This window comes from Pagrus major, chromosome 18, assembly GCF_040436345.1.
Source record: "Pagrus major chromosome 18, Pma_NU_1.0".
In the NCBI taxonomy this organism is placed as follows: domain Eukaryota; kingdom Metazoa; phylum Chordata; class Actinopteri; order Spariformes; family Sparidae; genus Pagrus; species Pagrus major.
This window is the reverse complement of record NC_133232.1, coordinates 19244013-19316101: the sequence shown is the minus strand read 5'-3', so window position 1 is coordinate 19316101 and position 72089 is coordinate 19244013. Positions and strand designations below refer to the sequence as shown.

Genomic DNA, 72089 nt, shown 5'->3' with positions numbered 1-72089 from the left:
CCAGACTCATCTTCTGCTGCACCACAGTAACCCCCATCCTTGACATTTCTGAGCTCCATCCGTGCACCCAATAAAATATCTGGTAACCAAATAAAGGGAAAGAATCTCCCCTGGATTAAGAGGAGACGCTCTGTGGGCCGTAACAGAGATGTCAAGGTGAATGTGAAATGAGAAAAGGATCAATGCCCTTCATTATGAGGAGCAGGTTTCATGAGACAGGCCAGAACAGGTCAGAGATTCCAGTGGAAAGCTATGAATAGAGCGCCGTGGGAACCTACTGTCTGCCTCCTGTCGGCTTTTCTTCGTATTGACACACAGGCAGAGCAGCTAAAGGTATGCTCAATGAGTGAACGAGTGACAGGGCTATTGTGCTCGGAGGACAGAAGCAGGAGGATTAGTCTCCCTTTGACACTGAGGAGCTGAGATGGTCCAATGTGTGGAGGGGATCTGTCATCAGCAGAGCTGCAGGTGGTCCCGAGGTCTGTGCGGGGCATTGGACCCCGGCAAAGCGAGAAAACAAGTTGGGTTTTCAGCTGGGACTTGAGTGATATTTACCCTGGGTAACCCTGGAATCTGATTCTCTACACCTCCTCTCCTCACCTCACATCATTGTTGTGGAGCCACTTTGGCTCGTCCCAGCGGACCTGAGCTGTGCAGTGAGGAGAATAGTGATTTTCCCCCCGCAAGGAAGAGGAAACCAGATTATGTTTTTTCAATTAGGAGGGGGGGGGGGGGGGGGACTCTGAAAAACATGCAAGCCTGTGAGGGAGCAATGCGCCACAGTGAGGCCTACATTTCTGCGCCTCCATTTTCAAATCCCTTGAAGCTCATTCAAAGGTGACCTGCGGATGACTGAACGCGTTTCTGGGCCAAGAAAGCTCTGCTAAATCATGAGTCTCGGTAAAGTTTGGATGAGTGTCTTATAAGGGCGTGATGAGACAGGTCCCATAAAGATGACGGAGAGCCCTGCATGTCACCAGCCCCTGCCAGGAAACCCCAGTGATTAACGAGGGCCAGGACACCTCCACTAATAAGACTCATCTCTTTAATTGGCTCTATGATATGACTGTGCAAATGGCCCAGGGTGTTCGTCAAATGTGTGCCCGACGCCTGCGCTTTGTCCATTAGTGCATGCGTGTGTTTGACTGGGTGCGTCCGCATGTGCATGTGCGGGCGGGCGTCCCATACATGTGCCTGTGATTTAGCTCCCTCACACCACTTTCTGCAGCAGATACAAGCCAGAGACGAGGCAGGGGAGCCTCATTAGAAAGAAAGCACTTCTATTGCTGGCCAAGATTTAACACCTCACCCAATAATAATTTATTCAATCTATTCTTAAGTATTGCTTGCGCTGGTAGATAGGGGTTAGGTTATGTAAGAGTGCGACAGTGCCTAGTTTGAATGTGATATGATGATAATTATAAATCCAGGGAGACGACAGATGGCGAGGTACTTTAAAGGTTCAGCAGGTATAAGTATTACTACTCTGCCTCTGCCAGATCGGTCCTCCGGAGAGCGAGGGTGTGCGGAGAAAAGGGAAAAAAATTAGAGGTAGTCAAAGACAAGAAGAGAGAGTGCAGACACAGTGAGAGAGAGCTGGTCCTTGTTAGCACGCTATTCATCAGTCTTGTGGGGTCAGGGCGCCCTGAGGGGTGGCGTGTGACCCCTCACCTCTCACCCCCGACCCCTCCCAGCCAGCCAAACACCTGGAGCTGAGGTATTTCCTCATAACACTCACTTGTAACATTTTGTCTCTATAACTGATTCACGACCGGCAGGGCTGAGGAGCTGAATAGTCCTTGAATGGCTGTAAATTTGAGTGCTATCTGCAGGAAAAAAATGTACCAGCTAGCTCTCTCTCACAGGGCGTATTTGGAGGGAAGGGAGTGGATGACCGAGGGCGAACACGAGAGAAGAGGAAGGAGGAAATGCAGAGAGGACAGGGAGGGACAGGAGGCAGAATGGGGAGGTGGAGGAGGCAGGGAGGTCAGGGTCACAGCTGCGATAAAGGGGTCAGAATGAAAGATGTTGCTTCAGTCCGGCGGCGAGGAAAACAAACACCCTCCTAAAAATAGTTTGGCGACCTGTTCATCTTTCATCCAGGTGTGAGCAGCTTTGCTCTCTGGTATCTGCTGACTCCTCTGCACAAACTTGGTTAATAATGTATAAAAAAGAGTGTCCAGTGATCTTAACTTCTCTGGAGTTCATATAGGCCCTTCGACAAACACGGTCTGTGATTGTCTTAACCCCCTCCAATAAATATGACACGCTGGCCTCAACTTCATATCTGCCCCTGACCAGTAAATCTTCAACTCTGACCTCTTGCCCCCCAACCCGAGCCATCGTCATTCTCTCCCTCCATATGTCTTAATTTCCTGTGTAGAATCTATCCAGAGCTGCTTGGAAATCAGTCTGAGTCAAGTTTTTCCTTGTCCCTGATTGACAGATCACAGTGTGACAGAGCCCCAAATGCTCGAGGCAAATAAGACAAGCAGGAACACACACCCCCTGCGCCGCCCTCTGCCTATCTTTCATTCTCCGATTTCTCTATATGTGCCCCCCTCGCTTCTTCCGGTGCCCCTCCTTCCTTTATTTATGCCTGCAGAGCCACTTTGTTGTGCTTTTAGTGGCTGGGTTTGTAGATGGAGCAGATGCTGGAGCTGATATTCCCTGATCCTGCAGCGAGCCGAGATAAGAGCAGATTTATGCCAGAGTGAGGGAGCATGGGAGTAATTGCTGAGGCTTTGATGATGCGGCTGAGAGCACTCGTGTACCCTCGGCTGCTTACTAACAAGGACATCCTCAGATTTAGGAGTTTGTCTCCACGGGTTTAAAGTGTTTTTTTTTTTTTTTTTTTGGGTGTATATCTTCGATTGCCAAAGGTGTGTTTGTGCAACAGTGCGTGTTTTTTTTTTGTTCTGCTTGTGGGCATGTGCACAAGTGTGTACATTAGATTATTCCTGCGTCTTTGTTTTAAAGGCGTGCCATGATTACTGTGTGTGTGTGGGGGCATTATGCACGACAGGCCTCCTCCAGGATTTTTACGGCCTCTCTATTTTTAGCTGCACAGAAACACGCTCAGCTGAAAACATATGACATAATCAGGATGACAGATAACATTCTATCTGCAGATAAGGTTATCTCAATGTGATTTTCAACGGTTCAAATATACGCAATTTTTTTTTTCTCCCCCCAGCAACATGACAGCAACTGCTTGATTTGAAATAAAAGACACATTCAGAGGATGTTTCTCTGCCGGCACAGTCATTATGGGGATTGGGCCTGCATGCAGGGGCTTCTGTACTACCTCTTAAAATATAAATACACGATCAAAGCAGCGGCGGCCTACGCTGTTACACTGCACCTGCCAGGGGAAGAAAAAAAAAGGCAACGCTGATGAGGATGTTGGGGCTACTTTTCTTCTGTAGTCTGATTAGAGGTGGACTGTAATGGCTCTTCAGCCGAGCACTGAAGAGGGACAGATGATCTGCTCAGTGTCTCCGGGTGATGATGTCACCGAGGACATGTCAGCGACACCAGCCAGCAACAATGACAAGTTGATCCCAGGAGCTTTGGAGCCTGACCTGACTCTTGACTGATGCAAGTGGGCTCAGACAGAGGCAGATACCTTCATGCTACACACGCACACACACAGACATGCCAAAGCCCACAATGCACATACGCAAATCTTATCTTTCTGCCTGCCCTGGCCGTCACCCCGGGTCTTCCTGTTTTTCTCAGGGGCCCCAGAACGATTCAAACATTCTGCAGCAGTCAGTCAGAGTCGTGTGAGGCTATTAGCTCTGCTGGGAGAGACACTTTGAGGGAGTATCTACTGTAGAGAGAGGGGTGATAAGTGGGAGATCATTAGACGGCCTGAGCGGGAGCCAAATAGAATTAGATGACGCACGCCACAAGATCATAACACAGGCCAAAATCAGTAAGGACACTAGGATCAAATTAGATGCTAAAGCCCTCTGTATAATTTAGCAACAATAATTTCTTCAGCACGTCAGCTCTGTGGGCTACTTGTTTCAATTCCAATCCCGCCAAAGAGAGCCAGCGCTCAGTTCAGAGGGGGAGAGCAATGAGTCAGATCCTCTGCTCCAATTATATCTGCATCCTGCAGTCCGCTCCTTAAAGCAAACACACACACACACACGCACACTCTCGCATAAGACAAAAACCACACACAGCGAGAAAGACACACTTTGAAATCCACACTGCACGCATAGCTGCCAAGAAATGCATGTAGCAGTCAGAAAATAACAGACTGGAAAACAGACTCACACATGCCTATTGCACACACACATGCACACACACACACACACCACTTGAGCAGAGGCTTGTTGACCATCACACAGCCAAGGGACTGTGAAGAAGAGGGGGGGTTGAGCTCACAGAGGTCGCTTTGAAGTTTCTATTCAGGTCTTTGTCCCATTCAGGGCTGCTGGCAGTAGACATCTCTACTAGAGGCCTGGCCCCTCCCATCGTCACACCGTCCCCTCACACACACACTCACACACTCAAAAAGAAAAGAAGGCACGTCCGCAGGTCCTGTCCATCACACAGGCCTTAATTAGAGTGGATTCGAATGCACCCTTTTGTACCCTTCTCACTCTCCTCTTTCTTTAACCCCCCACCCTCACTCATTTCACTCTCTTTCACCAGCTCCCACCCTCTCCTTTTTCTCCCATTCCCCCTCTCTCCCCTAACCCTTTTTCACTTTTGTTGCCCTCCTTTTCTTGGCAGGGAGTGAGGCACCTCTTCAGACGTTTTCTTCTCTGTGCCTTGAGCCCCCTTCTATCCCCCTCTTCTTCTCTCGGTGCTATACTCCCCCCCTCCCAGTCTGGAAGCTGAGTGTGACCTAATGTTTGACAGACAAGTAGCCTTGGAGAAAAGACTCATCTATCAGAGGCTTGTAATTCTATTAGAATGGACAGAACATCCCCCCCAGGCCAGCATTTGGCATATTCTCTCCATCAATTTAGCTCTTCCCTAAACCCTCTGGGCCACGGGCCTGCAAAATCCAGTTTACGCTAACAAATAATCACAGCGAGTTAATAACGTATGTGTGTGTGTGTGTCTCTCTCTCTCTCTCTGAGTGTGTGCGCGCATGGTTCAACTTTCAGCCTAGTTTTTTCATCTGGAATTGTTGAGCGTTGAGTTCTTTGATATTAAGCATCAAAGAACAATTTCTCTTTTCAAATTCTAATCTCATCGGAGAGGCTAAAAAAGGTATAATGCAGGGAATTGTGGAGAGTTAAGATAGGAGGATCACAAGCAGCTACTAATCAGGATTGTTATCAAGATTCCAAGATGTTTATATGTATACAAAGATGGTTACACGAAACGGCTATTGTCTCGGCTTGTTATTAAACCTAATTACTGATATGAGAGAAGAAGAGGAGAGGTTTTTGCTCGCATCTCCTGCTGGGATGTTAAATTGAGGAGGACATGTTTAGCGCAGATTGTTATTTGTCTGTAATCAGTGCTTTCCTGTCAGTCACGACGGCTCAGATGAGTAAAAGGAGAGGAGGTAGAGTGAAGCAAGAGAGGGAGAAGGGAGAGGAAGACGTCTGGACGGCAATCAAGCGTACCACAAACAGGAAATGTAAGTCTGCGGATGCCCCAGCTGTTGTGTTTGGCCTCGCTGCTGTTACAGTTAAATCAAAGCAGCATGAACAGCTCACACAACAACTTTCAAGTATCAGCCTCCGAAAATAGTCCGTTTACATTAACAGAGTTTTTCCCACTGTTTCACAGGGCCAAGTGTTTGGACTACTTCCATGTTGTTTGCCTTTATACCCTTGTGTTTCCCCCTGGTGAACACTTTACAGTGCGTGACACAGACGGGAAACATGCTACTAAGTGTGTGTGTCTGTGTTTGTGAGGATGTGTTGTCTCAGTGGTTAATGGCTATTCGATATTGATTACAGCTGGAACGTCCGAGTCACATGTTCCTTGTCCTCTCTAGATAACGAGGGTTAACCACTTGACCCCGTGCATGCCAAAGGGGCTCCGCTCATACCTGGATCCATAGGCCCTGGCAGGAGCCACATCTCCCCACAGCTCCACTGAGGCCACAGCCCTCTGGTCTCCAGCCTGGCCTGTAGATCACGGCTGTGTCATGGAGCCACACCATAGGGAAATGTGCCAGACTTCATTAAGGGCAGATTAAAAGCAAGAGGAGGCCACTTTAACTGTGATTTATTTTCACTGTGAGGTTGCTGGGCTGACTGCGGGCTCGCAGCGGCTTCATCCTGGAATGATGATGTCATGGTTTCAGTGTTTGCTATGTGTAAATATCAGATTGGGAAGGAACTATGTCCTTGGCAGCAGGGTTCATCTTGGAGGTTCAGAAAGAGGAAAACAAAAGCTGCAGAGAATAAATCTCCATTTTAGAGCTGAAACAAATCATTAAACGTTAGACAGAATACTCATCTGCAAAAATGTAGATAACTGATTCATCTCTTCAGTCATTCATCAAGCAAAACTGTTCAATATCATTCAGTGTTAGACCCATAAATAAGAGGATATCCAGCTTCTCTTTGTTTTGTAGCATACAAAACTGAATGTGTCTGGCGATCCACCACTTTGGTCCAGACCGAAATATACTGCAGTGCCGAACTACTGGATGAATTGCCATTAAATTTTGTACAGACATTCAAAGTCACCAGAGGATGACCTTTTCCTCTAGTGCCACCAGAGGGGCAAAGTTTTCTCTTATTTTGTTACACATCCTACAACATCAGATGGATTGGTACAAATTTTTGGATGGATATTCATGGTCCCCACAGGATGAATCACAGTAACTTGGGTTATCCTCAGATTTTTCCTCTAATGCTGGGGTGGGGGGAGGGAATGGTACCATTTACGGCCATGAAAATGGTACGGCGATGAAATGGTACGGTCCTGCCTGAGTGCGACGGTGCTTGCCAAAGCGTGCTTGCTAGCAGATAGGACTTGCACAGTGAACCTCAAGAGGAGCACCACGGTCATGCTCCCTAAAGGGAAATCTGGTTTCTAAAAAAGGAGAGGAGAGAGAAAAGGAAGGGCGACAGTATGTCACCCAGTTTTTCTCGAAGAAAGGTGGGTGTAGTCTGTGAGTGGTTGAAATTAACCTAGCTGGATGTCCACAGTGAAATAAGCTACTCAATAATTTTACAATAAAAAATACATTTAGACTGTAAAAGATGGCCTTTAAGACATTTCTTATGGAGCGTATTAGTCTTGCATCAAATAGTGAATTCCACTGTATGCATGTATGTCTGCACAGTGTTATATTTGCACAGCTCACTGGCAGTAAACATCATACTGTAAGTATTGGGCAACAAGAGAAAAGACAGTTGCAAAGGTAGAGTTATATAAAGGTTTGAATGGGTCGATTGGGTCCTGGAGATGTGGTTACAGCAGTTGCGCAGGGTTCGACATTCACGGTCCCCAGAGGATGAATCCTAATAACTAGGATCCTGTGACTTTTGCTCTAGCACAGCCCAGTCACTTCAATCTGTGTACAAATATGACGGCTTTGGACTTGCAGTACAAACGCCAAATTCCAATTTTGTGTGCAGGTGATACACCAATCCTTTCCATTACACGTACTACAAAGAACTGCTAACTGAGTCTCAGTTTAATACTGTTGACCCTATATGACCTACATAAGCGAACGAGACTTAGCTGGTTGGATAAATCATAAAATGAAAGCTATTTCCATGGAGGATGAATTCATAGACTGAGGAAAGAAGCTGCTCTGTAGTCTGGTGTTATAGGAAGGCAATAAAACAGTAAAAAGCTTACTTTATATCACCATCGCTATATTACAGTTACTAATCTTGCATAACCACAGATAGATACAAGGTGCATGCGTTTCTACTTTCGTGATAGTCAAGTCAGCTAAAAAGACTAAATTTAAGGTGAGTAAAACTTTACAACATTACCTTGTTTATTAACATTTATGAATGAGTAACGTCAGATAGATTCTCATCAACAATGGTGGTTTAATGGTATGTTCACTACCAGCGAAGCAAGTTTAACCGCAGGATAATTTGTGTTTATTTGCGTTACTCATGCAGTGTTTATCCCCTAACAGCCAGATTACTAAACACTAGCCGAAAGTTAACGCCAGCAACTGCACATACCAAGGGTGTGTGTGTCTGTGAATTTAAATTCAGGCCAACTCTAAGTGAATTTCAAACTCACAAGGGACTCCGTTTCGCTCTCTTCTTTTCCCCTCTCATCTCTGTAATGGCTTCATGAAAAAAAAAGTAAAGTACGTTTCCCTCCAGTCAACATAACAGTACATAAACAGCCAGCAAAAGAGGTCAGTCCCGCTGGGAGGTCACCCTGATCGCGGCTGCTGCTGTCAGGTTGATAGTGAAGATAAACCCAAGAGTTAAAAAGTCATCTCTGAGCTCCCCTCCTGACTGTAAACAGCTCTGGATCAGAGCAGAATCCAGTGTAACTCTGTGTGTTTATTCCTCCAGAAGTTCTGGCTCTCTACCCTACTATCTCCTCTAGGGCAGCATGGCTCTGAGCAGCTGCAGCGGCTAATACCCCGCTCCACCCGACCCTCCTACACAAGACTCAGCAAATGTTTTGTTTTGATAGAGAGCCTCCTCGCAGCAGAAGTTACATATTGCATGTTTAAGTTCTGTGGAGGAACCATTCACAAACAATGTCAGGTGACAAAGTACAAAGAGCGAGAAAGTCCAAGCAAACACAGGATTCTCCCCCAGGGGAATGGTGTTCATATTCCATTTGAAAGTCAATGTTGACTTGTTTGAACTTATTAAAAGCAACATTATGTAACTTTTGTAACTTATGTAACAACTATTGGATAGATTGCCATGACATTTTGTACACATATTCATGTCCCCCTCAGGATGACCTTCAGTGATCTCTTGACATTTCCTCCAACGCCATCATCTGCTCAAAAATTGAATTTACCCAATACTTCTGATTACGACTTAACTTTCGCTAAACTAATGACATAGCATTCAGCGTCAAACTAAGCTGGTGAACATGTTAAACATTGTACCTGCCTAGCATCAGCATGTCAGCATTGTCATTATGAGCATGCTAGCATTTAGCTAAGTACAACCTCACAGAGCCACCAGCATTGGCTGAAGTCTATTAGTCTTGTTGGTTTTTGAGCTGTTCGTACAAAACGAGCAGCTTGAAAATGGCTCTTTAGGCTCTGGGAAATAGCTCTAACAATTTTCTCACATATAATTTAGACTAAATGATTAATCAATAATCAAAAAACAATGATCAATCATGAAAATGATCCCAAGTCGCAGCCCGACTCCATTTTGAAGCGTCTGAAGAGCGTCTGTGGTATCGAAGTACATTCAGGCTATTTATAGACGCACTAATCACAGCCACCTATACACATTAACACAATGACCTCATTCCTTGAAAATGCCACGATTTTCGTAGGTGGCTGTCTGAGTGGGGGGAGAAAAATCAAATTGCCTTCCACTGCCTGGTGTGTGTGAGTGAACATGAAACCTACACTGCCTTGTCCCTATAGAAGTGTACTGCGCTGTGTCACGTTGCATTGAGCTTTGTGTTTATGACGAATAATGTGAACCGTCCAATATCTGTTACATATCCTCTATAATCCTCTTGTTCTGTGTATGATGACATGCGGATACTCTGCCACGTGGACTGGCGTAAATCTCGGTATTATGTGTAAGTGTTTTGATTTTGCTGATCCCAGGCTGTTCGATCAAAGTCTTAAAGGTGCATTGTGTAGTTTTGTGGAAGACATTTTAATCAGAAGAGAAAGATCTTCATTGACTGATGTGTTTATGCCTAAACAAACTAAATAAACAAACTCTCTTTGTTTTCATGACTTAATAAACTGAACAAACTGATTGACCTTAAAGGACAACGTAATTTCATACTGTTTTACTTTGTTTATATTTGGCGGACCCTGCCACCTTTCTAGCTTCAAACTGTGTTCTGGGGGCCTTATTTTCCTCTGAGAACAGCTTGTTTATTCACTTATGGACAAAATAAATATCTCTGAGTTTGTATTATTACCTCATTAATATCGTAAATATTAAAATTCGGAGTTTCTTCTCCAAAACTACATAGTGCCCCTTTAAAACACCAACAGCATGGTATGCCCATGGTCATCGCTCAGGAGCTATGTTCCTATTGGCCACTCAGTTTCACCCACAGCTGTGCCACTTGTCAAAGTTGTACACGGGAGGCGTCTCATTGGCTGGCAGTGGATCAGGTATCTATCAGTGACCATTTGATTGGCCACTTAAGTATCAGGTATCTCAGGCGTCCTGGCCATCAGAGGGGACATGCCAGCTTTGTGGCAACTGGCCTGTGTTTGTTGTCACTATGACAACACTCTGATGGATGCAGCCATGGCAAAACTCCAGCAACACTTGTGGTTTTAAGAACAACTTTATGACCTCTTCAGACTTTTTCCCCTTGTCCATACACCTTAGAAGTGGGTGCCCTTGTGCCAGAAATCCCTACACTTATGTGGCCCCTTGTTATCACAGGCTCTCACACACACCACATACAATACATTATAAATACACATAATGAGAGTGCAAAGTGGTTTGGGTGTGAAGCTGATGTGGAGCTTTTACAGAGATTTATGGGCTGTCAAGGCACAACAGGATGTAATAAAAAATAATTCCTGGAACCATGAGACACGTCTTTAAATGTCTGTTATCGTTCCTTTCCAATTATACTGAATCCCCCCCCCCCCAACCTCATGTTCAAACCCCGTGAATCGATTTCATCACGACCATTAGGGGGCGGCATTGATTGGATAAATGCATCGAAATTAAGAGAAACTCTCCTTTCTCCCTCTCTCATACGCACACAAAGGGGGCACAGACATGGACATGATCAATTATGTGTCAAGCATTTCTTCCTCAGTGAATGAATGGCCCAATGACTATAGGCTACCGACCGTCTATTGTCTATTGACACAGGAGACTAAGTTCTCATGCAGTTCATTATCCCAAAAGGGGACAACTAGAAAGGGATCCAAAGAGGCCATTAATCATCATTCCTTTCAGGGAGGAAAAAAAGAGAGGACCAAAATAACATCTACTGTAATCCAACACACTATATTGTAAAGATGTTTTGCTGAATTTATACTGTATAAATATAACAAATTCGGTTATCTCACCTACCACAGATGTAATTACAATCCTCCATGGGGAGGCTTTGATAGGCCTTTATTATAGCGATGTTATGGCATAAATGTTTAGTGCAAGGATCCACAGGGAAAAGCTCGTCCTGGACTTAAAGGGGCCAAACTTTTTCCCCCCGGTAAGCACTTTTACGCACGCTCCAATAGTCTATCACGCTCGTCTCCCCCACCAAAGCTTTCAGTATGACGAATAACTTCAAAGTCCATTTCAATTTGGGTCGATGGCTCGGGCCGAGGTGGTGGGGGTGGAGATGCGGGGTCAACCCAATAACAGACCCCCCCCCCTCCCTCCCGCTCCCTCTATCCACCACCATCCACCCCTCCACGTCCCCATAAATGCCTTCGCTTCCTGCTTCCAAGTTCGGACAGAGCGCTGTGATTGGCCGCGGCTCGCACTGTGGGCTGTTCCCCCTGCGCTCTGCTCGGCTCGGGTTACAGTTGAGCTGTAGCTGCTGCACTCAGCGGAGCGCAGAGAGTGTTGTTGCACGACAGGAAGAAAAAAAAGAGCATACACCGGCATGGAAGCGTTGGCAAGCGGATTTAGATTCTTGGATCGGGCCGGCGAGCAGGTCTGATCATCCCGCGGCACTTTTTTTGTGTGTCGGAGCGGCGACGAAACAAGACAGAGACAGAGACACAGAGAGAGACGTGCCCGTGTTTTTACGCACTGGCCACGCAGCATGCCCGAGTTGGACTAAAGGCTGTAACCCTGCCGGAGCGCAACACGCACGCTGAGAGCCGGGAGGGATATTTACAATAGAAACTCAATTCCTTTCGAGAAGAATAGCAAAGGGGGAGGAGGAGTGAAAGATAACACTGGAATGAAGTGGAGCTCGGGATTCCCAGCGTGCTGCGGAGTTGTGACTGATGGATGAATGTGGTCATCTGTAGGCTATATACAGCGACAGGTACAGACACCATCAGGGGAGCGTTGACAAAGACACGGCGCAGCGCTTCATCGGCAGCCGCATCGCGCAAATTGTGTCTCCAGACAAAAAACCCCCACACACATAAAAACTGTACGATTTTCATCAGATCGCATCGCTGAGTTGTCTCTGAGGTCGCCAGGGGGCTGTTTTTGTCTCAGCCACAGGTCAACCAGGACACTCGAGGGGCTTGCTTTCCTCTCAGATCCGATCAAGAACCAAAGGGGGGCTTCTCCTTCTCCTTCTCTCGCCAAATCCTGCGGACAGTTCAGTCAAGGACACGGGGGCCTGGAGCAGATTTTTAAGAAGTCGGACAGAAGGACATGTATCTGATATCGACCTCACATGCTCCCGACTGATCGTAGCTCACCTCCCCGAAGATAAAGGCTGCCAGGCGCGCTGTCCGACGCTCTCGAGTTCTCGGCTCACTGTCCGTTCGTCCTCTCAGAATGGCGGGACTCGGTTGTTGGAAGTATTATCTCTGGATCTTTATTCTAATGTGCAGGTCGGCGTTGCCTTCAGCCAAGTCGTTGGAGACTATAATTTGGAGCTCGCAGAATTCCAAGTAAGTCTCGTGTTTCGTTTGTACAAGCATACCAAACTCAATGGGTGTGTGCGTAATGGAGGACTAACATTACTGAGGGGAAAAGTTGCCTTTGTGTGACATTTAACTTGGCCTGGGTGTTCTGTTAAATGTGAAGAAACAGTATCATTTATTTTAGTTTTAATTCCTGCGCCTGTGAGAGTTTTCCCTGTTGATTTATTTCTCAGTGGGGAGTTTCCCAACACCAGAGAAAACACAGTAGGTACAGGCGCACACAATGCACAGTAGGCCTCACTTAAAACACAATAATAGATGGTTAATTACAGAGATTTATGGCTGCGTTTTATCACCGCACTGAGGGCGAAGTCTGCTCTGGACACGTCAGTCACGAGAGTTCGTCCACTTCTTCACCCTACAATTTCTCCTTAATTGATGTCATTAGCCGAGGAAAGAATGAAGGAGAAAAGTCAAGGCAAGAGTGCCAAGTGTGTCAAGGTGTACCAGCACCATTTCTAGAGGAGATCTGGGGGTCCCTGGCTCCTGAGAGGGCCCTCACTGCGTCCCAACTCTGGTTTTGTTTGATTCACTTTGCCCACACACACTCAAACAACATATCACAAAACGTGTGATAAGATGGTTGCAGATTTCAGAGGGAACAAACGCTTGAAATGAATTTAAATTCCCCCTTAATTGTCCTGGCTGGGATCCAGTCTCATTTTTCCACATCAAAATCGGGGGCAAGTTTCTCAAAAAGCAGCTGAAGCCAGACATTTTTGTTCTTTTCTTTCTTTTTTCTTTTCTCAAAAATTCATATTACTGCCATCAAAACAAGCAGAGTGAGCCCAGACTGCTGATAATAAAATACGCTCTGGTAACAATTATCACCCACTTAGACTTGACTCCCACATTTGCATGATGTTGGAAAGCACATAAGAGAAAGAGAGCGAGAGAGGGTGGGGGGGGGAATATAACTATAAAGGGAGAAAAAAAAAAAGAAAAAGAAAAACCCTCTACCCTCTCCTGTATTTGGAGCCGAGGAGCTGACCTTCATTCGAGCTCACAGCACCGAGGGGAAATGGAGAGTAGCTCGACCAGCTTATAACTAGAACTTACTCATTCAAGTGAATCCATGATTTATCCCCCAAATGTCAGATGTCATAGGAGCTCGTTGTGCAGTCAGCGAGTATGAATATTGCTGCCATGTTCACTGGACTGTGTGTAGCTATGTGTGTGTGTGTGTGTGTGTGTGTGTGTGGCCTGGTCCTAATGGCGAGACTACGGCCCATCAGCTTTTATTTGACTGCAGAGGTAGTGGAACAATGAGCGTCATCATCAGATAGAGATATCGCACACATTCACACTGGCATGCAGGACACAAAAAAACCCACACCTTGTGTCAAAAAAGAGGGGTGGGGGGAGACATTTATTGATTGATGATGTCACCTGGAGGGAATGTCTCAGAAGGGTTACCACGCTGGTTTTTTAGGGATTGGGGAGATCATTTCTCCATCTGTTCCCTCCGCTCTGCTCCTTGTAAAAGTCCCCACCGTGCACGCTGGGCTGGAGTACTTCATAAAGTTCACAGTGGAACAATAATGCACTCTGAAAAAAAAGAAGAAGCGTACTCTGAATCTAATTATCACGCTCCTCTCTGTGCTTTGAAAACAATAGACAATTATCTTGCTGTGCGCAGGCTTTGCAATAACAAAAGACAAACCTGTTTTTCCTCTGAAATGTATCAGTCAGCAGCGGCGTCTGATGGGCAATAAGAAAGGAAAACTTGTACGGCAATCAGCATCCGTCTTCGCTGTTTGTTGTTTTAAACCCCGTCTCTGCGCCTTGGCCCATATTGCTCCACAGTGACAACAGAGGGAGGGAAGACTATAGAAATGTACAGTACACTATCTAGTGACTTATCTAGATTTACGACATCTTACTTCCTGTTCCCACTTTGGGGAGCAATGCTGCCTCAGCTAATAAATTAATGTGGCCCCTCTGCTTGCACACTGTACCACATACACACAAAATATAACAATACCAGCGCCTCCCTACAGGCCATGAGTTATGAGGCAAAGTATAGGAAACCAGCAGGTTTGGGCCACTGGTGTGTATGTGTGTGTTTTCCCTTCTTTTTCGGTGTGTGTGCGCAGGCTTAGGCCCTCCGAGCGCTCCTGCTGTTATGGATTTCCATGTGAGGATGCTATCACTCCGGCTCCTGCATTATCAATAACTGGGGTTTGCTTAATTGATTTCCCCCCAGCGCGCTTGAACAGGCAACATACATCATCGCTGTAGCGCCGTCTGGAAAAGAAGAAGAAGAAGGAGAAGAGGAGGAGGAAACATCCCTGAGTTTTAGTTCTGCTGCGGGTTGTATCAGACCTTTTTGATATTTAATTTGAGGCTGGATGAGTGAAATGGCGAGGGGGAGAGAGGGAGGGAGAGAGGAAGGTGGAGGGAGATTGGGTGAAGGAGCAGCCGTGCAGAAGAAGGCTGGATGTGTCAACGTCCCCGGCCGGTAAGGAACCGTCTAACATTTGATCAGAGCAAATCGGATTAGCTCTCATTTAGCTGAGTGGGATTACGCCAGAAAATGTCACTTTGTTATGACTGATCACGTCCCATCGGTTTGGCTGAAGCTGGCACAGTAATGCACAGGCATACTACATACACACACAAATACACATACTCACAGTGTGCTCGGGAACGCTGCAGCGATGCCAATTTAAGGATAATCTGACAAGGTTGCGATGAGTGGCTCCTGCACGTCCTCTAACCCTCCTCCGCTAATATTTACCTCATGACCTGTAGCTACTTCGGCCTGTTTGCAGCAGACCAGGAGACAAACACGATGATGGGAGAGAGACAGAAACTCGCACACCTCTGAAAAAGAGGAAACAGCCACGGGCTGGCCAGAAGTGTGTGCACTGATTTTGAACTCCTCTGCATGTCGATGAAAGTTGGAAACGGTTTGCAGAAATTCTCTGGCCCCTGTGACGGGTTTTGATGTCTGCAAAAAAGAGCACAAAATAATGTAGCAGAGAGAGAGGCGTTTGTGTCGATAGAAGTCAGCTGAAGCCTCTGTTGCTCTGGGTCTTTACTTACTCATCTTATTTTGCTGTCCATTGACCTCGGTTATCTGGCATACAGTTTAAACAGTTGGCTGGGCTAGTTTATTGCATGCTTGCATGGTTTAAAGGTTCAGTGAGTTTGATGATTAAGCTGGATTTGAATACCACTGTGATATTTAGTGATATTTAGCTCTAACTTGTTATTTTTTTCCCAAGGAAGATAAACAAAAGTGTTCTGATTTTTTTGAGAGAAATAAAAAAAAGGCACCTTGAGATAATGAGGTTGCAAGTTTATCTGTTTTCCAAACAACATTATTTTATTTGCCCGCTATTAGCAGAATGCAAGCACACTAAGGCCTAATTAAAGTTCAGGTTTTGTTTTCATAATTAGCTTTTTCCGATAAGATAATGGGGGCAAGAAATTGTTTTTCCTATGAGGTAATTAGTAAAAAAAACAAACATCTGCCTGTTCTTTGTTTTTAGAAACAGATGCTATCAAAGCAAAATGTTTTAAAAGTTCACTCTCGCACAATGAGAAACCTTTGACTCCTGTAAAGTGGTGTTCAGAAAAGCTTCCCCGAGCTGACATTTAAATCCAACGAGGATTTCAGCGGGGGGTTAAAAAAACAAACTGCAACTGCAAAACCTGAAACTGCCGCAACCTGTTGAACAAGAGCCGGACGAAACTTCAGGACTAGACCAGAAACAGGATTTGGTTCTTCGCGAAGAGTCCGGTGAACGCTCCCCTCTGCTGCTCGCTGCAGTGCGGGTCACTGCTGAGAGGGTCAGAGGCCTGTTTTTGTTTCTACCCTGCCCCGCGCCCTGCTGCTCGCCCCCTCTACCCCCTCGCGATACACACCTTCTCTCTCCCTGCCTCCCAGAGTCCCCCCTTTCTCCCCCCTTTCGACTCTGATCGTGTTTCCCTCTGATAAAGATCTCATTACACACAGAGAGGACTTAGAGCCTGAGCCCCACTCAGAGAGAAAGAGAGAGGGCCAACCAATAAGAAATACTTGCGGAGAGCAACTGGCCCATGTTGCTGCAAAGACACCCTGTGTGTCGCTATAAGGACAGCTGCGTTTGCTTTTATGTGTGTGTGCACTTCTGTGTCGACATGTCTGTTGTTTCAGCGGTGTGTAACGACGGAGTCTTCATTTGGTTATCTACGTGAGGCACCTGGGCTCAGAAAGGGGTTGCAGCGCTTTTGGGTTATTTCAGGGGGAAAAAAATTACAGTTTTTCCATCATGGTCTCTCTCCAGATGGACTCACTTTATCCACTGGTGGTTTGGCTGCCACATCACTGAAAACTGATCATTCTGCTTTTTGTGTGTGTGTTATTGATGCATTCATTTCTTTATTTTCAAGCAGTGGTGCGCATGAAACCCAGCTCCGTTCCCCTGAACTGTAGCATTTGCAACTCATTTCTAGCTCTTCGAGTCCCCAACTGGCCCTCATGACCCAGAGTTACACTTGGTTTTCTTTGAAGACATATTACAGTTACTGATTCACAACTTGGACGACAGCTGAAACCAATGAATCACTTGGGAGGATTGCTCCAAAGATTAGTCAGTTAATCAGTTAGCTGATCAAAAACAATCAACAGCAGTGTCACAATATCAATATATTGTGATATGTTACATTTTGTAGGAGCTCAGTTGAGAAACTGTTTATTGCTAAATGAATCAGACAGGAATGTCTGAGAGGTTTATCAAGGGGAATTAAAAACCCGACACATGAAGATGCTTCATCACATTGATGCAACAGTCTTTTTAATACAAGCTAATACGCCCAGAGATAGACAACACAAAATAAGCAAATGGTTGACTTATTTTTTTATTTTCTCCTGGTGTATTATTGCCCGTCGCCCACATCTATAATTATTAATCTCTCACAGGGCTGCAACTAACGATTGTTTTCATTGTCGATTAATCTGTTGATTATTTTCTCTACTTATCGGCTGTTTGGGCTTTAAAATGTGGTGTTGATCATTGTTTCCCAAACCCAAGATGATGCCCTCAAATGTCTTGTTTTGTCCACAACTCAAAGATATTCAGCTTACTGTCATAGAGAAGTAAAGTAACAAGAAAATATTCACAGTGAAGAATCTGGAATCAGAATTTTAGCTTTAAAAAATAAATAAATCTCAAAACAATTAATTAATTATCAAAAAAGTTGGTGATTAAAGGGTCACTAAGTAGTTTTGAGAAGAAATTCAAACTCAAATTTTAACATTTACAATATAAATGAGGTAATAATGCAAACCCCAGAACACTGTTAAAAGCTAGACAGGTGGCAGGGTCCGCCAAATGAAAACAAAGTAAAAAAAAACAGCTGTGTTGTCCTTCAAGGTCAGATTGTTTATTCAGTCATGAAAACAAAGAGTTTGTTTATTTAGTTCATTTGGGCATTAAAAAAAAAAAACTTCCATGAAGAAAATTTCTTCCCCAAAAATACATAATGCACCTTTAATTCAAAAGTTGATAACTAATCAATTCATCCTTTCAGCTCTTATTGCTTGTAAATTAGCAAACAAAACAAAACATACTTGAATACATAAATTAATTAATTTCTGCATTTTCTCATCATTAACCCTGAAAGTAATCATAAGTTGCAGCCCTAGAGCAAACAATGGACACACTGTGTATCTTAATCTTGAGAACCTGAGTTTGAACCTAACAGACTCCCACATAGGCGTGACAGACTTGGGCTTAGCTTGTGTGTTGTGAGTCACTGAAAACTTTGACAAACCTGTCGAAACTTTGTATTACTCATAATCAACATAATTGTTTCGCTAATAAAACCAAACTAATTTAACCTAATTTAACCAAAGTCAGCCAAACCAAACACACAGTGCTTTTTTTTTTAATCTTCATCTGCTGCAGTAATTTCTCATCTAATTATATTGCCAAATAAATTGCGAGTCAGTCTGAGTACGGTTCATTTTCCCTCAATTTATGTGTTCTTGCTACAATTAGGGGAACACTAAGTCTCATATGAAAGGCACAAGTATAAGCTTATGGAAGTGAATGAGTGCTTGAGAGTGCGTGTCGGTGTGCCATTGTTCTTTGTATAGCCACAGTGGAGCATTAAGGAAGTGTTAGAAGCGTGCCAGTGTGCCCCTGTGAAAGTGTTGAGGGCCGAGCGGTGGACGAGTGTGGAGTGGCTGAACAGTGGCTGCCTTACAGGCAGTTAGCGACCCGGCTTCATTAGACAGAGGCCTGGCTGGCAGCAACCAGGAAGTTCCCATCAGCTCCAGCTCTGCCAAGCAGCGGCACAGGCGTTGGTGCTGGAAGGCTTCCCTTAAGATTTCTTCTTGTCGCCTCGCCTGTGCCTCAGCTGAATCAAGTGAAAAATGGAGGGAGGCAGAGTTACAGGAAGTGGGGAAAAAGTTGGGCAAAAGCAGGGAAAAGTCTGCCTTTTGTTTGCCATCTTAGTTCTTTTACATAAGAGCAGTTGAAAATAAGGGGATTAAACAGGAGAGGAAAGGAAGCTAATGTAGAGCGTTGAAACGCGGCCCTGGGCTCAACCGCACATCCTTTCAGTCCAGCGTAGAGCTCCCAGATTACTTCCATGTGTCAGTGCGAGGGAGAAGAGAGGGAGAAAAGAAGAAAGAGGGACAGGGAGAGAGAAGTTGAGCGATTGAAAAGCGAGCGGACTTGGATTGGTGGAGATCAGCGGCGGTGTTGGACAGTGGAACGGATCTGTGTGACAGCCATCTCTAAAACCATTACCCCTGCGGCTCCGACTCGGGAACTCGTAACCTCCTCCTCTGGACTGACCTCATAGACTTAACTCTTTCTCAGAGAACCCCTCTGTGCTGTGGAGGCAGACCTCATCAGACGCCAGGCCCAAACAGCGTGCAGGCAACCTTAACAGCCAGCTGCAATGCAAGTTCTTTAAGACGTCATGAGTTGTCAGTGGCATACAGGCTCCAAGGGATCTGTTTCCCCCAGTTTGTGGCACTCGAAAGACTTTTGTGGGAAGGTTTGAATTTAGTGTGCCAAGACTTTGGGGAAGGGGATGAGGGATCAAACAATGACAGAAACGGGTGGGAGAGGACGAGGAGTGCATGTTTATTAACAAAGAAAAATGACATGGTTTTGCTGAAAATTTGAGGTTGTTAAATTACGATGTGGGTGTGGACGACTTTTTCTTCTTTTCTTTTTCTTCTGCTGAAAAACAAGATAACAAAACATGTTTTAAATTAACTTGTTTTATGGGCTTTTGTGGAGCTTTCAGCTGGAAAACTACAGCATTCAGTTACAACTCCAGGTCCAATTACTAGTTTCTATTACTAATCTTTACAAACTTCCTCCCTTGCTTTCACCCACGTCTACAAAATTACAACATTTTATATATCAGACAAAATATCTTAACTCGAGGCCCACTTAGTATCTTTAGTAGACATTTTACTTTTTCTGGAACAACCATAGCTCGACATTACACCCCCTAGTTTGCTTTTCCATGAGTTTTCAAACACATTTACAAAAAAACAAAATAATAAGAAAGACAGGGTCCACCTACTAACTTGAGTAGCAATTTTACAAACTTTTTCTTTCTGTTTCTTTCAACCACATTTACAAAACAAATGTACTCAAAGTCTACTTACTGGCCTTAGTAGAAATTTAAATTTTCTTTTTCTCGAACTTTTCATCCAAATTTACAAAGTTACAAAATAATAAGACGAAACATCTTGACTCAAGGTCCACTTACTAGCCTTAGAAGTAATTTTTTAACCATATCTCAAAATTGCAAACTATACAGTAGTCAACTAAAGGTTAACTTACTTCCTTTACTAGCGAATCTCCTGGAGCTTTCAACTGCATATATAAAACTATATAAAAATATAAAAGACAAAACATCTTAACTCAAGTTTTACTTTCAGGCTTTCGTAGTAGTACTTTTCTGAACTTTCAGCCCTATCTACAAAACTACAGAAAGTACAAACTAACAAGAAAACAAAACAGATCTTAGCTCAAGGTTTAATTCACTAGCCTTTATAGTATTTTCTGAGCTTTTTTGGTCCTCCCATTTCCTTGAATTATTTTCTCTCTTCTTTTTTTTGTCAAACATGTCAAACTTTCCAGGAAAATGTTTTCCTCACTCAATCACTCAATATAATATAATATAATATAATATAATATAATATAATATAATATAATATAATATAATATAAAATAATATAAATTGGAACTGTTGAATCACTCACCTGCGGCTGCTAAAGTGGAACCAAAGTGAGCTTTACTTGTGTAACAGATAATATTTTACAAGCAGAGACTGGATGAAGCATGACCATACCCAACCAGCTCTGAACATATCATTAATGATCATCACGGAGCTCTTTGTTCACTGTTATGAGTGCACTAATGGAGTGACAGTGTAATTGAATGGAGTGGTAGGATAATAGAATGATAGAATGATAAAGTAATGGAATAGTGTGGTAGCAGCCCCCTTTTCCCAAGGGATACCCCCCGTAAGTGTGTCAGCATGGCAGATGGGCGGACTGTAACACACAGAGCCCCCCCACACCCCCCTCCCCATGTTAATTATAAAGCATCATAATCCATCTATGGCATACAGAGGCAGGACATGGAGACTATTAGGGGGAGCATGGAAATGGCACAGTGTATAATCCTCAGGACTTTACCACTATTAGTCTCCCCAGGCATCGAGCAAAAACCACTCATTTCTCCAGTAATCTTGTTTCAGCAGTCCCTTTCTTACTCTGTGTGTGTGTGTGTGTGTGTGTGTGTCTCAATGTGTGTCTCAAATTTTCAGACGTTAACTGGAAGTTTGATTTGTCTTTGATTTTTTTCCCTACTTCATCTTTCTCGTTCCCACCATGCCCACAGGCAAAGACAGACAGCCCAAAAAGCATTCGAGTTTGTGTGTGTGTGTGTGTGTGTGTGTGTGTGTGTGTGTGTGTGAGGGTGTATGCATGCCTCCGTTAACCCATTCTGCCAAGTCTTGGCTCAGCCTTTTCTAAGCAAACTCCCAGCATGATCCCGGTCCCCCTTGTGCTGGTGAGAGGAGCTGGAAGAAAGGGCCTATGGGACTCCTGCTGCTCCCAGGCCCAGTCGCGGCCCCTCCGCCCACGAGGGCCGGGCCTGGGATTTGCTGCGCGCCGGGGCTCTGTGTGGCAGCTGTGACTGACGCTTCAATCGCCTCTCCCTGGGACGCCCCAGTGCAACCCTGCATTCCCTTTCACACCTCGGAAACGGGGGGAAAAAGACAATTACACACATATTCAGCGACCTCCCTCTCCCAGTCTTTCCACAATCCTGCATCTCTGATGTGCAGCCATTTAGCAGATCTATAAAAACATTTCTAAAGTTTCTGTGTTGTGCAAATAAGGCCTCCTTTTAAACAACTTGCAAATTAGTTTACTTGTCTGGACAGCCTGTCTGCAATTTTATTATTTATAGTTGCTCTTGTTTATTTAATTTTTTTCGCAAGTTGTCCTTTTCCGAAGTAAACAGTGTAACTCGGCTGTTTCCTTTGCATTTCCCCTGATATTTAGGAAATGTAAGTAATGGAAAAAGATTTGAGCCTAAAAGTGAAGTTAATGCTATCATGTATGGATTGTCAGTAAATTGAGTTTGTCTCTGGGCTATTGGAGCAGGGACTCGTAAGCCAGCGGGATTTAACTCTCATAATTGAATTATTCTGATTGCTGACTTGATTGATGGAGTCAGATGCCGAGCGTTTTCCGTGAGTTTTTGTCCGACTAATTCTTCTTCCAATAGAGCCATACCAGACAGATACAATAGGAACCTGCAATCAATCACAACTGCAACCCCGAGCAGTTTTGTTCTGAGAGAAATGTGCCTGCCATCAGGTCCGAGTTCCACAAGCCGTCCACACAACGTAAAACCAACAATGACATCAGATAGTAGAGCACTCTAAAGTCTAATCTTCCCATAATGCCATGCTAAACCCCACAGAGACCCACGGCAGGGAGAAAGGCTTTTTTATGCCCCGGCGCTGCTCCTCCTCCCATGGCCTCTGGCTCTCCGTGTGTGTGTGTGCATGCATGTTGGGAAGAGAAAAAGAATTCAAGAGTGAATGGAGATGTCACTGTCAGACTCTGGCCTCCACATGAATCCGCCCCAGAATGGCCATATTGGCAGCTTGTGTGTGTGTGTTGAGTGAGGGAGCCCGTCGGGGGTCTGCCGTTTCCCCTCCACGCCGAGTTCTTACGGCCGTGATTGGAGCGCAGCAGGGCACAGGTCTATATTTCATCCCATTCATATGAGGGGAGGCCGTTTCATCTCCCACACACATGTTTCCCATCAGATGTGTGTTTATTCTCCCCCATGATGTGCTTTGCCATGGAAGCCTCTCATCTCCCCGATATTGGAAATAGGAGTGAAGGTCTGCTAAAGCAAACACAATATCCTAAAACCTCTCTGCGCTTACTTTATTATGAAGTATGCAGAGAATAAGACTCGATTTAATGAGTAGCCGTGGCCGTTTTTCCTCTGTAATATAATATTTCATACTGTGATTTTAACTCGCTCGTCTTAATGTGTGCTGCTCTGTTCCCCCCCTGCACTGAAAACTTTCACTACTTTTAGCTATTCTCCTCATCTGTCTCTCACATCCCCCCACTGTGAAACATGACAGCCCGAACCTCTACCACATCACTCCTCTCCTCTCCTGTCTCCAAGATGAAAGCTTTTCTTTGCAGACAAACCTCTGTGAGTCCTTTTCTGTGTGCCGGGGCCCAGGCCTGTGTTGCTGCTGCTTTTAGTAGCTCTGTTTGCTGCATTTTCTGATTTATTTATACATCTCTGATTGTAGCACCTCGTGCATGTCAGGAATCACAAAGTCGGACCCTTGCATGTGCATTATGCGGGGCTGAGTCAAATTTGTATTTGAAATATACATGAATGCATGAATATATTTATTGTCGAGAAGCCCCTATGCATCCGGGAGAGTCTCATTTCCTGCAGTGGCCCTGCTCTGGAATGGAGTGGCGTGATCCTTGAAGGCGCCCCACATGCGACCACCAAATAGAGCCGCCTGGTGCACCTCTCACACAATTGAATGGTGGAAGGGAAGGGAAATGATTTGGCTCCTATTTGAGGGGCTGGAGCAGTCGCTTCAAAGCAGTGTGCCTGGCTGAGGCTTTAACCGGCCTTCTCTCTGCATTAGATGTGCGTCCTGTGATGAGCCTTTGAAGGGTGCGGGCAGTTCTGGCTGGGAGATTGCGATTGCATTGCACGGGTGTTGGGGTTCGGGGCTTGCAAAGAGACTTGCAAGTCGGTGGCTTCAACAGGATTGTGGTGCTCCACTCAGCTCTGCTTAGGCAGAAACGTGTCGACCCGAAAGCTGCAATGTGACGAGGGAGCGGCTGCTGTGTCACGTTTAGACATACATACACAGTAATGTATATATATATATATATACATATCCCAGCGGAAGGTGCTGTGGCTGTATGTGTGTGTGTGTCAGCTGTGGTTGGCTTGAGCAGATTAAGGTTTGAGTGTGCGTTACAGATGGCGGTAATAATGATCAGATAGCCCTTGTAATGGAGACGGCCCAGTTTGTAATGGCTTCCTAAAACAACACATGGAGCGTCTTTTACGAGGCCACAATCCGGCCGGTTATCACAGAGCAAACTGTGTGAATGAGAATAGCATCATGTCAAACAAGCTATTTATTAGCACACACATCACACACACACATTTCATTTTAATACCGACAGCCTGCATCTTGCCCCGCGCTCTGCTTGTTAAAGGCGAGTGTTATCAGAGGAGACACAGACTCCCGCTCCACCAGTTAGGCCGTCCTCCCCTTTTTACATCCACTGTTAATGAGCCTAATGATGTGTGTCTCCGCGATTGCATCAGTCAATATGCTGTTCAATATGGGTTTTAGAAACCCACTGACAACTTAAGCATGTCCGCCTGGATAAGATCTCCCATCCAAGGGAGGCAAGAAAGAGCAACTAATTTGTCTTGGATTGGAGGGGACATGTGTAGCTGTCTTTTGCAATCATGAGCAGAGATTGTAAGCAGAGAATAGACTTGTCAGTCAAATTCGCTGATAAGACGCTGCTTTTAAGACGAGAGAAGGCAGCTGCGTGTTAAAAACACTGTGTCCTAGTTAGAACTGCGCCCGGCGCTCTCTCATACGGAGATCTATTGTTTGTTTGGTGTAGATACTTTTCAGCTGCTTTTGTCTGTTTGTTGTTTTCTTTTTAGATTTCACCGCAGATTTAGTTTCTGTTACGTTTTAATGCTTCAGAAGGGGGTTAGTCGGAGTTTTATTTCAGTTTATGTCAGGAGGTGTTTAGTATGTTAGAGAACAGGGACATTTAGCTTTATGCTTTGTCAGAGAGTTTCTGCAGAAGTTTAATAGTCTCCGTCTAGTGATTACAGATGTGCCTTTTTTTCATTCCTACTGCGCCAGGCTTATTATTTTTAGTCCCATTAGTTAGTGCACCTTTCAGCACACACACCTAAGATGCTATTTTTCTGCATTGAGCTTACAATGCTAATTTTAGTTTCTTCCACCAGTGAAAAAAAGTGCAGGCAGAGACCCCTGTGACACTGATAAAAGCTGTTTCTTTTATAAACCACACAGCATTTGATTGATCTAGCCCGTGGTCTTGATCCCTGGGCTTGGCTGATTAAACCTATCCATCAGCTTCTCTTATCAGCGTTCTAACAGATCGACTGCAGGACACTGAACTAAAACCCGTGTATTGTTGTTACACAGAAAAAGTCAAAGGGTTAAGGACAGGGAGGGGAGAGGTTTACCACGACTCGTCTCTTCAAGGCTTTGTGAACAAAAGAAAATGAATCCAACATGCTTTTTTTAAAAGTAACAGCTACTGCAGAAAAAGGTTTATAGATAAGCATCTTTCATGCTATTGTCATGAGTGTTCTGCACTCACACACGTGCCTATTGGAATAACCTCGAAATGAGGTCGAACAGTGGCATCGCAGATTGTGACAAGAGTGTTTCCTCTCTAGTGGGAAATCATAAAGTAATGTTTCCTGTCCGCAGAGTGTCAGCTCCCCGCTAGTGATGTGACCCTGCCCCCGGTCACAACTCACACAGACATCAGCCAGATAATGACATCTCTTTCACTGACAGGCTGTCATTCACATGCCTCTGCGAGTGCCGACACACACACTCTCACTCGTACGCGTGCAGGCGTGCTCTTGTGCACGCTCGGAAACGAGGGCAGACGAGCACGCTCGCTGTTATGAATCATCTGAATGATTTGCAAGTCAAATAGCCAGTTTCATAAGATGTGCCTATTATTTTGTGAAATAAATTTGAGTTTCTCATCTTCCGGGTGACTGTTAAAGCAAATACATCAAGGCGTTAAAAACGTGGATGATTGCATGTCACTTTGCTCTCATTTATCTGCAAGCATCTATTACCATCATGTCGTCAAGCCAATGAAAACGGCACCGGAAAAGTCAACAGATGGGCTTTTATAATTCACAGATGTATGAGTTTGTTAAAGATAAAGCCTTTTTTTTATCATTCAGCTTATCTTAAACTTCTTAAGTAGCATTGATTTTGGATTCGTAACATCCGGAAAACAAACTAACTATTTCACATAGTTCAACATAAACACAGACTTTTTACGGTGGATAACGATCATATCTGCTGCCTGCATGCTATCGTCACTTTACAGCATGTCAAAATCAGATAGTTAGATAGAAAAAAAAGTTTTCTGCCTTATCAAGAAAACAATCATCTGAAGTTTACATAGTCAGAAAATTCATGTTGGAAGAAGATGGTTATTGAAATCCTGTTGCAACATGCCCTGTGGAAGCAGGTGTGGACCTGCTACTCGCCTACTTGCTGCTGGTGATTTGGGGGGAGGGGGGTGTGAACGCTCCCCAAATGCTAGACGGGAAGAAGTTGCCTGCGTGGCACATTCATTAACCTGGTATCTAGCTAATCTCCTGGCTAATTCATTTAGTCCTCCGAGCACTCCTGTGTATTAATATCCTCCCCGCGCTGCTGCTCATGGGATGCAGTAGGAGCGTAGCCATGGCGATGATTGTGTCATTATTTTGCAGTCAGATGAGTGATATCCCAGAGGGCTGGAGCTGGGTTGTCCAGGCCGGTTGAGAGGGACTGATTAGAATTGCAAATGGCCGCCAAGTGTTGTGTTTATTGTGTGTCTCAATATTGGAGACAATCAGGCGAATCAAAGCCCTCAGCTGGAGAGATGGGACTGAGGCACGGTGGGCCTCTCTGGTTGGCACCATGTCCACGGTGCTTGCCCCCCCCCCCCACTCCCTCTCTTCTTCCTCTCCTCTCTGTTGCCCTCTCGCTCAGTCGACACTGTCGTGTGTATAGGACCTGAAGTACATGGACACAGCTGGAGGAAGAGAAGGGGAGACAGAGAGAGCCTCTAAATCTAGTGCACTCAATCATCTGTAGTGTGGCGGTCCTCTCACACAGCTGAGAAATATTAAACACGCTTTATGATAATGAAAGCGCCAGCGACAGACATAAATATCAGAGGCAAAGTGCTGAAGGATTAAAATGTCTTGTACGTTTGCTCATAACACAAATTTGTCATTGATTTCATGGCTTCTTGAATCGTTAGAGACAGAATTATCAGCTTTTCATCAGTGGAATTTCTTTTTTTTCCTTCAACGCCTGTCTGTGTTGAGGTATATCGCATGACATATTAAGGCCTCGGGAATATTCACATATCTGCGTGCAGTTCTGGTGTCGAGCCCTGCGAATGGAACCTATTGGCAGCGCGCCCTTGTTATGGCTGGGTGACAGACTGTGGTGCAAAGTGGCCTAAACACACATTTTCTCCACAAATCACTCCCGAATTGTTCTTCCTCAACGATTGGCCATTACCCCCATTATTGACTCACTGTTTGTACAAGATTCGGCGAAATCCATCTGAAAGCCATCCAGCGCTGTTGTGCGAGACAGGAAGCTAGTGTTTTAGCTCACCGTGTAATTCACTCTGTCAGTTGCACACAGAGAGGCCTATCTTCTCTTGTTTCGCTACTGTTGGCTTTTAAAGAATGCGTGTGTGTGTGTGTGCAATGTACATGTGAGTTTGTGGGTGCGCTCATGCATGCATATGTCCCTGTTCGAACACAGGATAATTCCTCAGGTCATACATGCTCCCCAAATAGCACCGCATGACCAGTCACAACAGGCATGTGTGAGGCCCAGGTACGGGCATGCACAGTGAACAGGTATAGCTACAGGGAAGTGGCTGTTTAAGTGAAGTTTTATTGCACCACACACGCTTTCCCAAGCTTGCGCCGCTGTAGGCTAAATGAAATAGCTAACAGGAATGCGTTTGCACTCTACGGAAATCCCTTAGATTTACTGCGAGCTTCCGCCATGACTTGTGATCGAATGAAAGGCCAGCAGCCATCATAAGACCCGCATGTCTGACGTGATATGATCAAGAGTCACCGGCCTCAGAAGGCAACAGTCAGCGCATGTGAGAAGCTGCAGCTCTCGGCCTGTTTAGACAGCGTTGTGTGCCGTTGAGCTTGACAAGGAGTTGATGAGAGATCCTTACAATGTGTGTGTGTGTGTGGAGGAAAAAAGAGAATGCTTGAGAGGGAGAGTGTGTGTCAGATCGCCGACGTGGCTGTTTGTGAGTGTGTGAAAGCAAGGAGAGAGTTCATGAGGTGACATCTCGTCAGCTGTTTGACTTTCCCAGTTTCCCAGGGAAGCAGTTTCAAGAACAATGCAGAAGAAAAACCACCAACCACCGACAATTGAAATGCCACAAAAAAAAAATCCCGGAGCTGTTTGTTGGTGACTGAATTATTGCCATTGCTTGAGATTGGAGACAGGGGAAATGTGTGAGCGACTGCACTCTGCTTGTTGCAGACACATATCACCAACCGGACTCCTCTACCCATCCATCTCCCAGCGCTGCTCACAATGGCAGGAATACATTAAAAAAGAGTGAGTCAGGAGGGAAGGGGACGCAAGATAAATATTGTGTTAGTATTTTCCCTCCCTCTCCCTTGCAATTGTCTCTCACGTTGACAGATGAACAATGAAAGTATTTTGAACTTTGCTGCGCGCTATCTTTTTACTTCTGGGTTCAGAACCGTGCTGTCAAAGCCAGACGTGCTCTGGCAGAGATTGATTGATTCGCTTTCTGTGCGCCATGTCTTCCCTTTGTTCTTCCAGGAAGGCTTTGGTTTCTCTCCAGCCTGCCAGACTCTCTGTAGCTGTGTCATATTAACACCTGTTAACAACATACAGACTCATAAAATATCGATTCAGTGCTCCCTTGATCATAAACTGTTGCTATAAAATTCAAGCTGGAGGGAGGTCATTCTGTATTCAGAAAGCGACACACGTAAGTCTTTGTGTGGCAGAAACTTGTGCTTATGACGGTCGGGGGAAGGCAAAAAAACTAATATCCTGCAAATTATCAGTATTATTAGGAGTAAAGAAATAGGCCTGGTTGGACATTCAAGGAAGTATGCTTATTTTCTTGAGTCAGATGAGAAGATTGACACTACTCTCATGATTGTACGCTAAAATATCAAGCTACAGCCGTCAATTAGCTTATCTTAGCTTAAACTCATAGTATGTCAATCAGTCTCCTCCTAAAAAAACAAAGGACTGAAGTAGCGTGGGACCATGGGAGTTTCTGTTTTTATTTTTAAATACCACCATAGACCATATACACACGGCAGCCATTTTCCCCTGACGTCAAGCTGGGATAATGTTAAGCTGCTGTGTTTCAGGCTGCATGTTGTTTAATTTCTAGGTAAAGCAACTTATTTGATAACCCATTAGCTAACGTTAGCATTCAATCACTACCTTGCTAACATTATCGTTTGGTCACATCCAGTGCGTTTCACTTCCAGGTTTAAATAAATGTGTCCACGATGTGCGTTGATAGTTTTGAATTAATTTACACCTAACGGAAGCTAGCGAGTTATAATGAAAAATGCCTGATTTCCTACCAGAATTACACTATCCTGTCTTGGATGTTGCTGACGTGACTCAGGCAAAATGGTTCATGGAAGAGGCAATGTATTAAAGTTTTACTCAGTTATATTTAGCCATGTTTGCTGACGTCCTTCCTCACGCTCTGATTCTCCAAGTTACAGCAACAGACAACCACATGACCTTGACTGAAATTAAATCACCAATTCAATCACCAAATTGGGTTTGAACATTTTTGGAAACATTTGGAATGATGTAAGTACAGAACTCTACAAAATATAAAACAAATATCTAGCTGTTTTTAGATATTTTAATGCCGAAACATTACAAACTATATCTTTAAAGACTGGAAGCAGGGTACTTGCCTCCAGCACCTCTAATGCTCGCTAAATAACACATTATATCCTGTTTGTTTAATCTGTACAAAAACCAAAATGTAAAAAAGACACGGGTGGTGCTGGTCAGTGTTTGTCAGAGCCAGGCAAGCTGTTTCCCCTTGTTTTTGTTTAGTCTTTATGCTAAGCTAACTGACTGTTGGCTCCAGCTTCATATTTACAGAAAATGAGAGTGGTATCAATCTCCTCAATTACTCCAGGCAAGAAAGCAAATATTTCCCAAAAATGTTGAAGAAGAAAAACCTCATTAGGAAAGGGTGTCGGGTTTGTTTGGAAGATGTCTTGTGATTTGATTCCCAGATGTGTCGGTGCCAAAATACCGCTGAGCAGGGCAGCTAAACCTCCCAACGCCTCCTCCTGCTCCCCCCCCCCCCCCCCCCCCAGTGTGTCTGAGAGCTGACTCATTCTGAGCACGAGTTTGAAAAAATTAGCTAACTTTAGCTACAAACGGTAGCCTGGCTCTCACCCTCAATGAGCTTTTTACTTTGCTTCATTATTCAGTCTAAAACTATGATCCCTCGAGTCATTTTTAACCATGCTGAGATAGGAGGGCAATTGTTAAAAATTGAATTTAACCATGACTGGCTCTATCGAAGCCCAACAGAATTGAAATAACTAGTGTATAATACGGAGCTGTGTGTGTGTGTGTGAGAGAGAGAGAGCAAGCCCCGTGCTTGCGTGTTTATTAGTACATGTGATGGGTTGATTGAGTAGAAACATTAAAGGGCTGCTTTTTCTGAGAAATGCTTTCTGAGGGCTTACCGATGGGTTTGGAGATACACAGCAGAAAATGGCTGCTGGTTAACAACCCGGGCAAGCTGCGTGGGTTTGATAATGGTTATGATTCTTTTTCTCTCTAGTTTCTCTCCCAAGTGAGAACGAAACACAACTGGGTGAGTGTGAGAGATGCTATTGTTCGTCCGGGAGGTTCTCCTGCTCTCTCCCCTCCTGCTCTGCTCGGCACTGATTACAACCTTGCATCCCCGTCCAGCTCTTGACTCTCTGCTCTGCAGCTCTGAGTCCTGGGGGAATCCTGTCCAGCCCCCCCACCCCACACACGCACGCACACAAACACACACACATCAGCTCTGGCACGTTCAGGGTGTCTGGCACACCAACACACACCGTCACCCACTCACGCATGTATGGACACACGTATATCTGCACACTCAGTCGCACAAACACGCTCACACATACAGTGGGTTCGGGCCAGGCGGGTTTGGCAGCGACTGTAGACTGGGCCTGTGGAGAGATCTTTACGGAGCATGCAGAGCCCATCTGTGGCTGCTCCTCAGTGATGGGAGGCAGCTGGCTGTGTGTGCATGAGTGTGTGTGTTTGTGCATGCGTTATGTCGTGGCCAGGGAAGGAACCAAGGGAGGAGGAGAGAGGCTTGTGTCTGTTTGGGTCACAGAGCAAGCCCAGAACGAGGGCTAAACTCAGGCTGAAACTGACCCAAGCTCTCTCGTCTGGCCGAGCCAAATCTTCTCTTCCTCTCCTCTCCTCACCCCTTCAGCCCTCCAGCTGGAAGAACTCAGTCCCTGGGCTCCGGCATGAAAAGTGGAGACGCGGAGTGCAACAGTCTGGGCCTTCTCTCGCTGTCAGCGATACCGTGGATGACGTTCAATCACAACCGCATACACCCAGGCTCGCCTTAACTCCCCTGCTCTTAGAGAGGGATGGGCTCAGCATTGACGGAAACCACAGAGGCCATAAGAAGAAACAGATTATGCTCTTTCTCCTCCCTAATGACTTCTGACACTCCTCTCGCTCCACAGTCCTCTTCAGCCTGTTGGTCCCGTCCACTTCTCCCTCTGTCCTCCTTTCCGGCGAGGCCATCTGGGCGTCATCTTGTTAGCTCATTACGGCCGCCGATGGCGCTATGCTAGCCCCTCATGTGACAGTGATCGAGGGCAAGCATACTGAGCTTGTTTGCTGAACGTGAGAGGTGTGTGTCAGCCGCACTCTTATGTGTGTGTGTTCCAACTTGCCTGTGTGCAACTGTTATGAGTCACGCTGAATCTGATTTGCTCTGCATGCCAGCCTGTTGACTGAGCTAACTGAAGCTAGTGTGTGTTTGTCTGTGAGAGAGCGAGGGTGTCTGTGTTCACACGTACAAAAGCAGCTCTCGGCGGGGTGGAATTCAGGATATTCTGTCTGTCTTTTTTGCTTCTGACATCTTCATTTATGTCCCACTAATGGGGACAGCGCGCAGGGAAAATACCAAGCTTTCTGCTTTCCAGCAGGCTGCTGTTGCCAAGTCTGGAGTTTAAATGCAACTTGGACTCAGTTTATAGTTTATCCAATACCAGTACCAGTTGGCGGGTTTGTCCTGCTTTTCTATAATAAGGGTCAAATCCTTCCTGCTTTGCTAAACAATTCTGGAACCAGATGGGCCCTGTTTTGCTTAATTTCAGGATCCTTGTGTTTGTTCGTGTGTCCCTCTACGTGTGTGTGTGTGTGTGGCCTGCACCAGCATTGAGGCCACTTGTTTACCGTGTTTGACATGTGAGGAAACCGGTGTGTGTACACTGCGGGGCGTGTGTTTATGTGTGTGTGTGTACAGTCAGGCCTCCCTAAGAACATCTTCCCCTGCGACGGCCTGACAGAAGCCTGCTATGTATACAAGCATTTGGGCAGAGCCCCCGGCTAGACCCACGGCCGGCTCACCTTCTCATGGTGTCGCTTCAAACGCTGCAGGAAAACGGCCCAAACTGGTTCCAGAGCTGGTCAGCCAGTTCACGTGACTCAACTGTATTGCAGATGTGGCGAATTTCTCTGGAGCCGCACAAACACACTGACAGTTTGATGATACGAGTCTTTCTCCCAAGAATGAAATGATCACACTGTGTCAACAGCCCTCAGTGGATCTTAACCACACATCAAGAAGGAAGCCATTTCAGAAGCTGCTGCTTGAATGTTTCCATTGTGAGGCAGAGCCAGCGTGCGGCTCTATCTTGATGGATCTGAAAGTGGTTTAAGGCTGAAACAGTCCCTGCTAGAAGACAATTATTTAATATTGATTGACTTGGTTGGGAAGAGGATGCATTTGTAGCCTGTGATTACGCAAAACGCAGACTGCCTCGGGCTACTTATTCGGCTTTAAGTCCCCGCCGTTATATATATATATATATATTACACAAGAGCTCGACTACAATACTCTTTGCATAACACGGCTTTGTGTTCTCAGGGAGACTTAAATGTAACCACGTGTCATGTGAGTGAATTACTGTAATGTTTCATGAGAAGCCGTAAAATCTATGCAAACTGTAAGCCTACGGAGCTGGTGATTGAACAGGCCGTAAAAAAATGGCTGCCGTACGGGGAGCGTCGTGTGTAATAACGGGGGGGAGGCAGCTGCACAGATTTTGTGGATAATGTAAAAGAGAAATGATAATTGGTGAGGGAACACTTTTGCTGGCGTGATAATTACCACGCAGAGAGCAAGGGGAATAGAGTACCTGTTGTGGTGATGATTGTGTGTGGAGTGTGTGTATGTGTTTTTGCATGACGCACTCGTGTGCTTTAAAGGCCAGAGAGAACAAGTGAGCAACTACATGTTGGGCTGCAGAAAGAGGAAGAGGTAGTATCTGCATGTTCCCCCTGGTAGAGATGGATCGCCCTGCATACGTGATGGAGGATAATTGATTTGAATTGATATGTATGGCATGTTCATGCCGCTGCTCGGGAGGAACAAATCAATTTGACACCATTCTGTTGATATGAGCCTTTTCTGCCTCTTTCTCTCACAGTTCCTGTGTCTCGGCTCCATTCATTCAGCGAGGCCGAGGCTGCCTGCCAGTGCTATGCTTGGGGCAGAGGCCTGAGTTGACTGGACGGGGGTGGAGAACACAGGGGGGAAGGGCTGGTTTGAGGCTCTGTAAGGGGCTTTGAGTGGGCCTTAGTGTAGGCGGCGTTTTATATGAAAGTCGGTGAGGGCAGGGCGCTTGAATAGGGGTGGCTGGGAAGTTGGGCTGGGAAGGTCCAGGATGCACCCCACAGTGCTTTTGTGTGCTCTCACATCCGTGTGTGTGTATGTGTATGGGGAGGTGGCGGCGGTGGTGGGTGGTGTAGCATATGTGAGATCATGTGCTCATATTCACCAGTGGAATGTAAAAAGAAAGAAGGAGGGGGTTCTCCTCTCTTTTTCCTCTGCTTCGTTGTTTTCTGTTCTCTCTCTGCTGGGCTGTAGTGTAGGTCTGTTTGTATAAGCTCTTTACAGGATTGAGCACGCCGTGGAGCCATCCAGATGAAACAAAACCAACCTCATTTGGTTGTTTTGAAAATGATTCTCTTTATTTTGTTTGGTTCAGGCAGATCCACCTCGTTTGACATGAGGGGAATAAAGGCTCTCTCGCGTTCAGGGTCATTTCCCAGAAACATCGTTTGTATCTGCGCTGCGCTTCCTCTGTGCACTCAAACTTCTTTCATCAACAGGTCTTAAAAAGTCTCTAGACAACATGAATGAAACATGCAATTCAACCTCCCTTTTCCCCCCTTTTTTCCCTTTCGACCTCCTCAAAAGTACAATAATCTTCAGTCACTCGTCTCCTCCTCTCCATTGCGTGGCTGTGTGTAGCACCGGAGTGGCGCTGATTAAGCCAACAGAGAGACAAACGGGAGACAAAGTCCCAGCCCACCAGTTTAGTTTCACATCCTGGACTGGAGCTGGGCTGCAGCTTGCCAAGTGGAGGGCTTTTAAACTGGGCTAAACACTAATTGCTGCCCTATTTCTTTTATGTTGCTTCTTTCCCATCTGCGATGGCGCTTCCAGACCTCCACAGCAGCCAGAGCCTCATTATAGCAGACAGTTAACAAAGGCTGGGAAACAGAAGCGGAGAATTCACTTAGGATAGCTATCTAACCGCCAACTAGGAGGCCTGCTTGGAAAATTGAATCAATGACAGGGGCCGGCTTGTGATTAAATCCTTCAGGGATATTAAGATATTAAGATTTTGGAAATCTTAATTATTCATCTAAATTGTTGCGGCTCGCTTTGATAAAGGAATAAATGGGTTGTAAAACTGAGAAGTGGGGTGTGAGGCTCATTGTTTTATTAGAGAGCCATTCTTTTACATATTTATAACAGAAGATTTGAAAAAAAAAGTTGCAAACAATTTCCCGACAAAGAAAGAGCAAAAAAAACAAAAAAACACCTACTTGTTGAGCGAATCAAGGTCTAATTGTGATGTTTGCCCGGCGGTTTTTTCCCCCTCTCGCTTGTTTTTCTGTAGGTGTTTTTTGTGTGTGTGTAGAGTGAGAGCAGGGGGGGAGTGAGGGGAGGATGGAGAGGAGGGGGGTGAGAGAAAACAGAATGAGGGAAATGTTGAAGAGGTGAATGAGAGGGAAGGATAAAGCTGGAGGGAATGAGATTGGGTAGTAGAAATAGAGGGGGCTGAGATTGGGGAGGAACGAGGGAGGAATAGAGAGAGACGGTGGGGAGGAGAGGGGGGCGGTCAGCAACAAAGCCTAATGTTGCCATGGAAACTTGTTTATGCCTCACTGATGCATCTTGTAGATCCAATTAGAGACTGATTGTGTCCGTGTCTTCATAGACACACGCACGTGTACCCCGGCATGATGCGTGCACACACACACACGCACATGCAAAAAAACATATGTACACTTGTACGCGCACTCACACAAACACACACACGGGTACATGCAAAGTGTTGCTGCTGAAAACCCGCAAATTGTTAGGAGAGGTAGGACAAAGGATGCCCCGCGTTCTCTCTCTTATCGGCCCTTGAATTAGCGCAACCCCTCCTCTCACCCCCAGCCCCCTCCTCACCCCCATGAGCATCAGACAATAGCGTGGAAATAACGTCTCACCCGCTCCCAAGGCTCATACGAGAGGTCCTATCTCCACAGGCTTTCATGACATCATATTCCGCCAAAAAAACCCCCCAAAAAACGGGATGGTGGTGGTGGTGGTGATGCGGGGTGGTGGTGGTGGGGGGGTGTTTGATGGACAGGAATTTGACCGTTTTGCAAATTTCATGTTGCATTTATCTCCTTTGTGAATGAAGTCATTTATTTGGTAATGTCCCTGTCTGAGAAGAATGGCTATGAATGTTGAAAAGGCCTTAATCCAATCATGTTCATTTTCATGGGGGGTATTTCTTCAGAAAATGGGACTTTTTAAATGACCGTTTCTTACAATGGCTGGCCGTTCGCCAATGTATAACATCAGAGGAGGAGGGATGGCGATCATAAGCTCCCCCCTACGCTCACACACTCTTCTATCAGTCTCTTTCAGGAGGCATCAGCGTCCTCCCTTCCCTGGGCCTGTCTGAAGAGTCAGTTATTTAGTGGTGAAATGATGTGTGTGATGATGAAATGAGGGGCTGTAGATAAGGTGAGATTACCCTCCGAGAGAAAAAGAAGGCAGAGACAGAGAGAGACAGAGAGGGGCCCGGCCCCTGATGTCTTGTTAAAACGTGAGGGATCAGGAAGAACAACAAATGCATTGCGCGCCGCTAAATCCTGCTTAAATCCGCTGGCATGGGCAGATCTAGCAGATAGCCCCGCTGCTGTGCTCGCTGTCTGCGACCACAACACACACACACACACATACACACACATACATAAACACACCCGTGGTCAGTCCGGCTGTCTGGGTTAATGCTTGGCTAACTGGGACAGCAGAGCTGAACCATGTTGACATTTTAAGCCTCAAACAAGTCCAGAACAATGATTCAGCCCGTCTGCCCCCCCACCAGACCGCAACCTCAGCCCATTTTGCTGACCGACTCGCGCACATACACACACATGCAGACGTGCATAAACATACACACCACTGCCCAAACACACTGCGACTCAGTGCACTCAGTGTACCCCCGCCCCCTCTCTTCACACACACTTACACACACACAGTGGGTCTCCTCCTGTTCCCCACCTTTAGTGAATAAAGGAGAACAAGCGCTGATCTGATTGAGTTGGCAGCAGAGAGCGAGGTGGAGAGGTACAGTAAGGCCAGATGGATTATCTTAATCCTCCAGTAGATGATCACGGCAGAGGGAAGATGAACCAGGAAGCCTTAACCTCTCGGCTGACCCCTGCGCACTATTTTCTTCCAGAAACTCCGACCCCTGAAGTAGAAGCAGCCTAGATATTACATTGAAGTCTGGAGTCTTATGTGAAAGTCCAGAAATATGAAAAAAGAATCCGCGGCATTCTTTGGATGTAATCCTATCTGTAGCCATTTCTGCGGCAGCCATTTTGTGTTTGGCCATTTTGTTTCGCTCCTTGTAAACTTTTGGTATGCTTTGATTTGGATCCAAGTATGAGAAGAAGAAAAAAACTTTAGAGGATTTGTGTGAAACGCTCTGTCGACTAGTGCTGAACAGTTTCAAGCTGCTACATGTAGTGTTTTTGTGAGGCCAAATTAACTATGCTTTGCCTAAAAGCCCATGCCAGACAAATCTAAACCCATAACTCCTATAGCTCAAAGTATTAAGACTGTATAAACTGTTGCTGAATTATGTGGCGGCTTTTCCAGACGTCCTTTATTATGTGTTAATAACAGTTTGTCTTCTTTTTCCTCCCCCAGGTTTGTGGCTGGAAAGGGCCTGGTGATCTACCCAGACATCGGGGACAAACTGGACATCATCTGTCCCAAAGCAGACCAGGGCAGAGAATATGAATTCTACAAGCTGTACCTGGTGAAGAGGGAGCAGGCGGAGAGCTGCAGTACAGTCCTCGATCCTAACGTCCTGGTCAACTGTAACAAGCCGGAGAAGGACATCAAGTTCACTATCAAATTCCAGGAGTTCAGCCCCAACTACATGGGCCTGGAGTTCAAGAAGAACATCAACTACTACATCACCTGTAAGTTTCTCTTCAAATCAGATTTACTGATTTACTGATAATAAGCTTTTTAACCTTCATCTAACCAGAGAAGCCTGACGAAACAATCGGAGTAATAATCTCTGCTTCACACTCAGTTACACACAGTCACACTCGGGAGTTCCCTAGTAAAACTGTATATTAATGGCCCCTGCAGCAGCAACAAACTGGAGGTGACGTGTCTCGCTCATGGCACAGTGGGAGTTGGCCTTCAGGGAGATAGAGTCATCTGTCAGTTCAGCATACAAGCCTACAATCTCAGCTGGCAATAGCTCAAGCACTACTTAACTTAAAGGCACAGTTCACTTCAAAATCGAAAAATACATATTTTTCCTCTCATTTTTAGTGATGTTACCAATCTGGATTGTTTTTGGAGTTTGGGATTTAGCAGCCGTAGAGATGTCTGCCGCTTTCAGATATATTGGAACTAGATGCCACTCAGCTTGTGGAAAATAAATACATTTGAAAAACTGAAAAGCAATGTCTCTGTCAAGAAATCATGACCCGGTTAATCAAGATTATCCACAGAGCTTGTAATGAGCTGTTTCATGTAGGAACTATTTTCTTTCTATCAGCCAACTGTCACCATGCAGAAGGAAGCCTGAATCTACTTATGGGCAAGAGGCTCGTATTTGTGAGTAGGTGCAGGATGTTAATATCAATAGTGTCCTTCTTGGCTGAGCTGTAACGTAAGCTGGCTAGTTAGCCTTTCCTAGCCAGAGAGGGAAAATATGTATTTTTGATTTGGGTGAACTGTCACTTTAAATACAATTTTTAGGTACTTGAATGTCATTTGTTCCATTTGTTCAAATGGAAAATTCTGTATTATTATAGCAGTTTGTGACACTTAAGTCATTTCCAAGATGTTTCCCAGTGTTTAGTTGGAACACCTCTAATTATGTGCTCATGACATCTATAGACAGTCAGTGCTCGGCAGGGCAGCCTGACATGCAAAAATGTGACATTTGTCTACAGTCAAGAATGCAATTCAACATATATAAGTTCCCAATGATAAGCGAACAGTGAATTAATATTTATTTTGATCTAAATGTAGCTTTTCTTTCAGGAAAAATCATTCCCCAAATTATATGTTATTTCATGGGAAATTCCTAGGAGATTCTCAGAAAATTAGAAAATTAAATGTACGTTTACTGAAGTAAAATTTTGAATGTAGCATTTTTACTTGTAATTGAATATTTGTGCTTTTTGGTAAAACTATATTTACTGAATATGTCCTCTCTGTCAAAAAAATATGAAGACACTGTGCGCACTTCCCTTTCTACATACAACACACAACTTTCTCTGTAATTCATGTTTTCAAACTCGTGACTGGTAACTATTGAGTAATAACCTTGCAGTTAAATTACACTTGGATTTTACGAAAGGTGGTGTTTAAGAAGAGAAACAATTACAGCAACAAAAAATCCGGGACTAGAATGAAACACGTTTCATTCGCACCTGAATGAAAAAAATATTCCAAATTCCATGTTCATGCCAGAAGAGCATGTAAGCAATTTGTCACACATTACACCTCACACAGGGTATGTGTGTAGTGTTTTGCCAAGCTGAGGACTTTAAGGTGTGTGTAGGTCAAAGCCATTCAAATTAATTTTCAAAACCCTTCAGAATATCACAGACATATTAAAATAACTGTAATTTAACTGTTAATGAATGTGTGTCAAATGTGACTCACTTGAAATTAGGAGGTACGGCCTCTCGGGAGTTGAGGAGCATCTTGGCTTCAAACTCAACGCCCCGTATTTTAATGATGACGTTCTAAATATTAAGTGCAGTTTTGGCAAAGGTAAAGGATAAAATGAGCTTAATGTAACAATTCACTGTAAACTATCATAAGTCTTCTTAGGATTGTCGTCTTACCAGCATCAGAAGAGGCGTGGCATTCTCATCATCAAAATCCCCTGGTTCAAACTCCCACAGGCTTCGAACAGAAACTAAAGAGAAGCTTTATCTTTACTGCTCTACTTTATTAGAGCAATATTAGTGTGACACGAGCAAGGTTCAAGGCTCTCTCAGCGTACTTTTGCTGTCCTCGAAAGAAAGTTGATCATATCTTCAGCAGTCACCTGAGATTGGATCTGTTTTTCCTGCTGAAGTCGTAGGCGTAGGCGTTCCATCACCGGTGCAATTTAAAAAACATGAAGAAGATAAGTCATATTTAACCATAACAAGACAGAGTATAAAGATTTATCTGGCATTTTATATTGGTGTGGGCTTGGAAGGATAGTAGGTCTTAACTGAGACTTGTAGCTGTTTATATGCCAGCAGAGCTGCAGAGCCCGATCATATATGGGTGTTTCAAACAACACCTTTGAAGGAAATGAGAAATGGTTCATTTTTAGTTTTAGTCACTGTTTAAAAATACATCTGAAAATGTGGAAAGCCTAAAACTCCACTGAGATTTTGTTGCTGTATATCACAGAACAGATCAAACAAAGAGCGACAACCAAGGTTTCACAAGTGTTTGTTTAACGGTAGACTCGACAGCACTGAAACTTTTTCAATCCTATAGGAACCTAGAAGAGAAGTAATTTGAGTACTTGATAATGCCATGAAATAAGCCTGGCCGATCATCATTAAGCAGCCTCCGATCAAAATCAAAGGGAATATAGAAGGAATGAAGAATACAGATTTAGTAACATTTTCAAGGGACACCTCACTTGCATTTTCTTTTTTTATTTGCCATGGTGAGCATTTTCCTTTGACTCACCTAGAGCCCTGTTCAGTATATCTATAATAATTTTTAGATACTATTTCGAGACCAACAGCAAATAAACTAATGTGCCCATCTTGAGAAATGACTCATGAGCCTGTTCTCTGAAGTGCGTACTTTGATTTTTAGGAGGCATTTCTTTATCAAAGGTCATACCACGTCAGTATGTTGGGTTTCATTCTCCCTGTCCATACATCTGGCACCAAGAATGTTGGAATGATGACGTAATGTCCCTCCCTTCTTTTATGGCTTCCTTGTTGTTAAATAAAGTGCAAAGTCCACTAGCACCCTGAGGACAGTACTGTGAAATTATGCTATACTCTTGAGTATATTTGGCTATGGAGGCTTGTGATATTCTAGATTTTTCTTATTGCCATTAAATCCCATGAAAAGACTTGAATTCAACCTGCTAACACTCATTGCCTGAGAAGCCTACACATGATATAGCTGAAAACCTCTGTGCCATAAACTGCCACTGATGTTTAGAAAGTACTAAAACACATGAATGAGCCACACTGGGTCACATGTTCCTTAATTAATTATTAATCAACGTGGTGGTTAGGTAATCCTGCATACACTGTCCTGGTGCTGTAAACAGCTAAAAGGCACTAAATGTGTATTCATTTGAAAATAGTCCCCAACAAATGTATTATTTACTCCTGTTTTTATTATGTATGGTTAAAAAAAAAACCTCAATTACTATGGAGCCAGAACAGTGACATTGAATTTTGGCATTGAAAACCAAACCGGAACTGATACAAGAAACACTGGAAGTGAAACATCTGTATTTGAAAAAGTTGTGTTGGCACTGCAACAAATATTTGGCAATGAAAAATAAATAAAACGCAGTCAAAAAGGTTATTTCATTATATTTTGATATTTAAAAACATTTTTTTGGGAGAAGATTATCATTGAAAAACACATCAAAATCCCCACAAAATATAAAAACGAAATGAAATAATGTTCAGTGTGTGTTTTAGGTTTCAATGCCCGTGTTGCTTTGGTCAGTTCAGGTTTTGTTTTCAGTGCCAACATTCACTGTCGCTGTTCTGGCTCCATAAAATACACTGTTTGTTTTAGGAAATTACTCATCTTTTTGCAAAAATTAAACCTCATTTTTGTAACATGTTTTCAAAGATGTAGGTCTTCAGAAGGAACAAATGGGCTTTGAGGTGCCACAGACATGATAGGGAATTCAGATTAAGCCACAGACTAATGTGTTGTTGGTTTGAGTCTTTAAATATGATTTGTTGACCGTAAGAAATCATGTTATAACGGTAGCTTTGTCATTTAAGTTGTGGGTTGGAAGGCACAAAGAGACAGTTCATCTGTGGGATGAGCCATCAGATATCCCAGACGCTGTTAGCTCAGATGCTACCACACTGTAGCTCACTTCATAATGCAAAAGACAGCCGTGTTTTTCCAGACATCACTTAGACCTTATCTCATTTTTACTTTAGTTAGTCATTTCCTACATTTCCTGGAATGACTTGAACACTTTTTTTAAAAATCATACCATGTGTTGTGGTTGATCCAGTCTGAGGATACTGTCAGTCGGGGACTCTGCCACATCTGTAATCGATTTCTCGCTGAATCGATGGAATGATCAGAGACTATTGTGACATTAGAGATACGACGTCTAAGCTAACACGTAACACGCTGCCCTTTTGTGCCAAAGAACTTCTGGCACAGTCAGAATTAATTCCCCACTGATCATCTTTCATGAAGTGCGTTGAAGTTCGGAAGAGAAAGAATAATATAGAGCACTGTCTCCTCCATCCTTTTTCACACTCTTATCAAAAGCTTATTTGAACAATCTAACAAAATATCTTTTAAAGTTTTGAAATTCCTCAAAAAATATGAAGTTAAATCTAATCTATGTAAAGAAAATAAACTCAAGCTATGTTTTATCCTTACAGTAAAATAAGCTCCTTTGTGTCACCTCCCTCTGGTGGAAAATACCACGCTAAATTAAATCTCACATGTGTTTTTCTTCTGATCCAAAGCAGTTCAATCGATATTTGTGAACTCTCCCTCAAAGCCAGAATGCGGGGAAGCAAGAAGCTTGTGATGTTATCAAGCGACAACTTTTGGGAGGCGGGGGGGCGCCGCTCCTGTGGCAGCACATCATGTGGACTTTAAGGAATATTTCTTTGAGCTTTATTACCCCCACATGTCTTTAGAAAACACCTTGGGCAAATCTCGGCGTCTGCTCAAAGTTTTCCTAGCCCGGCTGGTCGCGGGGCTGCTCCACATATTGTCTCCTGATTACATCATAAATATTTTAACTAACTCCATTAGTGACATGTGCGTGGGCAAGCATCTCAGCTACGCCGTGATCCGGCATCAAAGAGAAAACATTAACTGTACTTTAGGTCAAATTTGCTTTCATACAACGTTCTCTTGTGTCTGTGTAGCAACATTCTCGCTGATGTGTGTATTATGCAAGTGTTAAGAATACTTAACTCTTCCTCGAGACTGTGAACTCATAACTAGAGCCCGTTGTAAATCCTTCACAAGGGAGGCTGGACGTGCAGGATCCGGCCTGATGGTAGATCGTCGTTAGGCTCATATACTGTAACGTTCTCGCGTCAGCAGTAATTGGATGTAGTATTTGTCTTGGTATTATGTTAATGTTGTTGTCCCTTGAAACAGGAAGAGCTTGCTTTATTTATTCCACTGCAGCCTGTGCATACACCATGACACTCTTCATCTATCATTTAGATAATAGCCACGTGTGTTGTATGTGTGTGTGTTTCTGGAGAGAGCAAGACAGCGAGCACCTGCACCACATATTTTCTTGCCTTTCCTGTACAGTAGAGTCCTGTGTGTGTGTGTGTGTGTGTGTGTTTGTGTGTGTGTTGAGGCCCCTTTAGGCCGGCTTATCCGTGCCGAGAAGATGTGAGTGCGTTATCCCACCGTCTCTGCTGGGAGAGGAGTCCAGGCGGCCAGCAGAGCGGTGTAAATCTGCCTGGCCTATAAAGACCCGGCTTATCTGGCCTGATTAACGGTCAAACGCGGCAGACACTGTTTGAGACGAGAAGAAGATGCATAGGGAGTGGACATTCCACTGAATCTTCCAGCAGTCTTTTTCTTGTCCACCCCCGGTCTCCACTCTGTCTTTTCCTTGATCAACTCCACCCCACCCCCGCTTCTACTTCTATCCGTACTCCTGCTCCTCCAAGAGCAACAAAAGGTGTGGGGTAAAGTAAGCAACAAATGGTGTGTGTTTGTTTGTGCATATTTGTTTGTGTGTCCCGTGACTTCGCGTCACCCCAGGGGACCCCGTCCACTTGGTCCCGTCTATCTGACAGGAGTCGTGGGGGGGGTTAGAGGTCAAAACTCAGGGACGAGGGGTCGCGGAAACACACCAGGGGGTCAGTGAATGATAACCCTGCGCTGATCTAAACCCCAGACCAGCACCAGCCCGCGCTGTCCGTCAGCGCCCCCAACCCCCTATGTACACACACATATACATATATATACATACACCTTCCCGCCCACCTGGCGAATGAGCAGACAAACTGGTTGTATTTCATTGCGTTGTCTAAACACAGGATATGGAATGAGCTGTTTGTGAGGAAAATGGCCGAGCTGTGTTTAGGGAAGAAGTGATTTTAGACAGGAGGCTTTTAAAGCGGAGAGAATATAATGGAGCAACAGAGCAGCACCGAGAGAGAGGGGACAAGCATACATACCCACAAATCTACAGACAGACACTCTTTATTTGGACCCAGTGGGGTTAAAAAAACCTCCATTTTCTCTCCCATTCGCTCCTCATTGAAAAAATTTACCATGACTGCTCGGTGATATGTTTTCAGTGGTTAGCCGGGGCCAGTGAGTCTCTGTTCTATATAAGGGTAAGGCCACGAGGCAGTAAACAGAGGCAGCCTGTCGTCATGCACTCCTCTTCCCCCTTGATTTCCTGTGTAGTGGGCAGGGTAAGCCTGATCCCTCCTGACAGCTGTCACTCTCCATCCCAGTGTACCATCGTGGACTCTGACACACACCGACTTCCCCACCAGAATAACTGCCGCAGTGGAGCACACACGCTATCTCACCTCCAGGAGATTGCCTCTGTGAAATACATAATGCTCGTCTCTCGCAGCAAAAAGCAAAGATGTTTTCATGCTTGTCGCTTAGTTTCTGTGACTTTGCAGGTAAATCCAGGCCAGCCTCCTCTGTGGAAATACAGATAAGCACTTGGGGACAGATTAGTAATGGAAAGGCTCTATTTATTTCATGACTCCTTCAGACATAGGTGCTGACCCGGTCTTTGAAAAACAATGCCTAAGAATATATCAGACAAACTGCATATGACACTGTGGGATGATCTCACACCTGACAGGATTAAGGTTAGCAGGCATGCTGCACATCACTCACATTTTTTTTTTGCGTGGGCTCTTCTGTATCGTTGTTATTTTTTGCTCAACAACCTACACATTATGCACCCCTCCATTCAAATAACCCCCGAAGGAATCCTCCTCCGTTGGGCCAATATGCATGCAGATTCTTGTGCCTCACAAGGTAGCTCCGTGCCCTTGGGAGAGTTGAAGGTCAAGGTTGAAATCCTTGGCCGGGCTGCAGCAGATCACAAGCTCCTGTGTGACATATGTGCACATCATGTGCACTCCCACACAGATACTTTACAAACACACAAACATATATACAAATGAAGCCTTGTGCACAGTTAAATAAATACAAACACTGGCAGGCTCATAGCTCGATTTGCTACAGTGTAATAACAGTAATCTGATTAGAAAAAAGTGTTAAATGTCATCTTTTGGAGTTAACATAAAATTACCATAATCAAATCACAGCCGCTTGGAAAAGAAGAAAGCCAGTTACATGTGTCAGCGGCGCGTTTTGAAAAAAGACAAAGGCATTTTTTGATTGTCAGATTATAGAGATGCAAATAACTCACACATTTCGAACTCGCAATTAAATGGATTTTTCGTTGAGAAGACTAAATGTTAACATCTGGTAACCTCCCTTAGTCAAATCACACTGAAATATTTTAATTACAAGACAGAGACACTGTGGACTCTCCCACATGCGTGTTAGCAGTAAAGAACAAAGGACCTATTGTTTTATTGCATATTTTGCAGATTGCAGACATTAAAAATCACTTACAGAACCTGAAATATTGATCAGCATTGTTGGCAATTGTTCATATTGGTCCTGTTTCAAACACTATGGTGGGATAAAGAAACATTTAAGCTCAAAATATTGATTCTAGGGGATACTGTTAAACCTTTAAATTGTTTAAATGCACTGTTGTAAATCCTTTTGTTCCAGTTTATTGCATGATTTCCAATTAGCACACCACCATGACTTGCAAAATGCTTCTAGAGTTGGATTCACGTTGGAAATCAGTCGTGGATTGACTTTGAGTTGCTGTCATTGATGTTACCGATTAGAGCTTTAAGCAGTAAGCCTTAACGGATTTCATTTTCAAAGTAAACCCTGCTAACAGGTCAGGTTAGCGCCGGTGCAGCAGCATGGCCTGGGATAAGGAGATTTAACCCCCCCCTGCCACCACCACCCCATCCCACCCCACCCCACCCCACCCCTGTGAGTGAATATAACCCAGTGTTTATTAGAGTGCCAGTGTAATATATGACTTTCTGCTTGCTTTGCAAATCTATCCAGGCTGCCTCTGCTACTTCTCCTTTGGATATTTCATTCAGAGAGGGTTAGCAGGCACAGCGTTATTGTCGCTGGTTATTGCCTTTCGTTTATTACAGAGGAGTTTGTTTAGAGTGGAGGGGGGGCATGAGGACTTTTCTTTTTAGAGGGAGGGCTGCTCACGTGGCTGTACAAGTGAATGGTAACCATTGGTTACGGCTGAACCCCATCGCTGCTAGATGAAGCTGATATATTCATGTATTCATCTCAATTAGTCCGCTCCGTGCATCTTCAAATGCAGACACTCATCCCTCCTCGGCTGTGCTCCATGCTTATCTTATTAGAATATTTTATCCTGCGTCTGTCTCTTACTGTGTCATCCCTCGCTCCCACTCCTCCAGCCACCCCTTTCTCCCTCCATTATTCTGCTCTCTGGGAAGTTTGTGTCCGAGTCATTTTTGTTAACTGATAGCTTAGATCTCCTTTCAGTGCGCAGACCGCAACAGACCACAGAGCTAACTCTGCGAAACAACAACAGCAACACTGTTGATTTTTGTTTTCGTTCTCAACTAACACAAACTCATTTGCCTCTCTTGTCTACGAGCGATTCGCAGTTGTTGGAAGAAGCTTCCTGGTTTTCTTTTAATTCCATCCGCCATGCTCAAACCATCTCTGTGGTTTTTGCAACACTAAAATAGCTCCAGGCAAAAGGAGAGGAGGCATCTGAAGACCGCTGGAAAGATGCACTTTTGGAGTGGAGTCCATGGTGATTAGGAAAAGTAAATGTAGGACACGAGGAGATGAGCATCATTGTCCATAAGGCAAATTGTAACGGACAATGGTATATTGCTGTTTGAAAAAAAACATAAGCGCAGGATAAAACAATGGCAGCCCATAATCTAAAACACTCAGAAATGCACATTTCCCGTTCCATCTGAGATGTCTGAGGTTGTTTGCCCTCTGCTTTGCCAACAACACATATTCTCAGTGTCTTTCTTCTCAGGCCAATAGCTAAGCTCAAATCACAGCTCTGTGTCTCTCCGATGGAGCTCTCTCTCTCCCCGCCATCCCTAGAACAGTGGTTTCTCTTTTCCAAGGCGCACTCTGAAATGGCTTTGTTTTCCGACAGCCATTCAGTGGCACCCTCAGCCAGGGCCTGCCAAGAAGTCCGCCTCCCCGAGCTGGAGCCCGGGCCTGTTTACACAAACTCATCGGAGAAATATGGATGTATAATTATAGAGGCTGTTAGTTTTAATGTCGCATCCTCGCTATGGAAACCACTGCATGCTTGGTCAGCTACGATGAGCGGCGGCTGATGAAACTCTGACCGGAGATGGCGTGAACATTTCTTGCGGAAAGCATATTTTTTTGTGGTAGGGGGGACAAGACAGAAAAAGGAGCTTCTTGATGGAATCGAATGAGCGCTGAGCAAAGCAAACAAACATGAATCACAAGGCGGTGATAGAGATTGCTGTGGTTGTCCAACACATAAATACAGAGTCTAAATACTGCTTTGCAGGCCAGGACCAAGCCCGTTTCTGTGAATTCAGCTCGGTGGCAAAATGTCCATGTTCCATTCCAGCATGACCACAGGCACACAAACACAGTAACAGGAGCAGACAAACACACAGGAGGCGTGTGTGCGCACAAACACACAGGCATAAATAAGCAGTGAGCCACATAAGCAATATATATATATATATATTTGTATATATATATATATATATATATGTATGTATACAAACTCATAAGCTCTCCTTCATGCAATAGATGCTCAGACAAAAAGCACAATGCGCTCTCACACGTCCATCCTCCTTCGCTCGGCACAAATTTGCTTGCGTAATAGGAGCTGCTGTATGCATTGTGCGTCTGTTAATGCACATTCATGAGAGCTGTAGCTTAGCTGAACGCGAGATATTTTCAGTCAGCAGTCCCATGGGTGTGAACGCGTGTGTGCTGTCAGAGTTTGTGCGTGTGTACCCTCCCTGATGGATGGATGGATGCTGAAAAGAAAAGCCTCATGTCTTCAAACAAATATGTGTTGTTGTTTGTGTTCAGGCTGCACCGCCTCTCGCAGCGAGTTGATGACTTCGTAGATAGCGACGGAACGATTTTTACCTCCCGAACCCATGGGTCCAATTTCTCTCTCTCTCTTCCTATTCTGCAACTTAATCTTTCTCTCCCTCCGCCTTGCCATTCCACCTATTTTCTCTCCTTCTTAGATCTTACCTCCCCCCACCGCTCCCCTCCTCTTCCTCCTCCTCATCTCTGCACAGTGACAGATCCTTCAGGAAATTGTTTCGAGTCTGCCAGACATTTTTGTGTTGTAGCTGTTTATTTGTGCTGGGGGGCACACGGGGGTCCGGAGCCTCAGCTTCTCCCCGCTCTCAGACTAGGGGTTAAGCTCCCGAACTCTTTAACCGCCCTGCACCGAAAAACACTGATCCTCGATCAGCGTGGCTTTACCGTGTAACCGATACCAGGGATGAGGAGAGAGGAGCACCAGAGAGGATGTAATCAGTGTGTGTGTGTGTGTGTGTGTGTGTGCGTGTTTGTATATGTGCGTCAGCTGCTGGCTTTGTGTGTATTAGGATGTAATCAGCAGCATTCTCTCTGTGGTCTGCTGTGCTCTCTGATTGGGGTTTTGGCGAATCACAGGGGAAGGGAGGGAAAGTGTTTCTTTTCCTGCGTCTTGTGTTGCAGCCTGGCCTCAGAGCTGGAGAAGCCTGGCTGCGGTTTGGAGCTACGCTGCGACCCCATCAGCTACATCAGACCCTCTATCTATCATATAACTGTCTCTCTGCCACCTTGTGTCTGTCAGCGGCTGTATACAGCCTGTGTGCGTGTCTGTGCCTATCAGGGCTTCTCTGACTCTGGTCCCACGTTGGCTGCAGTCAGCTTTGTTCAGTCGCCTCCATGTTAGCAGGTACAGGAGATTCCCCCAGGGTTTAGACACCGCGGCTCACACATACACACACACACGCTCACACGAATACACGTGCACAGTCACAGGGACACACGCACGCCCACACACTCACATACAGTGTCCTCTTTCCCTCTCTCTCTCTCTCTCTCTCTCTGTCTCTCTCTCTCTCTCTTTCTGTCTTTGTTCTGCCTCTTGCAGATTTTGTATTTGCGGACACCAGATGGGCTGACATCGCCTCTCTCCTAAATAACAAGTACACTCTGTCTCTCGCTCTGTCTGTCTCTGACATCTCTCTCTATGTCCATCTCGCTTTCTTTACCTTCTCTCCGAGCTGTAATCTCTGTCGTGCATTCGTCAGGTATTCGTAACAGTCATTTATCTCAAACGCTCGCTTGTTCCAGCCTTTGAAATGTGACGCTTTGCTGCTTTTCTGTTTTATATTGTAAATTGAATGTATTTGGGGTTTGGATGAAACAAGACATGCGTAAACATAAGCTTGTGATCGTGATGTGGGCTGCACAGTCTTATGAAAAAATCACTTTGCGGATATTTTGAGAGAAATGAGCTTGGTGATATGATTCATGATTGGTGGAAATGAGCAATTTTTGCATTGCAATTTTCATTTTCACTGAAAAAACTATTCAAATCATGATGTTTTCTTACATCTGGGGAACAAGATTTGTAGCCAGGGCATTTCTGCAGCACTACAGTACTTCATTGTAATGCTGTTTTGTCACATATTTTATCTTTAACAAAAATGAAATGTGGTTTTTGCGATTTGAATCTTGCACTTGGCCACATTTCCATAATATTTCCATTAATTGTGTAGCCGTAGCTGATTTGTAAATTAATCTATTACTCAAAAAAAAACCATGGCAAAAGTCATTAGTTTCAGCCGTGAATCTTTCCTTTTCTCTGACCTGATCACCAGGCAGCTTCATCACCCCCAGGCCAGTTTTCTCACCTGAGCCTCAGCACTCAGCTTGTCTCTCCTCGCACATTGAATCACTGCACCGTTCCCTCTCACTTAGCATACCTCATTGGGTTTGTTTTGCATTGCCTGTTTGCGGATTGGAAATGCTGAGCCTGCGGTAAGAGTTATTGTTTGTTTGTTTGTTTGTTTCCCATCTTTGATGTGTGTTATTGTGCCAAGGAACACAACGCTGGCTCAGTTGTCATAACTCTCTTCTGGAGGCCAGATTGAAAAGGTCAGTGAAAATGATGCTCCTCTCTCCACAAAGGATGAATGGACACAGTGTGGGAGCTCGGCGCGCACACACAGACGAGCCTCACACACACACATGTACGCAGGCTCGGACGGCTAAACACATTAGCATAAACGCACACAGAAACACACACTGTCCCTGCGAGCACATTTTTTGCATGCAGCAGCACGAGCGGGGAGTTCTCTGAGGATATTGCGTCCCCCGCCGTTCATGTTCGTTAACTTGTTCCAGGGCTTCGCTCTGGTTTCTCTCCTGGGGGGGGGGGGGGGGTTAGCTCACAGATTAGCTCTTTAGTCAGTCTAGATTTTTGGAGCCTCGTGGCCTTTGACATGCCACTACTATCTCCCACCACATTCCGATCCATCCCAGCGCTTCTTTTATCAGCTGGCGCAGGGCTGATTTGTGGCTCGTGGACCTTTAGATCGAGGCGGGCGACTCCTCTCCAGAGTCCCGTATCACCTTTGTAGGCAACCACAAAGGCCAGAGAAGAGACGGAAGAGGATCAGTTTTATCATCTGTTGGGATTTAGCGAGCGAGCCATGGTTCACCTCATGTGATTATCAGTGCAAATGAAGCACGGAGAAAACTTCAATGAGCCTCCCACTGTGTAACAAGCGCACTAAGAGACCTTGCGTGTGCATCTGTCAGCTGATTACACACATGTAACCTGACAATACCAATACCGCCCGCTGACATGGATGTTAGTGGATGTTTTGGGAGAATAACTACTGGGATTTATTATAGGCGAAGATTATTACAAAGGCATTGTAATAGACACAATAGTAGGATAATCAGAGCACTTACTCTCTCGTTCACTCTTGTAATTTTCTGAGTTTAATTAAGTGCTCCGAACACTTATACTGCGCTCCTCGTTGAAAGTTTATGTATTGGAATTGAATGAGAATATTATGAATACATTTGGAGACAAAATTATTTCAATTTTCATAAAATGCACCCCTCATGTTCTGAATATATGTACAATTGGGAGATCAGCTTCTTGCCATTAGCATCGTGAGGCATTCATTGTGGTTTTCCACACAACAGGAGCAATAAGAGGAAAAAGTGCTGCTCACTTTGATGACATGTTGGAGGTTTGAAATGTACCCAAACTGCAAAAACAGCTTGTTGTTTGCAGCCCGACTAAAATTTAGCCAACAAAAACAAACCACAAACCAAAAAGCATTGACAATGTCCATATCTGTATGTAGACTAGTGGTTCCCAAAGCAGAAGATTATGATGAAAGAGTCGTCTGCTTTTCTGACTTTTCTCTAGTTTTTTCTCATTAAATTCTTCATACTTTGCGCTCTCGATGAAGAAAATAAAAAGAAACAGTTAAGACAGGAAAATCACTCTGGTTTTACTGCTTTCAAACACAATGTCCACAGGCCATTCATACTCTGTAATGAGAGGTCACACAGAGAATACAATTAACTTCAAGACCTCACAAGCCAAATGGATTGAGAACCACTGATATAAACCATTTTAAGTGAGTTAGCACAGCTGCTAACATACACTTATAAGGTGGGTTAGGGTTCCTGTGCTGCATCATATTAAATTGGTTTACTGTTAAATGTCTTTAAAAATGTCTTTATTGATATTATCCTTATCATAATGCTAAATACAGACGTTTTAAATATAAATTTTGGTTCCTGAAAAATGCCCTAACACATATGTAATAACATTAGATGATAATATGTACACATATAGTCTTTCTGACATTTCATCAGCTCTTTTTTTATGTTATGTTTATATTAACCATCACAAACATTAAAGGGGCACTATGTAGTTCTGGAGAAGAAATTGAAACTCACAATATTAGTGAGGTAAAAATACAATACATTTTCATAACTGAATAAACAAGCTGTTCTCAGAGGAAAATAAGGTCAGAACACTGTTTGAAGCTAGAAAGGTGGCAGGGTCCGCCAAATATAAACAAAGTAAAACAGTATGAAATTGAGTTGTCCTTTCAGGTCAGTTTGTTTATTCAGTTTATTCAGTCATGACATTGAAGAGAGGCTGTTTATTTAGTTTGTTTAGGCATAAAAAAAATCAGTCAGTGAAGATCTTTCTCTTCTGAATTTCTCCCCCTAAAACTACATTGTACACCTTTAAATGCACACTTATTTATAGACATACTTTTGCAGCCACTTCTTCGTAGTTCATTTCAGGACAGTTAGGTTTAATATTGCCAGCAGATACTTGTCTCTTGTGTCACAATTTCTCTTGGCATTCACTCCAATTCTCCCCGGCATAAATGATGATTAATGGAGAATGAAGATTGAATAATATGCTCCATTTCTTTGTGTATAATGTCCCAGAATGTTCTTAACCCCGGGCATGACTGAAGGATATGGCTGAGGTGTGCAGCTTTAGATCTGACGTAGCAGCAGGAAGTGATCAGTCAGCTTAACAGACGCTCCGATAACACGGGGCGAGTGACGGCGGATCAGAAACCACTGATGCTGCTGTCTGTGAGACGAACATTGTAGCAGGAATACATGAGTAGTGGAAGTCATGTGCGCTGGTTGTTGATGTGGATTAATGGGCATTTGGTTGAGAAGAGCTGGCATCTGGCCCACTAATTTCTGTGGTATAACGGAGAAACACTGGGTTTGATGATGGGATTAATGAAACACTAATGTGGAGCTCTCCTCTGCCTTAAACCAGGATGAAACTGTGTACTCATTGTTTGCTGCAAGCCTTATGCACACACACACATTGGTTAAGTGTGAGATAAACACAAACTGCAACTCCCACATGAACAATATTAACCTTTAGCTTCTCGAGTTGTGAGTGTGTGTGTGTAAGTGTATGTTCGCCTCAGCATGTGTTGCATCTCTTCTAACCTTTAGCTCCAACCAATAGGAAGGTGATTCTATGGTCTTTTCTCTCTGACCCAGTTTCCCCACTGCTTATTTCTCCCAACACGCAACATTTCAGCTGCTATTAGTCAAATGATGCGCTGTCTCAGAGTATGTGTGGGTTATTTTTATGCTTGTGTGTAGCTCTGAGGGCGTGTTTGTTCACCTGTTAGTTTTGTGTACTCAAGGGTGATAATGGGTGTGTGCCCACTAGGGCGGTGCAACTTTTAAAAAAAATAATCGTCTAATTGATAAGGAGTGACGTTTGCCGCAAACAGAGAAAAATAACAGTCACCGCCGCCTGGAACGTTATTTTTCCTTTTATGGCTCAGTCTGGGCTTTTAGGTGTATACAAGTGCCGCTCATCTGAAGCGGAAAGAGTTACACAGGCTGCTTCTTCAGGCTGTTTTTCCCCTGTTTGTACTCCGCACATGATTTGTGTAAAACTGCTGAGGTTTTCTGCGGCTGCAGCTCGATGATATCGGTGAAAAGAGCCATTACAGCCAATTAGCTACTCTGTCATTAGGGAGGGTTGTGTGGGCTACTGGCAACTTCTGCACACAACAGAATACATTATAGCTGGAATCGCTGGTAAAGTTGAAACAGCTAATATCTAAAAATGTTCCATATTAGGAGCAGCGGAGCCGCGGTAGGCTTTAGTTTTACAGGCAGCGTAGTTATGAAATTAATATTGGATGCTCGGGCTGCTGTCTCATAACTTTAATACTATATGCAACAGCTTATGGTATTATAAGCTGCAAGTCCCAGTCCCTCAGGCCGCACTGTGTTATTGTGCCAATCGACCCGCTTTCACAATTCTATGATCTGAACTCCTCCGGTGCACACCTGTCAGATTATGTGGGTTTTGGCTTAGAAGAGTGCGTGCACATTTTGAGCAAGCCTCGTTCGTTTTGTGTGTGTAGAGGGGAATGAAGGGGCAGGAGAGAGGTTGTGGATGCGATGTGCTCTAAGATGAGTCTGTCTACATCTGTCATGTTGGAGTGTGCTCAGTCTGTTCCTGTTTGAGACAGATGACTTGCTCTGCTCCCCAAGGTCCTCCTGTTATTCTGCGCCCTTTATCTCCTACTGATCCGACAGACGGCCCTCACCGTGTGTGTACTTTTTGTTTGCTTGTGTGTAAGCGTGGGTGTGTGTACTTAAAAATTGCATACAGCGTGCGCACAGGACAGCATCATCCTCTGTCTTAGCGCCTGTCCGTGCAGACACATGATTAAGTTTTGTACCGTGAACAGGAGCACAGGGTTTTGCAGCATGCTGAGTTGGGAAATAGAGAGTGGAAAGTGCAGCGGTGTAAAAGCTCTGCCCCGCTGGATTCACTGGAGAGGTGACACACACACACCCGCAGCTAAATGATGCAGAAGCTCTCTGTGTCTGCAGGCTGTGAGGCTTGTACAGACACACACACACTCACAGATACACACACAGACACTTTGGGAGCCGTTGACAGGTCCTCTGCAGAGGTTAAAAGCTGTCATAAGTAGCCTTGAAGCACCAGCCCAGTGGTGCCGACCACGGAAGTCCGTAATGCCCAACCTTTGGCTTGGTAATCTGGGACTGTCTTGACCGATAGAGACCACACACACACATACAAATTCACAAGAATCACTGAGGAAAATTCACATACATGCAGAACAAATTCACACTCATGCACATATCTGTCCGAGCATGCACACACACTCAAATACACATAAATGCACACACAGACACAGTTCAACAGAGAAATGCCTAAACGCACAGAGTTGCACAAAGGCCAAAACACACACACAACTCAAGACTCTGGGGAGACTGTATGAGAGAAATGGTGAGTGTGAGTGAGAGAGAAAGCAAGCTGGCAGGCACACACACACTCAGACACACACGTTCACATGCACACAATCCAACACATGCATATGCTTCCTCTGCTGCACAGAGAGAGATCACCTCCCACTTCTTCTTCTTTCCAAACTGAGCTCTCCTCCTCCTCCTCCTCTCAACTCCTCACTTCATCACCTCCTTCCATATTCCCTCACCGACATATGCACGCACACTCAGACACCCCCATCCACTGCCCCCCCACACGCACACACGCACACACACACACTCGCATGCGAGTACACTTCAGACAGATCAAGTCTCACTCCTCCCCGACTCGCACACTCTCTCGTCTTCAAAAAAAGGAATCTCCCGCTTCCTCTCCTGCCCTCCCTCACCCCACACTCCTCTTTCCATCCCCTCTCTAAACACCTCACCCCTCACCCTGCACACACACACACACACACACCTCACCACTTCACCTCCCTCCCTCTCTCACCCCGCCACTGCACCCCCACCCCGCGCTATCCCATAGTGCTCTCTGCTGGAAGGATTCAGAGGAACCCTGTAATTTTGGTGCCGGAGGAGCTCTTAAGTCCTGCCTGATCTTCTGGCTACACAGGCAGCCAATGTGTCCGTGCATGTATGTGTGTGTGCACGCACATGTCAGTGTGTGCTTCAGTGTGTGTTTGCCTCTGTGGGCCCAAGTGCTTACATGTCTGTATATTTTTTTCGCAACCATTTCAAGTGTGGTTGTACTTGTGTGTGTGCAGCTGTGTGTGCTGTTGCTTCTGTGTATGTGTGTGTGTGTGCGTGTGTGTGTGTGGGAGAGGAGTCTAATCAGGGTGCAGGAGAGTAGCTCCCCCTCTGGCTGTATACTGGAGCAGTGAGCAGAGCAACAGTTGTGCGCAGTGTGCCACTAACCACCTTAAACCTTGACACTAATGCTGCTACCTGCTTACCATACATGCAGAACAGCGGCTCCTGGGAGCAGGCAACACGCCACGACATTAGAGCTGCTATATGATAATGTTTTGCAAGAGCTAAGTGGAAAAAAAGCCCCGTTGTTGAACATGAAGATGAGAAAATCAGCTGCGTCCACGCACATTACTCAAAACCACATTCATTCCGACCTAAATTCAATCTCGGATTTTCAAAATACCGTGAAAAATGTGCAGCCCCGCTGTCAAAGATATGACAATTTTATATTGTCTGCCAGGTTTTATTATTGAAAAGAAACAGGAGAAGAAAACACTGGCCGAGCCGAGAGCGCCTAATTCATCTGAGATGATATGAGAAGTCTGAATGAATTTTCTTTGCCCATGCCAAACTTGCGCAGGAGGCTACGTGGGAGAGACGGCGAGCGAGAGAGGTTGGAGGTTGATTACTGATTTCCATTTCTATTTCTAGGACAAAGAAATGAAGGGCTGATGGGCTGGGACATCTATTTAGATCCATTTCATTCTGCCATAATCAGGCTTTAGCCATGCCCTTATACTCAGGATTAGAAAAGGTTCAAAGTGCAAACATCCAGATCCCCCAGAATTATTCCAGTCTGCCAGCCTCACGCTGTATGTTTGTGTGTGCGTGTGCGTGTGTGTGTGTCTGTGAGTGTGTGTGCTTGCATGCATGCCAGATCTGCTGGGGAGGGTTATCTCTGGAATCAGGCCCATAAACCTAATCTAACCCTCTCTGTGCTCATTCAGGAGTGAAATATTTTGTGCAAATAGGCTCTCCTCTCCTTCTCCCCGCCTCGACTCTGGTTCGCTAATGTAAACAAAAAGCGAGATAGCAATATCGCAGGTATGAGTAATAGCCATTTCTGTTGTGACGCTCTGTTTGATACAGACACACACGTCCCTGACACTGCTGTGTTTAGCTCCCTGCTTTGCCTCGAATGGATGAAACGGCTCTTTGTGCTGCTGTTTTTCCTTGATGCTAAGTGTGAGTGATCAGATCGCGGTTGTGTCTGTTTATGTATTTAGCTTTTTTTTTTTTTGTTTTGAAAATGTAGACATTATTGCCGGTGGTTACTGTGACTACCCGCTGCCTGCTCGGCTCGTCTGAGTGGAAGTCTGAATGCAGTGGAGAATGAGGGGGGAGCGGTGTGTGAAAGGTAGCCAATGAATGTCACCTCTCATCCACTTTCTCATTAAACAACCTGCTCTCTGTCTGTCACATGGGCTGTATCTATCCCCTCGTTCGGTGCTTTGGGCAGATGTCGCACGCGGGTGCTAGCGCGTGCGGGCGTAGACACGGGAGCACGCGCGTACACACACAGCCCATTGCGCCGTATGAAAGCAAGCCCCCATGGGCTGGACAGGAATAATAAGCAGCAGATGATTCATGATGGAGATGGGGAATGTATTCAGCAGGACCACCTGAGTGACCTCATTTAGCAGACCTGAGAATAAATATAGACCACCGCATCGCACTCTAGCCTAAGCTTGTGTCGTCTGGGCCAGTCAGCACTGCATCTCTCACACATCTCCCACTCCTCTCCTCGGAGCACCGAGGGGAGCAGTCCTTCCACTCTACCCTCAACGTCCTTGTGAAATCTGTGTGGATTTGTGTATAAGCGTGTGTGTTCACACATGCATGTTAATGTGCTAGCAGTAGTGGTATGTATATAATATTGGAACAGGAGCCTTTGTTGCAGGCCAGCTCTTTCCCCAGTAAGGCTCTCTCTTGGCTGATACATTTGTACTGTAGATATTTCCCAACATCAACATTTGGCACCTGGTTCCTCTTATGACTTCAGCAGCTGTAGATCTTTTGTTCTCCCACTAGTCACTCTGCGGCCAGTGATCCACACCCACAAAGAGGGGCCTTAAATCATACAAAAAAACCCCAGCGTCGGAGCCGACCACTTTATTAAAAAAAGCAACATTCCTTCATGCAATGACCAGTTCTTCGGGTATTCTGGACCGCTAACGGTGAACCGGTTTGTTCCACTAAATCATTAGCAGCAGCAGAATGGGAGTCTCTTTGTTCTTCGCCCGGTCGTCGCTTTATCCCCCAGTGTTTTTATCTCCATCGAGACGCACAGGAAGACCCAATTCCCCAGTTTCCTCTTTCCAAAACACGCCATGACCGTCGGCCTTTTAATATCTGGAAATCCAGATTTGGATTAACGTCAGTACGCGGGGATGAAACGGGAGAGAGAGAGAGAGAGAGAGAGAGAGGGTTAGAGAGGGAGGAAAAGAGGAGATAGAGTGAATGAGAGGCTTTCAGATTAAAAATAAAAAGCTGGCAGTGTGTCCTTGTTGTGGAGTAGGGTTAGGGGAGCTGGAGAATCGTGGCTGGCAATCATCTTTTTTTGAGTGAACTCATGACATGACAGATGTCAATACAGTGATATAAGCAAGGGTTAGAATGACAAACAGAGGAGTGCATGGCGCTGAGCAGTCTGTGTGTTTTTTCTTCTTACCGCACATTATTTAATGCGCTCAACAGTTGTTTCTGTAGTAGATTTCCATCTTGAATAGTACTTAAAAGATGGATTCACATAAGGAAATGTGGTTAAAATTGGACACGGTTAATCGGATTATGAGTTTCCAGCGTTACAGTAAGGGCCTGGAATTATTTGACATTTTAAATGGCCTGAAAACAAACAACATATGAAGTGATCATCTCTTTATAAATCCTGCTCCTTTGCAGTTGTTCGCCCAAACAGACGCCCCAAAGGGCCAACTTATCACCATGCCACATCAGTAGTGCAGGAGTCCGTTCAGTCGGCCTCAAGGAATAGTTAATTTAGATGACAGAAGTAAGTTAACACTGAGAAGATTTGCTCTCCCTGAGTGGATATAAAATTCATAGCATGACGCTCACTCTTAGTCAGATTATTCAAGGCTTTGAGCTCGATCTTCAAAGAGCTCATTTTTGTATAACCTTGCCCTGGAAATTTAAAAATTGAAAGAAGAGGAGAAATTGGCTGGAAAATGGCACGATGAGGTTAGTGCTCGTGGCAGCGTCTGGGCCATTCAGAGCTGTGTGCCTTTAAGACTGGAAACAGGCCTGTTCACCTCACTGTCTTTGAATGTTCCCGTTTAGAAGAGACATGCTCCCTGCATAGGCTTTACATAAATCATAAGACTCACTTAGCCTTGAGTGTTCATCCACATTAATGTCTGCACGTAAATTTCAAATCTTTTTGTTCCTGCACTGCAGTCGCCTCCACCTGCCCCTCGTATATGTTTCAGTGTCCGGTTCACTCAGTCGTGTTGAGTCTACGGCGGCCGGGTGGGTGGGGGGGGGACCGTGCCATAGAGCTCCTGACACAATGTTATCACAATCTTTCTCACAAATTATCACGTAGTCCGGCCACACTAACAAAATGTTGTGGTTCTCTGTGTAATTTAGAGCCTGAGTCTGATCTGATAATGTAACATAATATTAGTGCAATTCATTATTTAGTTTTCTTCAATTTCGGCTGAGTATAAAGCTGAAATCCCACAGGGCAACGAAATGTCAACATTAATAATACTTAGGAATGACAAGGCATGAATCAACTAGATGAGCTTTTCCATTGCCGCGGAGCCAGATTTCAACACTGACATCAGTTCAAAGCAGGGAAACGCATGTAGAAACATCATGCCAGCCAGAGTAAGCATTTTAATGTTTGTGGTGCATTGTTTGAACCCATCCAAAGCCCCCCTCCCCACGCCCAACTGTAGCTGCCTCTTCTTTGTGTCATCATTAGATAAGCACCCTCTCCAAGACTATCTCATCATAATGAGGGTGCCATCTGAAGCAATCACCCGGGGAGATGGTCATTGAGTTAAGAGGGAGGGAAAGGGAGGGGTAGAGTCAGATAGCTCAGATAAAAAAACTAAATGAAGTGAGCGAAAAAACAGAGAGAGAGAGACCGAGAGAGTAAGACGGATAACGCAGGAAGAGAAACAAAAGCATTTCAGAGGAAGGGAGTAAGTTGAAACAGCAGACTAAGCGGAGATGCAGATCATTTGGGGAATTCCAAAATTAGAGCTGCCATCGCATGCGCCCACACCAGGCGCACGCCCACACACACACACACACACTTACGCACATGCCCGCGCACGACGGCCTTGTGCTTAGCCGCTGCTCTGTGTTAAGGTCAGAGTCCCACTCTGTCTCCCTAGGTCATTATCATGTGCCCCAAAATAGACAGCCAATTGTGTCACAGTGTCTGAAGTGAATGTGACATTGAATAAACAACCCTCGACCCTGAGCGCCGCGCTCAAGTCTGAGCGTAATGCAAACTTGAAAACAAATGGAGAAAACCTAACACACACACACACACACACACACACACACACACACACATGCAGCCTTCGATATATAAATGGATGCACACACACGCACGCGCAAACATTAAGGGAGGCATTTAGCTCTCAGCACAAGCAGCAAGTAATGACACATGTGGCTCAGAGGGAGTAAGCTGCTCGAGGAGTTGGCAAGCAGCTGGAACTCTCGCTGGCATGTCTCACTGCTGAACTATGCACAGACAGAAACACACACACACACACACACACAGGTCTGACCATGTTCCTTCTCTCCACCTCAGCGCTCACCCTCCCTCAGTAGGCTCTAATGTTGTTCCATTCATTTGACTTCACTTTATTGTGTTAATGAGAGATACCGTTGAGAGGAGCTGGCGGTTGATTGAGGGTGAGAACGGCTAATCACTGGAACAGCTAATCAGTGCTTGTCGTAAATATTGATTAGTTCTGTGCGTTATGGACGTGCTCATTAACCAGTGTGTCGTCTCCTCTCCTCCTTCTCCTTTTCCTGCTTTTCCTTCTCTTTACCCTCCATCGCTTCCTCCCTCTTCTTGTCCTTCACCCCTTCCTCTTTCTCCTCACCTCCTTCCTTCTCTCCCCCAACCCCCTCCAGCGACCTCCAATGGAACGGTCGAGGGCCTGGAGAACCGGGAGGGAGGCGTGTGCAAGAGCCGAGCCATGAAAGTCATCATGAAAGTCGGGCAAGGTAAGTGTGCGCTCACCTCACATGTAGAACACAATACAGCAGTGCTGCCTTAAAGCCATGTTTCACTTTGGTGTGACATTTTCATTTATCGCTATGTGTGCGTAGCGTGACTTTGTCCGCCACCAGCCTTCAACAGGACCTGCTCTCTACAACTGTATAGTTGTGAGATGAAATGAATTTGTCACCACTGTAAATGTTATTTTTAATTTTCATATCTGATGCGACTTCTCTCAGGCATTACTTACAGCTTGGTGATAATTCAGTGTTACCAGTTATCGACTCCCAGTGATGTTGCCAGTTCTGATGTCCAAATGAATGATTCCAAGCAAAATGTCATTAAAAATTAAGAAAATAAGTTTTTTTTTTTTTTTTTTTTAAATTAGATTAAATGATTAACACTGGAACACAATTTATTTTATTCAACATCAGTTTCATTATTTTTTTATGGGATTTTACGCACATTTGCAATTGATTCTTTTTAATAATTTGATATTTGTATTCTAGCCATATTGTTTAAAAATATTGTAGTAAATATATAGTAAATGCACACCATTAGATTGCAGTGTTTGATTTTACAGGTTATAACATCATATAAATACATTCAGGAAAAAAGTAAAAAAAAAAGTAGTGTCACTATTTAGTGTCAAAACACTTGACACTTTACTACGTAGCATTAATAAGCAGTATAAAAACACTTACCAATTAGTTTAGAGCAGGGCTGCCCAAAGTGGGACCAGTGGGCCCAAGTTGGCCCACCATAAGGTTTGAGGTCCAACCAGATATTTATAATGAAAAAAATCAAAAAGAAAACTACAATATGAACACTTCTTATGCTGTTTTACTTTTTGAGAGGTGCTCTTTAAATATGTAGGATCCCCAATTATTCATTAACTTTTTATAACCTCAGCACATTGGGCAGAGAGACACTGTACAGGAAGTCAGTCTACGGAAGCCCTGAGAGGCAAGTGGAAAAAAGGGAACTTTTAAAGTTTATCCTGGCAAAAACTTTCTTTTTCATATACTTCTTAAGTCATAAACAGAGGAGAGAAAACAATTTAGATCAGACTTAGAAAATTGATTACCAGATTTTTTTTTTTCTCACTTCCTAGGTATTTTATTATGCATCTTCTCAATACAACACGTCCACCATTAAGTCTCAGTTTTGGCCCTCTAAGTGAAAAGGTTTGGGCACCCCTGGTTTAGAGCAGACATGCATATAATTGTAAGGATATGAAGCACATTTAAAGTGTTTATTAATGTATTTGCCAACAATTATAACTTTTAGCTGTTGATACACATTCACAAATCATATAAATGTGTTCAAATATCACAAAGACACAGTGAAATTGAGAGTTCATTCTTGACCTCAGAAAGTGTAGTTTAATAAAAAACTACTAAAAAAAAAGTAATAAACAATAAATTCAAGGGTCACTTTCTATATTTCATTGGGAGCTTTCAGCCACATCTTGTGGTCTTCATCAATGTAGTTTACTCAGTTGTTATGAGTAAAGAAGCATTATTCATGAATAAAATAAATACAATGAAGATATTATATTGGAGGACTTCAGTGAAAAGAATGCAATATATGATACAACTATATATAATTAATGAATATAATAAGTATAAACTTAATAATTCACACTTACATTTGATATGGTTACAACTGCACATTGTCGTAGCTGTTTAAACACCACTTTACAGATGCTGTAAAAAAACACTTAAAATGTCTTAATTTAAATTTAGCGTATTACAGTATGTTATATACCATTTAGTGATGTTTTTAGGAGGTTAAAATAAGTTGTAATTTAAAAAGATATCATAGTAGAAAATGTAATTCAAATCAGATCAGACTTCAAGATAGCAAATAAAGATCATAATTAAGTTTTAAATGACATGCTAACATTTAGTTTAATCTTTAAGGTGGTGATACACACATTAAGTCAGTAGAGATTTGTCTACCATCAGATACATTATACTGAGGTAACTATTGCTCCAGTATCTGTGGTTGTGTTAAGCCATCGCCAGCACTGTTGGAAATCAATAAGCAGGACTGCTTTATGGACTGCAGTATTGGATTTACTGGATTTTTGCTTCACTGTGATGCTCTACCCTGATTTATTAGATATTTAGTTAGGTATAAGTCATGATCACTTTCCCAATTTCATTTCCATTAGAGATCATGGTATATAGGGATATTATGCAGTAAAATGACACATACTGTGATTTATTTTTTATCCATATGGCCCACCCCTGTTAGTCATGTACAGTAGTTTTGAATAAATCTTTTTATATACATAAACACTTTGTGTAAACAGTGAGATCACGCTGAAATAACGTACAAATAGAAAATGACTATGAGGAATGACCCCACTTCTAAATTGTTAAAAGTCCTGTGATGTTCCTCAGCTGTTTCTCAGCTTGGTTCTTATACAGAATGAAAATGTGTTTGAAATTGCTATGTAAGTGCATGGTCGGGGTAAGTCATCTAAAAATGCTAGAAATAAACAAGTATGCTTTGTTTAGATATCCTTGGACACAACATTTGGTTTGAATCGTACTTTGCACTTTTAGACGTCTTTTTACTCGATATGTGGACGTCCGTATCCTGACTTTGACAGGGTACAGTACACAGATGTGTTACTCTGTAAACATTCCCCTCATCCTCAGCGTGGTTGTTTTGACCGAAACAGACACTAACCACCATCTGAGAGGAACATCTGCCTGCCGCGATGATCTGATTCCAGCTTAAAAGCTGGATCTTAACATGTCAGAAATAAACTCGCTGAGAAATCTGCAGAGTGTGTGAGTGTGTGTGTCTGCAAATTTGTGTGCAGAGATTTGAATGGTGGCTAGTAGGATGACAGCAGTGCATCCTGGCAGTCGGTGGGAGAATAGAAGCTAACAAGCTGCTGATGCTAGCAAGGTCTGAGTCGGAACAAATTCAGCAGATACAGAGAAAAATACCCACAGCCATCTCGGGAACAGACAGGCACTGCATTATCTCCCCATGTAGGTCAGTATGAGCATCCGACAGCTCTGGCCTGCAACACCATCAACAAATGACAACACAGTTGCATGAGTGCAGGCAACACAGCTTTTTGCTCTAAACTATTAACTGAGAGGAAAAACAAATCCCTGAACTCACATTAATGAGTTAAAAGGAAACGTCTCATTCGAGGAAAGTTCTAGGAAAGTGAGCTCGAGTTTGTCTCTCTTGCTGCCGGCTGTTCCTCAACTTCGCCAGAGCCGTGCGCTCATTTCCCAAAACGGTCCGAAGCAAGCTGTCACTCACAGTCAACGTGCCCTAAAAACCCTGTTAGAAAAGATGCTGTTGGCCCAGCTGCTACTACTTTTAAATCTATTTCTGTGAGTGGAATTTTTGATGCATAATGTGCTCGACTAGCCCAGTAGCTATTAGAGGAAGGGCCCAGAAGCATTAGAGCATCGACAGAAACTTTGATTTGGCTGCCGAATGTGGGTTCACTGAAAACGGAAAGAATTTACTATTAGTACAGCAACAAATTATTCTTTTCAATATTGATTAATCTGCCGATTCTTGTATTGATTAATCAGTTAATTGTTTTGTCATTGACATTTTGACACTGTTGTGTTTGTACTTTTAGTTAAGTAAAGATCTTAAAGGTGCAATATGTAAGAATTGACAGCCTGTCGAATTGAAAACAAATAGGGTCAGCTAGTTACCTCAGCTAGTGTTCAGAGAACCAGGGGAGTGTTGGTGTTTACACCACTAGCACAAGAACTTGGGGCTAGCTGGTTAGCATGCTAACTTCTGTATATATCTTTGCAACACAATACATAGATGTCATACCATCAGGACTGTTATTCATATTCTTTTGATCATTTTAGTAAATTTTTTGTTTTCAATAAAAATATGTACATATTGCATCTTTAATACTTTCTCCACCTCTGTTATCCAATTACATTCTCAAATATATTCAGTTTACAATCATGTATAACACATTAATGCAACAACCAGTCATTTCACCAGTAGTTATCATGAAACCAGTACAATTGGCTACCAACTAGTAGATTATTTGATTAATAAAATAAAGTGTTGAAAAGAAATCTGTGAAAGTTGTTGAAAAAAGACAACAATTTTGGTTATTGATTTTTACATTAATGTTATTTATGAAGCAAAAACTCAAAACATGTTCTGGTTCTAGCCTCCAAAACATAACTTTGGCTGTTTTTTTTCCCCAGTTTTATTTAAATATAAATTGTACATGTTAAAGGTGCATTATGTAGTTTTGTGAAAGGAATTTTCATCAGAAGAAAATATATTCTTAATTGTTTTTTTTTTTTTGTGCCCAACACATTAAATAAACAAACTCTCTTCATTTTCATGACTGAATGACCTGAATAAACAAACTGACCTTAAAGGACAACACAATTTTAGGTTTCTAGCTTCAAACAGTGTTCTGGGACCTTATTTTTCTCTGAGAACAGCTTGTTTATTCAGTTAAGGAAAAAATAAATATTTCTGAGTTTGTATTATTGCTTCATTAATATTGTCAATATTCAAATTCAGGGTTTGAACTTCTTCTCTTACACAGTACCCCTTTTAGCTTGTAGCCTGTCAGACTGTCAGACAAAGCCTTAGGCTCTTGAAAATTGTGATGAGCATTTTTCATTATTTCCTGACATTTCGTAGGCTAACAGATGAATCAATTAATTGAAAAAGCCCTCAAAAAAGACAAATCAATGATGGAAACCAACAATATTTGCCGCACTAGACTCTATCCCTTCTGCAGCCAAATTGCACTAGATGTTGTTTCAACAAACAAACCAAAAAATAAATAAAAAATCCTGGGCTCTGCTTGGCTCTGACCCCAGATGCTATTGTGTTTAAGCCACATTCCCTCTGCCGCTGAATGCCAACCCTTCCTGTGGCCAAGTCCCCGAGATCTTCCCATATGTCCACTCGTGATCCTTTGCACTTTGCTCTATGGATGAGATCACGGTGACTCATCCCACTGTGTAATAAGTTCACATTCTTTTACTGCTTTTTTGTGGCGACACACCCGAGAGTAATCACGTTGAATCATCTGTTTGTGGGAAATTATGCGCCCTGACATGTCGATATGTAATTGTGTTTTAAAGGCCTCGTGTTCCGTCTTTTGTCTTTATACCAAATGTGAAGTAAAGAGGAAGGGAAATTGATTGAAGGGGGAAATACGAGGAGCCCATATTTTATACATCCGCCGTTGTTCAGCACTCTCCGTCTCCTCCAACACATCACGTCTCTGCGCTCATTAGAAATATGTTGACTCACCGCCTCGCACGCACCTCGACCCCCTCCTCGTTTTCTCTCCCTCTACCTCTCCAAATCCTTCTCTCTCTCTCTCTCCCTCTCTCCTCTGTCGCTCTATCATTGTCTCCCTCACTCTCACTCCTCCTCCTCCTCCTCCTCCTCCTCCTCCCCCAGCCCTCTCCCTCCTTCTGGCGGGTTGGCAGTTCTGAGGTAGTTGCTGTCTGCATAGCTAAGGGAAATGTCAGCAGTACACACACAGAAAAATGGGTCAGAACATTAGAACGCTCGCTGCACATGCTCAGTGACACACAGTGTCGGGGCTATGTGCACCAAGTGAATCAGATCACTGTGTCCTCTGCCATACGTGAATGTTCCCGCTTCTCACTCCTGTCTTTCCTCATCAATTATTGATGGCGCACAACAGCTCACGGCTACGTTCACCACTGCTGCAACCAGTATGGAGCAATGCGGTGGACTGGACATGGGGAAGGCAGAGAGAGGAGAGGAGATCAATTTGTTAATAGTGCGGTTATGTCCGCCAAATGCCCAAAAAATGTTGAATTTATGTCCCTGTTTGACTTTCCTCTTTCCATATATCCTCCCTTTTTCTTCTCTCTTTTTTATCAGTCATATCTTCCAGACATCCTTCACCCGAATCATCTCCCTGCCTGAGTCTGGGGTGGAAATAGAAAGTAGACTGCCAGACTGTTAGGCCCTTTACACTCACACACACACACACATGCCACACAAACTGCCACGAGGGACTCAAATGTAAATTACCTCCTCACACGCCCTCCTCTCTATTTCTCACACACATCCCTTGAGCAAGCCTACAGGCAGATGCAGATAAGGCCCAATGGAGGAGATGCATCTGATAGTGTGCTGTGGAATCCATCGGACCGGCTTCGGTAATAGTTTATAACTGTCTTCTGTCTGCCGGCCCTGCCCTCGTAAAAGCCCCACCGCGGACCCACCGGTGTTTACCGCACAAAGACTTCAAAGTGCGTGCGCCCAAATCACAACAGACAGACAGATAAACTGTCTGTTTCCTTTGCGTTCCCCTCAGAGCTCCTTCACCCCTCCTCCTCTTCTCCTCTCCTCTTCTTCTCTTCCTGTCCTCCTATTCGAACTGTGCTTCTTTCAGCCAGAGTTAAAGCCAGAGCAATAAATAAGGCATATTATAGCCTTTTAACGTGATGAATAATGTAAAACAATAAAAAGTTAATATATAACTACTTTACCCTCATTCTGCCATGCCTAAGTGTATTGTAAGAATATTCTAGGTGTGTGTTTACGTGTGTGTACACGTGTGTGTGTGCGCGCGTGTGCGTGTGCTTCGCTCTCATGAATATGTCAGTGTTGGAAATGCCTGTCTGAGTGTTTGCTGAAGGAGCTGCTGATGTAGATGTGAGCTCATTTTTTACGACAGGACAGGGATACTGCCGTGTTTCACAGACTCTCGCTAACTTGTCCTTCCTCGTTTTGTGCTTTCATCTCCGCTTCTGAGACGCTTTCAACACATGCAAAGATAACCTTCTCTCTGTATAAAAGACTTATCAGTAGATAATAAAAAATAATCCTTGCTGACGAAGAGGAACAAGTCATTGTAATTCAGCGCATGCAGCTTGCCAAGGCTGAGTTTCTCTGTGCTTTTTTTGTTTCCCACAGTCCCAAACGCGGCGAACCCCGTGGCGCCGGAGACTCCAGAAGACAACAAGATACCGGAGTCCAGTCCCAGTCCGCCTGACCAGGGTCGGATTGGACCCGAGGTGCCAGGAAACCCTGGTGAGCAGATTGGCAGGCCAACATTATCTCCAAGAAACTGCAACTTTAGACTATTCTCCTTGCTTTCTAGTTTCTGGAGTGCAAATATTTTAGTAAAATAAAGCTTTTTGAAATGTAAAAAACGAATATTCACAGCCTCAAGGGTTCCTCTAATAATTAATCTCAATTAGCCTGAGAAGAGAAAATAAAAATCATAGCTGAGTAAGAATTCTCTTGTATAGCTTTTTCACGCCGCAGGCATTCCTTTGATTTCTGGAGGGTCAACATGCTAAAATAGGTGTAAAACCAGTGTTGTACCGAATGAAATCATACACATCAAAATGCAGCTTGCAATAAACAATAAGAACCCGCACCCAAAACAAGGGAAGCTCACCCTGAGCCACTTTACTCACTCATGCTGTACACAAAGGCAGCGCTGCACCCAAGGAGACTCAAAGACAGACTTCTTTATTATATATCTTCTTAAAACTCATTAGAATTGCAAATAAATGAAGATTAAAAGCCGAGATAATTGAAGAAGTCACTCGAGCCTCCCTGGCTGCTCTGGGCCCTCCTCGCTTCCTGTTTTCATGAGCACCTTTCATAACTGCTATCCACAGGAGGGACCACTTCTCAACTTTTTGACTTACTCCACAACTTTGTAAGCCACAAACTTCCTCCGAAGTACAGTCTGCTCTGCCTGTCCCAATGTGATAAGCCGTCCTCATTTAATAATTGCTTATTTGACATTAGTTGCTCTATAAAAAGATTTTCTAACGTCACTTTTCCCCATACCAGGGCTTTTACCTGTCTGCCATTGTTAGATCAGTGATTGTGTCAAGTGAAGTAGTGGAGGGTGGAATGAAGGACGTGTCACTGTGGTTTGAAGGGCTGATATTTCAGGAATGAAATTTCTGACAGCCTCTCTCTCCGGCTCTCCCGAGCCCAGAATGTACGAAATTCCTCGCGCCTCTGATTTCACAGATAAGGCTGGAAAACGGTAGCTTTCAGTGATGTCATTTAGTTGTGATAAGACGTAAGGCACAGTTATCCCCTCCTCAATAAATGGTTAAGTGCAGAGTGGTCAGCCGAGTGCGGAGACACAGTCATTAGTGTGGATGGCAGTCTCCGGAGGTATGGGGCTTTTGTGTGCCTGTGGGGGGGTCATGGACAGTAAAGAGGTGGTGGTGGTGGGGGGAGGAGGAGGTGAGTGCTGCTCTTTGGCAGCAGCTGCATGCATACATGGAAAACAGATTTGGTTCTTCTCAGATTTCAGTCACTGGAGGAGCCAGTCATTCTCCCTCTCATCCAGTAACAGCCCCCAATTCCTGCCCCGTCCTCCCCCCGCTCTGAGCCCCGCAGACAAAAGGATAAAATAAAATCAGATGTTCGGATTTGCCCCCCTCGTTTTTTTTCATATATCTCACTTGGCCTTTGCCGTACAAACATGGCCTCGGCATGTCATACAAGTTTCCCCGGCTCGATCTTATCGGAGCAGGGATCTTTGTTGTGTTGAGTGATGACTCCAGATTTCATTAGGAGGCTATTTTGATTGAGCTAATTCGATTAGATTACATCAATGGGGCTGTTAGTCAAGTAGAGCACACAACAAACAGGGATGTGATCACAGTTGATTTAGGCTCAGAAGAGTTAGAGCTGCACATGACAGGACAGGCTTACAGTAAATGTTATTACTCTTCTGATTACTCACCAGTCTCTAAGGGAGTGTATGAAAATGATTTGCATGTGCAGGGATGTGCCAAATCTTATATTTTACACAAAGAGCAGCCTTTCCAGTTAAATTAATGTTCTGTTTGAATTAGAAAGAAGCTTTGATATCATCCCCCCGGTATCTCAAAATAATATAATTACTGCAAATGTAACAAAAATGGTGAAAATTCAGTATACACTCTCTCTCTTGAATTAGAGAGCTGCTAAATACACATTTTTACTTTAGCCACCATATGTAACAGGCATCTAGAGCTGAAACTGATTAATTGATCAGTTGTCAACTATTATATTATTCACCAAATATTTTGATAATCTATTAATTGGTTCAAGTAGTTTTTAAAGAAAAAGATGTCAAAATGTTCTTTATTTTCTGGTTTGTTTTCTCTTCTATGACAGTAAACTGAAGACAGTAAACTAAACAAGACATTTTAGGATGTCATCTTGAGTTTTGGGAGACACTGACTTTTTCACCATTTTCTGATGTATTATAGACCAACAACTAATTGATTAATCAAGAAAATAACCAACAGATTAATCGACAACGAAAATAATTGTGAGTTGCAGCCTTTCAATCAACAGAACTGTGTTGAAGGGCTTGTGCAACGTTATATTTCCCCCCTTAACCACATCCTCTGAATATGGCAGAATGCAACTTTATTTGTATTTTTCTCTTATTTTGTTGTATTTTTATATTATAATCTCAAATATAAAAATTAAATATGGGGTAAGAAGAAAATAAAAGGCCCTCTCTTGTTCTTCCAGAAACATTAGACTGCCCTCCCTTTAATAAAAAATATAATTAAAATATCCTCCCCCTTGTCTGACCCCGCCACCCTCCCTAATAATGTTTGGACTGTCCCTAAGCCCTCTTGCTCTTTCTGTCTCTCTGTAGATACCATGAATCAGGACCAGTCTGGTTCCTCAGGTAACTCGGACGGCATCCTCGGCTCCAAAGTGGCCGTGTTCTCCGCCATCGGGGCTGGCTGCATCATCTTCCTCGTGCTCATCCTCCTCCTCGTCATCCTGCTCATCAAGATGCGCAAGCGCTCCAGGAAAAACGCCCACTCGCAGCCCCGCCCCTCGGCGCTGTCGCTCAGCACGCTGTCCAATCCCAAGATGCCCGGGGGCACGGCTGGCACGGAGCCCAGTGACATCATCATTCCGCTGCGGACAGAGAACAACTACTGCCCTCACTATGAGAAGGTGAGCGGCGACTATGGCCACCCTGTCTACATTGTCCAGGAGATGCCCCCGCAGAGCCCTGCCAACATCTACTACAAAGTCTGACACGCTCCGCATAGCCAGCGACACGGGCAGGATGGAGAATGAGAGGAGCGCTTGATTTACGTTCTTTGGGAAGAACACTTTCCTTTGCATTTTGGGGACTTGATGTTTCTTCAAGCCCGTGTTATTTCTACCACCTGCTGCACAAATCTGGAGAGACGCGCACTGACCAGTAACCAGCGGGGTTTGTGAGCTGACCTATGAGAGAGGCTTATTCTGTTTGTTTGGGTTGTCCGACAATCCCCCCCCTCCTCCTCCTCCACCACCTCCTCCACCTCCTCCCCTCCCCTCACCCCCCACCTTCTACATCTCCCCGCTGTGCTCCGACAGGGGGGCGGAGCTGGAGCGAGCCAACAGACGGAACTCTGGCTTCCTGGTTCGCTGTCCCCTTTAACGGGCAGGATATAACTTATCTCAGTTCCCTGAAGTACAGTCTGTGCTACACCCAATTAAACACACCATCCGAGCACACTAGCCAGGAACAGGCAGACACAGGCCCCGGACGCCACTCAGCCTGCAGTTTGTGTGCAAGCATAAAAACGTGTGTATGTGTCTCTGCGTGCGTGTGTACGTGTGTGTTAGTCAGGGCTCCGCGCTGGGCCAGGGAACTCTCCAGATAGCTCAGGTATCAGACACAGTGTGTGAAATAATGTGTTCCTCTCCCTTCGCACCTCTGATGTTTGCCTTACTTACTATTTTTGATGGAGGATTTCCTCGAACCCTGATTCAGTTCACAAAGCAGTTGTATTTTGTTAGACTTTTCCTACAAGTGCACAATGTATAGAGTTGAATATATCATCATTTTCGCTCCATCTTCTCACCACCCATGTCATCCATCGTGCTCATTGTTTTCCTGAGAACGAACCTTTGACCCGAACTGTTGATATCGAGGTGTGTGTGTTCCTGAGAATACTCCCTTCTCCACTGGTCTGATATGAGCTTTAGCATTACTCTGGTATTTATGACCTACTTGT

The 72089-nt window shown here is 44.3% G+C and overlaps 1 protein-coding gene across 1 annotated transcript; it reads left to right on the top strand.

Moving 5' to 3' along the window:
- Positions 1 to 11640: 11640 nt before the first annotated feature.
- Positions 11641 to 71702, top strand: efnb1 (ephrin-B1). Its single transcript, XM_073486729.1, has 5 exons — positions 11641 to 12685; positions 37614 to 37891; positions 60972 to 61064; positions 68005 to 68121; positions 70724 to 71702. The coding sequence occupies exons 1-5, from the start codon at positions 12570 to 12572 to the stop codon at positions 71116 to 71118; spliced, it is 999 nt and encodes a 332-aa protein (XP_073342830.1). The 5' UTR covers positions 11641 to 12569; the 3' UTR covers positions 71119 to 71702.
- Positions 71703 to 72089: the final 387 nt, after the last annotated feature.

Coding starts and splice junctions, on each gene's coding strand:
- efnb1 (XM_073486729.1), top strand. CDS start 12,570: ATGGCGGGACTCGGTTGTTGGAAGTATTATCTCTGGATCTTTATTCTA. Junction 37,892..60,971: donor CATCAACTACTACATCACCT/GTAAGTTTCTCT, acceptor AACCCCCTCCAG/CGACCTCCAATGGAACGGTC. Junction 61,065..68,004: donor CATCATGAAAGTCGGGCAAG/GTAAGTGTGCGC, acceptor TGTTTCCCACAG/TCCCAAACGCGGCGAACCCC.